Source organism: Portunus trituberculatus, chromosome 41 (assembly GCF_017591435.1).
Source record: "Portunus trituberculatus isolate SZX2019 chromosome 41, ASM1759143v1, whole genome shotgun sequence".
In the NCBI taxonomy this organism is placed as follows: Eukaryota; Metazoa; Arthropoda; class Malacostraca; order Decapoda; family Portunidae; genus Portunus; species Portunus trituberculatus.
The window spans coordinates 38,612,530-38,684,618 of NC_059295.1; the positions used below are offsets into that span (position 1 = coordinate 38,612,530).

A 72,089-nucleotide genomic window follows, 5' to 3' on the forward strand; every position below is an offset into this window, starting at 1 on the left:
GAACTGCACCTGCCGAGTATTATGTGTAGGGTACAGGAAATGACTTGTCGCACAATTAGTCGGATGCTATGCACGGGCTCTGACTCTCTAAAGGGATCATTGACCCCCCTGTATCATGATCCTCGCACTCCTACAACACCATACCTCAGGAAGATCTTGGGAGTACTGACAAGTGTAGGTGTAGTCGAGGCTTGTATTAACGTTGTTATGTCACCGCTGCAACCCGCCTGGAACCCTCACCGTGTCAGTGTTGATATTCACTCACTGCATCAGCCCAAGAGGGACTGGCTCCTTCATGTGCTGCAAGACATGTTCATGACTAAATTGTCCAAGTACCCACACGTTGAAGCTATTCATGTTTATTGTGATGGGTCAGTCAATGGCAGCAGGTCTGGATGTGGGCTGTTCATCCGTGACTACATCTCTGCCAGTCTCTACACTGACACTGAGGTTTCCAGGCGGCTCCCTGCACCCATGTCTTCCACTAGAGCAGAACTGTATGCTGTTCTGGAGGCGCTCCACATTGTGGCGCCTCTCCATAAGAATGTATATTTCTTTATTGACAGTCAGGCTGCATTGTATGCCCTTCAATCCACCTACCCCATGGACTGTGACCTAGTTAATAAGTGTCTTGATCTCATCCACGCCCTTGAAGGTGCTGGTGCCACGGTCCTTTTCATCTGGATACCCTCTCATGTGGGTATCCCGTTAAATGAAAAAGCAGACCACCTTGTTCAGTGTGCCCTACAAGATGACACAGTGAACCCTGGCACTGAGTACACTCTGAGTTATGTTAAGAGTAGCATTAAGGACTTTGTACAAAGTAGCATTAGTGATCAGTTGGAGCTTTGTTGCCATAGGGGCAGTAGCACTAGTCTTCACTATGCACGTGTCTCCCAGAGCTGTGCTTACACCTACGGGAGACATACTGCATCACATGACAGGGTGGCAATGAGGCTCAGATTAGGCTACAAATACTTTTGGGAAGTCAGTGCTTCTCCTGGTTTGTGCTGTGTGCTGTTTGCTGCACCAAGGGGACACACTCTGCGTCACTATATCATGGAATGTCCTCTCATTGCTAAATTTAGGCCACAAGGTCAGCATGACTTGTACAGCCTCATTGACCATCTCCTAGACTCTGCCACTCTCAAGGAAATACTCAGGGAATATCCTCAGTTTGCTCCCAGACTGTAGGATGTCTTAGGCAATAAGGTGTGCAATATGTGTATTTATTTATTGAAATACTTGTATTCTTGTTGTGTATACTGTCCAGAGTTATTTTTGTGATACTTTAACCTTAAGTCCTTGCCCAGGGGGTGGGTGGCAAGGCCCATCCTCCTCCTTTGTTGTAATTATTTATTAATTCAACAATAAATGTATCAATCAATCAATCCTCTATTTTCTTGCCAACTTGCGAGCTTTCTTTATACCCGTTTTCTCTGTAGTCCGTACTCTCCCTTCTTTTGAGCTCGCGCCCTCTTCCTCAAGTGTCATGACGTCACAAAGCCTGGAATTGTAAACAATATCTCTGAGGTGTCACGTGTGGCTGGAATTGGCACTCGTAAAGCGTCCTGGCCCTTGAGGCAACACACCTAGTACCCATGGGGCCCTGCGGTGCCAGGTAGCAGGTAGTGTCCCTGCGCGGAAACAGGTGAGGTCTGGAAGGCAGGGTTGAGTTTGGGTCTTCCGGCGTCATATACTGTGCCGGGCAATGTTTGCTGATTTACATGCTCGCCATATGATGATTCAGTGTTCAGGGTGAAGAGTGAAGATGAAATTTTATAGAATAGTTCTGTACTAAGGAAATGATCATAGCCTGCTAAAGTCTTGGCACTAAATTTATTATCAAAGTGTGCGGCTTTTTTTTTTTTTGTTATATTCACAATTTAGGGGTTAGCATTTAAATGAATTTAAACTTATCCCAACTTATAGCCTTCGGTAATTTTTATGATAAGTCTGCGTAGCTCCAGCTCCTCACGCAACCAAATAAACTTTAGGGCATCTGGGAAATCGTGAGTTTTGGATGAAGACAAAAAATGAGTGAAATAAGGGTATTGAAAAGTCTACGGACGGGAGTTTCAGGACGATTTATAGTTTCAGCCAACCAGTGATTTTTTCTTTATCTGGCTTATGTTTTTCTAGTGAATTTATTGGTGCTCTTTATAATTTCTGTTGGAAATTGATATTTTTCAAGTTATGACTTTTCAACTTAACTCTACCTCTCATCTCCAACAACCTTGGGAGACCTGAGGGAAATCAGCATTTTTGGCTGGGGAAGTGTTAAATCTAGGTTGCAATGTTGGGTTTAATTTGTAAACCTTTGGAGGTCTGGGGGCCACTTCCTCTCTGGAGGATATACTGTTGGGTTTGTTCAATAACCCTTGATTGTTGGCAATGCTGCTCACCAATAATGCAACAAGTCTTGTGGCAGCCACTGCCACCACCATCAAAGATGGAATTTAACACATCAGTGTGATATGACCCACCAATGGGTCGTGGTATACTATCCATTACTGTGATATGACCCACCGGTGGATCATAGCATGATTTTCATATACATTTTTGTTTTAAACAATATATATATATATTTTTTTTTTATAAAACTCAAATGTTGGTACAAGAGTCAGTCTTTAAGTGTGAAAGTAAACAGTTTTGTAAATTTTATGATTTTATTCACATTTTGAGATACATAAATATGACCCAAATTACAAGAGTGTTGATTTATCAAAGTAAAGTAGAAGTTCAGTATTAGCTATTCATTATATTTCATATTGGTGGGTTGGATATGTTTGACAATTAAATCAGCATTCTTTTTCCATAATATATAAACCATAGGTAAATAATTTATAGAATGCCAGTTGCTTTTCAAGAATGTTTTGTGTCAAAATATGAGATACACATATATGGGTTTCCCTCACACACCTGACAGAAAATGGACACTTTTTTTGGTTTCTTTTGAAGCTACCTTGCTGCCTTCATTTACTGATATAATTTCATAGCAGCTGACACATCTTTTTCTAGATTTATGTTTTGGCTCTTCAGCTTCTACTAGATCAATGGTTCTTAACCCCTGGGTCGCGACCCAAAGTTGGGGTCGCCAAGCCATTTTATTGGGTTGCTAAGGGTTTGTAGAAAATAATTATTTTCCCATTACAAATATATTATAATTATATATTGTACAGTAAAACCTCAGCTCACGACCATAATTTGTTCCTTAATCCTGTTCGTCCCCTGAATCAATTTTTCCCATAAGAATGTATTGAAATACCATTAATCCGTTCCAGACCAAAAAAAAATCATACTTTTGTCCATAAAACCCATTCAAAATAGACCTTTAATGTATGCATGACATGAACGAAATAATTATAGAAAGCCTAAATTGTTTTACTTACCTAAATGCTATCAAAATGATAATAAAATTAATTAATAAAAAAGAAAAGGTTATTTACTTGAAAGACTGGACGTTGATGGCATGATGGAATGGAGGAGAGGAGGATGGGGAGGAAGACAGACAAGATTTGAGAAGACAGTCATGAGAGAGGACTTTGGATGTGTGCAGCGTGCCAGAGCTACACAACAGCTATGTAGCGTCACAAGTCAGTGCCGCTATGTGGGACCCCGTTATAGTGAACATCGGCATGGGAAACATGGAAATATTGCCAGTCTTCGTCTCTGCCTTTGGAAGACCCTTGCCTACTGGGGATTGACCTCCTCACGCATGTGGGAGCAAGTTTGGACTTCCAAGAAGGGAAGTTAAAGGCACGTGGCCAGGAAGTTCCTTTGATCCTCGGAGGTGATGCTCAGTGTGAGAGGCGGTGTTCCTTGCCAGGCGAGCGAGGAAACAGCTGTGCCACAATCTGTAGTACCTGGACATGGCCAGGATGATGATGACAGCAACGCTGAGAGCCACCAGAGCAGCGAGGATAACGCCGAGGAAGCTACAGTAGAGCGCGCTGGTAACATCACCATGCCCAGGAAAAACAGGAGAAAATCGTGGTGGCACGGAGATTATGTTATGTAATATTTTTCGTATGTTCCTGTTTCTATTTTCTTTTGTGCTTATATTTTGTTTTGTTGTTGTGTGATAGCCAGGTTAGCTATCACACAAACAGCTTGCCTTCCGGCGAGCCGTTTAACTGCGTTTGTCCCCCAAAATATCGTTCGTCCCCTGGGTCGATATATTGACAAATTTTTTGGTCATCTCCCGAATTGTTCGTCCCTAGAGACGTTCGTCAAGCGAGGTTTTACTGTAATAATTAAAATTCATGATGCATTGTTTTAGGATTCTAAGCAGACCATGATTAAATAAAAACTCCAAACCAGTAAATTTATTTGAAGTGTAAAGAATCTCTCATTCCCAACAAGACATCTGCCTTTTAAACTTCATCATTGGCAGAGGTGGAGGGTGTATAGGAGGGAACAGAGTGGAGGACAATTTGTATATCGATGTAGGCTTGGGTCGCGATGGTTGATTTGTGCAAGATTTTGGGTTGCTGCCAAAAAAGGTTAAGAACCACTGTACTAGATAGTGCTGCTGTTCTATTGCTGAGCCTCCAACACTTTCTCTTTTCTTACCTGGTCACCACCACCACAACTACCAGCACTACTATTACTACTGCTACTGCTTCTACTTCTACTTTTACTTCTACTACTAGTACTATCACTCACTACTCATCAGAATCTGAGTAATCATCTTCTGATGAAACAGCCTGTAGCTTGAATCAGTTGAATCATGTGAACTTGCATCATCGCTGATATTGTCAATCTCTGCAGATGACCATATGGGAGTGTCCGTAGAACATCCTTTTATTCATATTTTAAGCTCTGGAGTATATAAAAGGGAATGCAGTGATATAAATAATAATAATAATATAGTATACAGTTTGCCCCACTGGTGGATCATGTAGCAAATACAACATTTATTTTGTTCTAAATGCGATGCGACCCTCCTGTAGTCGCATGAAGAGTATGTCCACTTGTGGGTTGCACCACAATAGAAGTTTATATTTTCTTTCTTGTGAGGTATGACCCATCGATGTCCAAACAATTCCATGTTCCCAATGGGCTCGACAGATATCTAAAACAATACATACCTACTTTCGTGCCAATAGCTTGCACCATACTGGAGCATTGAAAGTTTTGGAGGTGAGTCAGCTACACTGCCAACTGCACTGAACATGTTAAGTATTTTAAGAGATTTTTTTATGTGTTTTTGTTGATATTTTACCTCTTCTGCTATGTATGTTACTCAAAGTTCCCCACCAAAAAACCCACTTTCCCATAGGTACCCCAAGATTATTTGGGATGAGAGGTAGGCATAAGTTGAAGAGTCATAACTTGAAAACTATTCATTTGTGATGGAAATGATGTTGAACATCAATCAGTTCACTACATGTCTCATCATAAAAACATAGCAACATCAAAAAATCATTTGTTGAATGAAACTATAAATTGACCAAATTTTATTTAATATTCTAAGTTTTTAATCTAACATATTCTAGAAGGCTTACCGCTAGGGCATTAACCGAAGCTAGCAAAACTCTTAAGAAATTACACTTATGCGTTACAGGTGAAGTGAAGAGAGTCTCAGGGTGATTAAGATGCATACACTAAACCCTTTGCTGTCACGCCTTCCACTATCACGTTTTACTGATATTGTGCGTACCTAAGAAGCTGCATATATCTCTATATTGCACACAAAATTACTGCTATTGCACACTCATCTTTTAAAAACTTCTGGGTTATGATGTCACGTGATAGTTGAGTTTCTCAATATAGTTACTTTTATTGAGAAATAGTTCATATATTTTCCCAATCTATCCATCCACCTTAACTCCTAATCATCTACAATGAGGTACCATATTTGATGGCATATAGGTTGCATCTTTTTCTAGTACTTTTACTTACCCTAATTGCGTGCATCTTTATTTTATTGCTGGTATTATTATCATTACCAGTATTATCACTTCAAAATTTTTTTTCTTAAAATAAAAGAAATCTAACCTGTGAAGCTGTGATGCATGTGTATAAATATCAGTTGATCGCCACTCTGACTCAGTGCCATTTAGTGGTAAAAAGTAACACTAAGTTCATAATCATAACAAAACACATCAACACCATCACCATTATGGGCTTATGGCAGCAGGTGGAAAAAGATTCAGCTACACAATCTCCTGCAAACTACAAGTGGTAGATTATGCCATGGAACATGGCAATAGAGCAGCAGCAAGGGCTTGTTGACCACCACTTACAAAAAAAAATGGTGTCTAGCAACAGCAAAACACATTTTATTCATGTTGTTATTATGATTGTTATTTTGATTGTTCTTATTATGTTGTTATGATTCTTGATTATGTAAGTTTTTTTTATGTAGTATTGTTCCTTTATTTTTGTACTATTATATGGTATAAAAACTGGTCAAAAAGTGACAAAAAGGTTCTACTGTCAATTTGAATTACAGTAAAACCTCGCTTGACGAACGTCTCTAGGGACGAACAATTAGGGAGACGACCAAAAAATTTATCAATATATCGACCCAGGGGACGAATGATATTTCGGGGGATTAACGCGGTTAAACAGCTCGCTGGCAGGTGAGCTGTTTGTGTGATAGCCAACCCGGCTGTCACACAACAACAAAACAAAACATAAGCACAAAAGAAAATAGAAACAGGAACATACGAAAAATATTACATAACATAATCTCCGTGCCACCACGATTTTCTCATGTTTTTCCTGGGCATGGTGATGCTACCGGCGCACTCTACTGTAGCTTCCTCGGCGTTATCCTCGCTGCTCTGGTGGCTCTCAGCGTTGCTGTCATCATCATCCTGGCCATGCCCAGGTACTACAGATTGTGGCACATCCATCGCAGCTGTTTCCTCGCTCGCCTGGCAAGGAACACCGCCCTACTGCCCGCTCCTCTCACACTGAGCATCACCTCCGAGGATCAAAGGAACTTCCTGGCCATGTACCTTTAACTTCCCTTCTTGGAAGTCCAAACTTGCTCCCACACGTGTGAGGAGGTCAATCCCCAGCAAGCAAGGGTCTTCCAAAGGCAGAGACGAAGACTGGTAATCTTTCCATGTTTCCTACGCCGATGTTCACTATAACCGGGCCCCACATAGCGGCACTGACTTGTGACGCTACACAGCTGTTGTGTAGCTCTGGCACGCTGCGCACATCCAAAGTCCTCTCTCATGACTGTCTTCTTGGATCTTGTCTGTCTTCCTCCCCATCCTCCTCTCCTTCATTCCATCATGCCATCAATGTCCAGTCTCTCAAGTAAATAACCTTTCCTTTTTTATTCATTTTATTATCATTTTGATAGCATTTAGGTAAGTAAAACAATTTAGGCTTTCTATAATTATTTCGTTCATGTCATGCAAACATTAAAGGTCTATTTTGAATGGGTTTTATGGACAAAAGTATGATTATTTTTTGGTCTGGAACAGATTAATGGTATTTCAATACATTCTTATGGGAAAAATTGATTCAGGGGACGAACAAATTGGGTGACGAACAGGATTTAGGAACGAATTATGGTCATGTGCTGAGGTTTTACTGTATTACTATTGGTTCTTCATTTCAGCTATTGCAATTTTGGTTATTGCACAGTGATAGATGCACCAATTCAGCACGATAGTGGAGGGTCGAGTGTAGTTTTGTGGCTTCATTGATAAACATATGGAACCTCTTCTTTACATATGCATATTGCACCTTGAATATTGTTGTTGCTAAATATCTCACATAGTGACTTTATAGCTGAACACCGGTACTGTTCTCTTCAGCTCCCTCTACTGGGTAGCCGTGTTAACAAATGACAGTGAGCCTCTATCAGAACACCTGACTTGTCTCCAAAACAAATGAAAACTTTAACTGAACTGAGTGTTGAAAGTTGTCATTAGTAGCCTTATGAGTGGCCTCATGAATGGCAGTGCATAATTGGAAGGACCAATTCTATAGATACCATGAAATTCTAATATGCTGCTACCCACAAATCTAGGATATAAAAAAAAAGAAAATAATTTCATTGTTTGCTCATTGACTGGTACAGAGCTTGTTGGACTAGAATATCTAAAACTTCACCACACTCTTGAGGTTTATTACAACCATAATTTACGTGTGCCTTCCAATTTTGTGTTTGTATCTGATGCAGCAGTAAAATAAATCTCTACCTTGCCTTGAAATGAAAATGTGGTAAATATTAAGATGACCACATGGCTGTATTTCCTATTGTTTTCATCCCCTACCCCATTTGAACTTAGGGACCTAGTTGGAAAGTGTTTTTTTTTTGTGTTGGTAAACCTAAAATATAGCAAAATTCACCCAATGCAGTTGTTTTGATGGATTAAATCTTTGATACTGCAGAAAAAATTAACCAAAAATCTGAATCTTTGGTCAAAATCTTCAGATAGGTATCTGTAATGTATAGCTACTTAGGGACACTATTCTAACCTTGTATCACCTAAGGCAGCATGATTTAGCATTACCTAACCTAACTTAACATTACCTAATAGGGAGGCTGAGCATGAGGAAGGAAGCAAACACACACTATACTGGATGGTTGCCTCTAGGGAGGCCTTTCCCCCCAAAGAGTTTCTAGGATGAAAATATCTACAAACTTTGTTGTCTTTGGAGACAGTGATATTACTTATGGAGATATTTCATGCCCAGGATATCAGTTAAAAACTGCTTCTGTTAATTGTTTGGTCAGTGCTTATCTTTGGTCATTAGCTAAATTAGTCTATATCTAATCTAATTTATCACTATGTGTAGCTTCCCTCTTCATTCTGCAGGCTGATTTCACCTTGTGAAATGCTAATCTTATTTACTGATTGACTAAAGAAGGGCCTTGCCTTATTCACATGTTGACAGGTGGGGGTCCCTTCTCATCTCATGGGTTCATTCTCAATATAGTATTTACTGCAAGTCAACTCTGTACTGACTTTTTAAAAGGGGAATTAATGCTACATAGAATACAGAACGACAAAGTATTGCAGCATCAGCACCACCTCTTACACTGGCTACTATCTGTCAGTGTCTTCACTTTGCAAATAAAAGTAGTTGCTTTCCTCCACTCTTATCTGTGTGACAGTAAAAGGCCCTAGAAATTTTGCTAGATATCTATGTCTTACTTAGAACATCCCTTCAGTATTGTGTTAATTAGACACTAAGGGTCATGGCTACTGAGAGAATGACTATATTACATCAGATCTAAATAAGGTTTGAAAAATAGCATAATAATAGTAGACAGAAATGATGTATTATGTGATCCAGTAGTAAATAGGGAGGATGTGTTGCAAAAATAGGTCATGAATAGTTAGAACAACCAGATATGTGTTCATATAGAATGGAAGTTTTGAGAAAGAGACATAATATTAAAGGGTATCTTGGTAAAATTGTGGTAAAATTGGTTAAATTTTGTTAACAACTGGGAAGTATGTGATTAATTTATTCAGAAGTAGGTAAGTGAATTTGATTGAAGATAATGGTTGACTAATGAATAGAATGTTTAATCATTTTCTCATTTGTACATATTAATTGTATTTTTTGTGACTGGTTAGCCTTACCCCTTACTATCTCCTCTTTCAACTTTATATTCCATCCCTCTTATTTAGATGTATTTTTACCTGGTTCCTTATTATGTTATTCTTTTCCCTTTTCTAACAGGCAGTCTTAATATCCCTTTCTTCCTCCCTTCTTTGTACCAGTTACCAGGATGAGTGATGGATCGGGACAGGTGTTCCTCTGCGTAGTGTTCTCTTTGCTGTTAGTGCTGTTGTTGGTGCGGCTCAGCAGACGGCCTCCCCGCTACAGCCTCAGGGCTAGGGATGTGCTTAAAGGCCATTCTTGGTGCTCCACCCACTCTTCAATCAAGGTAAATGTTGCTCCTTGCTTCTGTTTCACCTTGCTCTATTCTTTGAATGAAAAAGTTTACTTGATTTTTGTGATATTTCAACTTTTTTATACTTTTGGAATAATGCTGCTGGTTCTTGTTCATTATATATATTAAAATTGTTATTGATTAAATCAGAACTTTACAAAATCCACAATACTGCTGTTTTCCCACATTGTCTTTTTATTCATTTATTTATTTTTATACTTTTCTTATGACTGCTTTTTCTGTTTGGCTACCAATCAATGCCTGCCACAGCCAAGTTTCTGCAGCATCTGTGAGACATTGATTAATGCTAGTGATGGCTCCTTTTGCAACTCCTGTGGGGTGTCTGCTGACAGTCCACAGTGCATTACTGCATCAGATGTCAGTTTACCTTGCAAGGTCATCACCACACGTTCCACGAAACATAAACACCACTGGATTAGAGGTAACATGAGTTTGCATCTCTTCATTCATTTATAGGAGATAGATTAGGTGTAACTAAGTGAATGATGGGAAAGTAGGCTGATGATGTAATTTTGAATACTACACTGCTTTACATACACCTGTCTTACAATAATGGAAGACTTGAAGTTATAGCACATATATATTTTTGTCAACTGGTACCTATGGTTCCAGTAGGTCAGAACCATATTTTACCTTATGTTTAGCAATTTATGCCAGTTACTGCAACGCTATGCAATCTAGTGTCCCCCGTATTTCTCAATGATAGAAAAAGAGTGATCTCTTGAATTCAAGCTTTAGGCATGAGGCAAAACTTGTCTTGAGATGAGTCAGGGACTAGGAAATATTATAGACTTGAGTTGCAAGGAATGTTAGAATTAGGATGTGGAGATATGACATGGAGTGGAAAAAAGTCAAGCTGTAAAAAACTCATGTGCTAAGTACGGTGTCATATGCTCTCCACTTTTGACTTAGCTTTGAATCTTCCATTTTCTAATCCACCAAAAATTCTACCTTAAAGGAAAAAGAAATGTAAAGAGCAGAGCTCATGAGGAGACCCTTAGGAAGTGTTTGAACAAGAAAGACATACTGGAGTTATGTAATGATGCACAGGGAAAGTGCTTGGAAGAAGTTTGCGAGTTTTTGATGGAAGTCTTTTATGATGAAGAACACAGTAGAAAATTCTTTCAATACTTTCAAAGTTAGTGTTGTACAAACAGAGCAGAATTTGCTTGTACAAAGAGAGAGAGAGAGAGAGAGAGAGAGAGAGAGAGAGAGAGAGAGAGAGAGAGACTATACTGTTTTTGCAAACATGTTCATTCCATTCCTTGACAGGCAACCTGCCCCTCAATGCTCAGTGTGAGGTGTGCAAAGAGGAGTGCGGCACTGATCCACAACTGAATGACTGGTGGTGCTGTTGGTGTCGCTGGTGTGCCCATGATACCTGTGTTCAGAATGTGAATGAGGTAAGAATGTCACTGACCAGAATGCTTTGGCCATCTAGGAGGTAGAAGATGAGTGAAAATGAAAGAAAATCATTGATTGAGGATTCTTTGCTTTCAAGGTGATGGCTTGGAAATTCACAGTTTTTTTATATTATTTTTCTGCATAAGGATGAGCAAGCTGATTTGAGGAGTTCAAAGTAGTAGTGACATAAGCGCCATCCCGGCCGATTTTGAGGTTTGTATAGCATTTTCTTTGTCTAGTCTTCAGCTTTCTGAATCTGCAACGTCCAAATCAAAATTCGGCCCACAGCATGGTCAAAATTCCCATTCTTTGGAGGGGTATGCACGGCCGTGTGGCTGTTGACAAAAAAAATCCTCTTGCGCTCACTCAGTAATGACGTATGTACTTGGGCAGGTAATGGGAGGCCTGCATTTTCACCTTGGCGTGTCTCAGAAAGCTGTGGTATAGCACTATCTTCTTCCTATTGTGTTTGGCTCGCATCTGTGCCATCAGAAGTATTATGGCAATAAGGGTGAAATTTCCTTTTGTAGTGAAGGCATTATTAATCTACTGTATCAGCATCACATTAAAGTGACCACACAGTGAATTTTTCACTAAGGTATCTCCACCCAGGCCGCTCAACAACCAATGGGGAGGCAGGGATGTGGTGACGTGACTGACGACAGCCAATGAGAGTCCGCCATTGTCACTCCCCTCATGCACACACACACACACACACTCACACACACACACACACACACACACACACACACACACACACACACACACACACACACACACACACACACACACACACACACACAACAAGAGCTTTACACAGTAACTTTTATTTTTTTTATTATTTTTAAGGGTGGAGATTGTTTATTATTAATATTAATATTGTTATTAATTTTTCGTTCTGAAAATACAGGTGGCCCTCCCCTGGAAAAAAACAGTTAATGAGCAACTTCAAAACATAATTACATTTTGCTTGCAATAGTTGCAAAGCCCTGTTATAGAGCTTCATTTTGCAAAAAAACTAGAGCTTTCTACCTCATCTCAGTAAAAGTTATTGCTTTCTGAATGTTGCAAAACTTTAACTGTGTTTTTCTGTTTTTTTATTTTTGGCGCTTATGTCACCACTATTCTGAATGCCTCATTTGTTCCTGACTTTGCATATGGAAAAGTAAAACAAAAGTAAGATTGAAATAAATATATAGGAATGCTTTTTACATTACATATTTTGCATTTTCAAGATTAGAGGTAGCATATTGAAGAGGACATTTATGTGGGAGAGGAACAAAAACATCAAAATTTTGTATCAAATTTGATTTAAACTAAAAAGTGTCTTTCTTAGCATAGTATTATAATAATTTCCTTAAATACTACAAATAAAATCATAGTCATAGAAAATGAAAAACAGCTAGGTATGTTTTATATCGAATATTAATCACGTCATATTACATTTCAACTCCATGTTAAACTAGGTGGAGGAAAAGATTCTTCAAGGCATTACCTGCATTACATCTATCTCTTTTTTTCTAATTGCTAGGTTTGTGACTTTGGCAAGCTAAGACAATATATCGTGCCACCAAATTGTATTCGCCTCAAGTATTCAAGGATGAAGCAGCATCTTTATATCAAGGAGGTGCTCAAACCAAATATTAGTGGATGGAGCCCGGTCATTGTAATGGGTAAGTGTTGCCTCAGGTGATTGATATTATCATCTATATTATTATAATCATTAGTTTTGCTTGATCAATTTGGAATCAGGTTTGCAGAACCAATAGTAAGGAAATTTTACATTAATTTTAAAGGATGGGACGTCATGCTTTTTCCATTATGTAAGAAGGGTCCTGGCCCAGGGTAATAAGAAGGAATGAAGAAACAAACTAAACAAAAGCAAGGCTCACAAAAGTGTTGATCTGTAACTCTAATATGAAAAAGTATGCAAAGACAAGTAAGTACCTCTGTATTTAGTGAGCAGCATTTTTCTGAGCATAAGGACTACCACTATCACTGCCAATCATGCCACATCTTCACATGCCACTCCATTCCATGGCAGGAAACACCAAGTCAGGAAGCAGTGAGGCAGATGCAGTGCTGTCTTCCTTCTGCAGTGTATTAAACCCTGCACAAGTGATTGACCTCAACCGCTGTCCCCCTGAGGAGGCCCTGGAGTGGTGCCATCTTCTCCCACCTGATGTCACATGCCGCGTTGTGGTTGCTGGTGGTGATGGCACTGTCTGTTGGGTGCTCACCGCCATACTCAAAATGAAATTTGAGGTAATGAAGTATTTATGTACTACATATCTCTATATTATTTTTATTCTGTACTTTTCCAAACATTTATGGAGTGCCTCAGATGCTTCACAATTTGCTAGGGGCCTGAATTCATCTGTGTGAACCACCAGTGAGTTAGAGGTCCTGTGGGCCTTCATGTCTCCTTTTGTGCTCATGTAATAACTTCACCATTCTTCTGGCCATTTCTATGTAGTATGCCTTTGAGCAACTTCTGCATGGGATCTTATTTAGCATGCGGGTTTGGTTTTATGATTTTACCATTTTAGATAGGTTCCTGAGAAAGCTGGTATACAGATCTCAAGAGCAACAGGAACAAAAACTATTGACATAGTAAAGGGAAAGAGAGTAGGAGTCCATCATAGGAACAAAAACAGGATGGTATACGAGGGCCTGTTCAGGGGTTGCTTGGAGCCATACTACAGAGAAATTGCAAGAGAAATTGTAAAGCAATTTTATGAACACAAAGGAGACATGAAGGCCCACAGGACCTCCAACTCGCTGGTGGTTCATATAGGTGAATTCAGGCACCTACCAAATTGAAAAGCATCTGAGGCACTCCATAAATGTTTGGAAAAGAAAGAAGGAAAATAGTGGAGGATGTGTATATATGCATTAAAGAAAATGCATATGAACAAAAGGCATGGCTGCTACTGCTTGGCAGAAGGAGCAGGACACGTCATACTGGGGGATGGGGGGGATGTGTGGCAATTGGGGTACAGACCAACAGATGACAAATCAGAAGGAGGGATGGGGGCAAAGATGATCAAAAGGGGACCCCAATTCACACTTAGGTTGTCTGTCTGGCCACCTGAACAGTTAGCCTGACAAGTGCTGGAGTGCCACCCACACACTATTCAGGCAGTGTGAAGGCACAGCTCAGTTCTAGTGAGACTCTGTGGAGTAATGATGGCCTCTCCCATGGGCAAGGGTGACCTAGTCTATGACATTAGCTATTGCAGTGACCTAGTTATTAAAAAAAAGACCAAAAAGAGGAGGAAGATAAAAGTATGAACCAAGGAGTGGCTACCAGAAAGGGATGGACTGTCACATATGAATTTTGTGGAGTAGTTTAGACTACAGTCAGAAGATTGATTTAATTATCTCAGGATTGACAAACACACCTATTTGACGCTACTTTCTCGTGTAAGTTCTTTCATCAAAAAGCAAGACACATGCATGTTCAAGGTTATATCACTTCATGACATGATGACAGCTTTAAATCATATGAAAGCAATTCATATGCTGTATATATGTATTTTTTTTTTTTACTTTTATCTGAATGTTCTTTTTGTATTTGATTTTCCAGAGACATGAAACTAAAAAGCACACAAAATGCACAAACACATGAAACTAGAAGACACACAAAACAAACACATAAAACTAAAAGACACACAAAACATGTTCAATTTTGCCCAAACAGTCCTGTTTTGTTCAGGTGGCTGCCTGAGTGTATATAGGGCCCATAAGGGGTTAGCTAGTAGGAATATAAGCTGGTGATCTATCCAACTTGATTTGGTATATATATATATATATATATATATATATATATATATATATATATATATATATATATATATATATATATATATATATATATATATATATATATATATATATATATATATATATATATATATATATATATATATATATATATATATATATATATATATATATATATATATATATATATATATATATATATATATATATATATATATATATATATATATATATATATATATAGTGTCTGTGAAAAGTCACCGCGTCTAGGGAGCAGAGTGGAGACTTCATAAGATGACTGTATTTCTTCTGTTGCTACAAAATCAAGAAGGGTGAGAGAGGTATTGTATGTCTGACAGCGAGGTAGACCCCTCTCCACCCTCATGCTGTCGAAAGACAATGCTCAGGCCACTCTCAGTTGTCATAGGTAGCAGGTGTTTGGTACTGCCTTGTTTGCTTTTTCCCACTTTCCGCACTGATATTGCACTTATTTTCTTGCGCATCACAGCTTAATATACATAGGTGGAAAGCGCACTGATGAGAAAACTATTCAAGCTATATATATATATATATATATATATATATATATATATATATATATATATATATATATATATATATATATATATATATATATATATATATATATATATATATATATATATATATATATATATATATATATATATATATATATATATATATATATATATATATATATATATATATATATATATATATATATATATATATATATATATATATATATATATATATATATATACATATATACAGTAAACTCGTAGTTACGTCAGTCCACTATAAGGCAATTTAAGATTAGAAAAATTGAAAATTTATAAATCGTAAAGTGCGGGATTTATTGTTATTGTTGGTGGTTGCCCGCCACACCGCCCGCCTCACGCTTGAATACAATAATACCCTGCCTCAGTTCCACCACACCGTCGCCCCTGGCAAGAGTGTTATCCTACTTCTGCGTTTACTGAATCAAGTTCTTAGTATCTTGCTCAATGGCACCAAAGAGAAAACTTCTTAGTGACAGCAGTGATGCTAAGAAAAGGAAAACCATTACGCTACAAGAAAAAGAGGACATAATTAAAAAAACATGAGAAGGGAGGCAGCAGCTGTGTGTGAAGGAGGGAAGAAGAAAATGGGAAGCCCGTTACCATGACAACGGGGAGGTTGACGACCTTGAGGGCTCGCACACCCATCACAACAATAGCAACTCCGGAGTCTCGCCTGGGCAACACGACACTCGCAGCTCACTTGCACCGTCTGCGCCTGTCTGCTGATCCCTATTGCCCTTTCCTATTGCATTTCCTGCCCTGCTGCCCACGCTTCTACTCCCACCGCACTGCACTACGCTCCCAGCTGTCCACCCTGGGCGTCACAGCATTCGACCTGCCCACCCTTCTGGCGGCCTCAGGGGTCCACCCATCTCTGCAACCTGCAGTCCTTCGCGTTCGTGGCCCTAATCAACAACAAAAACAAGCTTGTGTTTCATATTCCTACATACAGGCAACCCCCGTTTAACGAAGGGGTTACGTTCCTAAAAAACACTTCGTTAAGCGAAACTTCGTTAAGCGAACCGATTATAACAAGTTTAACCCCTGATTTGAACTTCCATTGAGAGTAAGCAAAGTGAGAGTGCATCATAGTACAGTAAAAGGTTTAATGAAAGTAAAAATTATGAAGTTAAACATTTAGGTAGTTTAATTTAAGTCATTATAATGTACACTAATGTATGTATGTACATAACTTTATAATGTTGATGATCTTAACTTTATGAAGGAGGGAGAGTGAAACGGAAATACACTAACCGGCAACCTGTGGAATGTAAACAAAAAGCGCATCATGGTACCGCATACAAAACTTATGTACCACATTTCCACAAGGCTTTCCATTTTATCTAGTGTAGAGTCACGAGTTCTGGTGGTTCTTTTAGCTTGCAAGGAAGATGAGGTCTCACTAGCCTTCTTAATAGAGTCTCTTGACTTGAAAATAGTAGACAGTAGATGGAGTCAAGCTATGGTGGGAAGCAATGTTATTAGTTTTCTGGCCTTTCTCTTGTCTGTGAATAATACCCAGCTTCACTTCGAGAGTAAGACACTTCCTGATCTTCTTAGGAACGTTAGGCCACATTGCAGGGCGTTTTGGTGGTAAGTTGAACTAAGGAAGATGAGCTGCTGGTGACGCTGTTATGTTTTGACTGGGGAGTGAGTGGTGCGTGTGATCTTGATCATGATGCTACAGGTGACACAGAATTTCTTCTGAGTCAGGCCTTTGTATCGGCAGAGCCTGTGTTGTCCACGAGAGGCTTGATCTTGATCTTTATTCTACAGGTGTCTCAGGATTTCTCCTGAGGCAGGCCTTAGTACCAGCAGCTCCTGATGTATTCAAAAGCCTGTCAGCTTGCATGATACAGTGGGGCTTTCAAATTTGGAAAAAAAATTACCTGGATAAAACTTCGTTAAAGCGAGTTTGGTGTTCGTTAAACGAGCAGATGGTAGTAAAATGAAACCTTCGTTATAGCGAAATTTCGTTGTGTGAACCTTCGTTAAACAGGGGTTGCCTGTACTTGTAAATAATATAACAATATAACCTTTAACTTACCTGAATGACCATAAACAATGATTGGTTGAAAATTCCATAATATGCTTTGAAATGTACGGAAACTTGAGTTACGTACAAAATCGACGTACGTCACGTTTCAGGAACGTAACTCTAATGTAAACCGAGACTTTACTGTATATATATATATATATATATATATATATATATATATATATATATATATATATATATATATATATATACACACACACACACACACAGTGGAGACTCAATACTCAAACTTAGTTCGTTCCAAATGGCTGTTTGAGTATTAAAAAGTTTGACTACTGATACCTATAAATCTGGTAATTCGTTCCAATCTTATCAAAACCTCAAGTTTACAAAAATTTAAATTTATTTGTCTTACAATTTTGTTTTGTACATACCATAAGTGAAGGCTGGTGATGGATAACTTAGAAGAGGAGGGGAGAAGGATGGGGAGGAGGAGGGAGGTCACTGAAGGATGAGTCACCATCCATGAAAATGTCTTATGTAACTTTTCTCCTGGTGTGATTCCTGTGAATACACTAATGGAGTGCTGTGGCTCACTAACACTTGCACTCTCACCAGATTCCTTATTTTCATCACTACTAAGCCTCTCTGGTGTCATCATAAGTTTCTAAATGCAAAACTACCAACAGAATGCAGAAGATTGTTGTTTATCTTGAGACTTCGGTAGGATTAGTGATGCACACCACCATCTAGTATACTGATATTACGGTAACAGGTATTACCAGTAATACGACATCAAAACGGTACATTGGCAGCTGCAAGAAGAGAGATGACAGAGCTTTGTATACGACCAAATTTGCAACTGTTTGATTACCAGATATTTTTACCAATAATAATAAGCCTTTGGTGTTAATGTAAGTTTTATAAATGAAAAACTACAGAAAGAATGCAGGAGAATGTTATTCTGATGATTGCGGCAGCACAAGTCACAATTGGTGGAGGGGGAAGGGGGACGCCAGGGAACCTTTGTTTACAACTACTGGTGTGGACGTTCGACTATTAGGTATTTTTTCGAATATTAAATCAAATTTTTGCGTTCGAGTATTGAATTTCCACTGTATATATATATATATATATATATATATATATATATATATATATATATATATATATATATATATATATATATATATATATATATATATATATATATATATATATATATATATATATATATATATATATATATATATATATATATATATATATATATATATATATATATATATATATATATATATATATATATATATATATATATATATATATATATATATATATATATATATATATATATATATATATATATATATATATATATATATATATATATATATATATATATATATATATATATATATATATATATATATATATATATATATATATATATATATATATATATATATATGGACAAAAGCCATGTCATGGAAATGGGAAAGTGAAAGACAACCCGTGCGAATCTATAAGATGGGACATGGAGTAGAACTGGAGAAAGTAAAAAAGGAAAAGGACTTAGGAGTGACGATGGAAGAAAACAATCAACCGGTAAGCCATATTGATAGAATTTTTAGAGAGACATAATTTGCTAAGGAATATTAGAGTAGCATTTCACTACATGGACAAAGAAATGATGAAGAAATTGATAAATACTGTAATAAGACCCAGATTGGAATATGCAGGAGTAGTGTGGACCCCTCATAAAAAGAAACACATAAGGAAGTTGGAGAAACTACGAAAATTGGCTACAAGAATGGTTCCAGAATTTGAAGGGATGACATATGAGGAGAGACTAAAGGCTATGGATCTACCAACCCAAGATCAAAGAAGGGAGAGGGGATCTGATACAAGTTTATAAATTGATCAACGGAATGGACCAAGTGGATAATGAGAAACTGATCCTGAGAGAAGAATATGACATTCGAAGCACAAGATTGCATAGTAGAAAGCTGAGAAAGGGAAGATGTCTGAGAGTTGTTAAAAAATATAGTTTCCCGCAAAGATGTATACAGACGTGGAACAGTTTGAATGAAGAAGTAGTGTCTGCAACAAGTGTGCATACTTTTAAAGTAAGATTGGATAAGTGTAGATATGGAGATGGGGCCACACGAGCATAAAGCCCAGGCCCTGTAAAACTACAACTAGGTAAATACAACTAGGTAAATACACACACACACACACACACACACACACACACACACACACACACACACACACACACACACACACACACACACACACACACACACACACACACACACACACGAGACGCAGCAGAGGAAGGACGCGATACCGTCGCTCCCGACAATCAGCTGATCTTCACTACCTTTGTTTGGGTTTACAGTGGCCTGGGCGATAAGTGTGGACTCATTTTTTTTTCATGAATACAGTGTTAAATAATAATGAGTGAGAAAGAGATTCCATCTAAATGCAGGTATGTGACAAGGGAAAGAATGAAAGCTGATGATGACAATGTTGGTGAGGGAGAAAGAGAATTTGAAGGCTTTGATACGGCGCAAACTTCACTATTTGATAGAGTCTTAACTATCGAACGTAAATTAGATAAATTGATAAAGGAGAGTATGGGAATGAAAGAGAATGAAGAACAGGATAAAGAGCTCCAGAAATTGAAAGAAAGGATAATAAGAGTGGAAGAAAACGAAACTAGGCTAAGAACCGAAAATGAAGAATTAAAAGTCCAAATAGCGAACTATAAGAAATTGATGGAAGAAGGACTCGGTAAAGCCGAGAAAGAAAAAGAAAAGCTAAAAGATCTAGTTAACAAAGAAGAAAAAAGAGTACAAGATATGATTAAAAAAGAAGTACAAGCATGGAGAATCCAAGATAAGAAAGACAAGGAATCATTTCAAGAAGTATTTCAAGAACAGTTAAAAGAAAGAGATGAAAATATGACAAGCAAAATGATAGGAGTCCTCAAGAAGAAAGAAAATTTAGTAAGAGAAATTGCGGAAAAAAGAAGAGTGTAATTATTTTTGGACTGAAAGAAAAAATGTTAAATATAGACCAAGAAGGGAAAAAGACGAAATGAAATCAGTAAAAGACCTACTAAAACATCTGAATGATGAGGATAGACAGAACTTAGAAGAGGAAGTAGAAGAAATCCATAGAATGGGACCATATCAAGAAGGAACAGTGAGACCAATTAAGATATTACTAAAATCACAAGCAGCAGCAGAAGTACTATATAGAAAAACAAAACTCAGAGAAACAGAAGGTTGCAAAGATATATATATATATATATATATATATATATATATATATATATATATATATATATATATATATATATATAAAGAAAAATAGAAACGAGGAGGAAAGGAAGAGACACAATGAACTGGTGGCAGAAGCAAGAGAAAAAATAATGAAAGGTCAGAGGAGGAGAAGAAGGCATTTTTTTGGAGAATTATAGGAGACAGGATAAGGAAATGGTATATAAAAGAGAAAGAAGAGAAAAGAATGGAGCAAGTTTAACTAAAAATGATAAGAACAAGAGATTAAAAATGATGTATACAAACATAGATGGGATTTTATCTAGTAAATTAGAATTAAGAGATTACATAAAGAAAGAAGAACCAGATATTGTATGCCTGGTGGAAACAAAGTTAAATGAGGCAATAAAAATAGACATAGATAAAAGGTATAATATATGGAGGAGAGAGAGTGGGTAAAGGAGGAGGAGGAGTCATGATGATGTTAAGGAAGGAGATAGTGGTAAATCAAGTGGAGTTTGGGAAGGAAAATCAGAAATACTGTATGTTAAGATGCATATTAACAAAAGGAGTTAACAATCATTGGAACATATGTGCCACCAAAAACAAACTCATGGACTAACCAAGAATATAGAGACATGATAGATGACACAATAAGGAGTCTTACAAGAATCATTAAGGAAAGGAGAAAAGTGATATTGGTAGGAGATTTCAACTGTAAGGAGGTAGACTGGGAAAATTATGAAAGTGGTATGGGGAAGATGCCTGGGAGATAGATTCCTGAACCTAATGATAGATAATTTGATGGTCCAAAGAGTAAAGGAAAACACAAGATTCAGAGGAAACGATGAGCCGGCAAGATTAGACCTAGTTTTTACAAGGGATATACCAATTAACGATGATATAAGATACAAGTGCCCATTGGGAAAGAGTGACCATGTAATATTAGAGATGGATATAGAAGAAGGAAAGGAAGATAGAGATGAATCATACAAAGGAGACCGATTAAATTACAGAAAGGCTGATATTGAGAATCTCAAGAACTATTTTAAAACGTAAACTGGGAGGAGATGGAAAACTCATTAACGGTTCAAGAGAAATATAACTTATTTTTGGAAATATACAAAACTGGGGTCAGGGAATATGTTCCGAAATATAGACCTAAAGAAGAAGGAAAGAAAGATTGGTTTAATGCAAGATGTGCTAGGGCAAAGGAGAAACGAGATGGAGCATGGAAAAGGTGGAGAAGAAACAGAAATCCAGAAAATAAGGAAAACTTCAAAACAGCAAGAAATGAATATGCTAAGGTGAGAAAGGAAGAAGAAAAGAACTATGAAAAGGACATTGTCGAAAAATGTAAGGAACAACCAAAATTGTTCTACAGATTCATAAATGGAAAAATAAGACAAAAAGAAACAATAGAAAGGTTAAAAGGAGAAACGGAATGGTGGAAGACCCAAAAGTATGGCAGAACTGTTAAATAGTAAATTTCATGAGGTCTTTACTAAGGAATCCAAATTTGAAAGACCACAGGGTAATAGAGAGACTGTCTATATGAAAGAGATTAAAGTAACCAAGCTTGAAATAAAAAGTTGATGACGGAATTGGATGAGGAAAAGGCAATGGGACCGGATGAAGTCTCAGGCAGAATACTGAAAGAATGTAGGGAAGAACTAGCAAGTCCAATATACAACATCATAAAATGCTCAATAGAAAATGGAACAGTGCCAGTGGAGTGGAAAAGAGCTGAGGTGGTTCCCATATATAAGAGCGGAAGGAAGGAAGAACCTTTAAATTACAGGCCGGTATCACTAACTAGTGTAATATGCAAGATGTGTGAAAAAGTAATAAAGAAGCAATGGATCGAGTTTCTTGAAGACAACAAAATATTATCAAATAGCCAATTTGGTTTTAGAAAAGGTCGGTCATGTGTGACAAATTTATTGAGTTTCTACTCTAGAATAGTTGATAAAGTACAAGAGAGAGAGGATGGGTTGACTGTATTTATTTAGATCTAAAAAAGGCTTTTGATAAAGTGCCACATGAAAGATTACTATGGAAGTTAGAGGAGAAGGGTGGCTTAAAAGGAAGCACATTGAGATGGATGAAGAATTACTTAAGGGGGAGAGAAATAAGGACGATAGTTAAAGATATGAAGTCCAAGTGGAGAACAGTAGACAGCGGAGTGCCACAGGGGTCAGTATTGGCACCAATACTTTTTCTCGTATATATAAATGACATGCCAGAGGGAGTGAACAGCTACATAAATCTGTTTGTGGACGATGCGAAACTGTGCAGAGTCATTAAACAAAAGAGGATTGTGAAATACTACAGGAAGACTTAAACAAGATCTGGAAATGGAGCAAAAAATGGGAGATGGAATTCAATGTGGACAAAAGCCATGTCATGGAAATGGGAAAAAGTGAAAGACGACCAGTGGGAATCTATAAGATGGGAGATGGAGTAGAACTAGAAAAAGTAAAAAAGGAAAAGGACTTGGGAGTGACAATGGAAGAAAATAATCAACCGGTTAGCCATATTGATAGAATTTTCAGAGAGACGTATAATTTGCTAAGGAATATTGGAGTAGCATTTCACTATATGGACAAGGAAATGATGAAGAAATTGATAAGTACTAAAATAAGACCTAGATTGGAATATGCAGGAGTTGTGTGGACTCCCCATAAAAAGAAACACATAAGAAAATTAGAGAGACTACAAAAATGGCTACAAGAATGGTTCCAGAATTTAAAGGGATGGCATATGAGGAGAGACTAAAGGCAATGGATCTACCAACCTTGGAGCAGAGAAGAGAGAGGGATCTGATACAAGTTTATAAATTGATTAACGGAATGGATGAAGTGGATAATGAGAAACTGATCCTGAGAGAAGAATATGACTTTAGAAGCACAAGATCGCATAGTAAGAAACTAAGGAAGGGACGATGTCTGAGAGATGTTAAAAAATTTAGTTTCCTGCAAAGATGTGTTGAGACTTGGAACAGTTTGAGTGAGGAAGTGGTATCAGCAAAGAGTGTACATAGTTTTAAAGAAAAATTGGATAAGTGTAGATATGGAGACGGGACCACACGAGCATAAAGCCCAGGCCCTGTAAAACTACAACTAGGTAAATACAACTAGGTAAATACACATATGCATGCAAAATCAGATTTACATATACTTGAAGTAAAACTAGTCTATGAACATAATTTTGTATTATCAATTTTATTGTCTCTTTTATATGTCTCATGCAGAAGGATCCACTGGTTGCTGTCCTCCCACTGGGCACAGGCAATGATCTCTCTCGTGTCCTGGGTTTTGGTGAAGGCCAGTCCTGGGACGCTGATGTGGTGGAGTATTTGCAGCAGCTTGCCACTGCTCGGCCCACTCTGCTTGACCGCTGGCGAGTCCATTTCACCCCTGCCAGGAGCCTCAGTGGGTGCAAGTGGGCATGGCTGATTATGGGATATTTGCGCTCTCTCTCTCTCTCTCTCTCTCTCTCTCTCTCTCTCTCTCTCTCTCTCTCTCTCTCTCTCTCTCTCTCTCTCTCTCTCTCTCTCTCTCTCTCTCTCTCTCTCTCTCTCTCTCTCTCTCTCCTTTTCACTTTGCTGTTTTTCCTTTTATTTGGCTGAATCCTCCTCCAAGACTAGCTATGTCAGTATATTTCATGCATATACCATGTTTTGTAGAAAATATAAATTACATCAAATGTATTTATTTATAGTGATTTTGTTTATAAGGTTAGTGATTAAGAAAATTTTTTAAAGTTAATAATCATTTGATTGACACTTTGAAATGTTGGTAGTATCATGTTTGCATAGGTTAACTTTTGTCACCTCACTGCTGCTCACTGAACTATTAGTGTAAGATTTTTTCTTTTTTTTCCAGTAAAGCAATAGCTTTAGCTATTAATTCTTTGCTTTGGCCACCTACCTTTGCTTATTCCCATTCTTCAATATTTGCAAAACACTTGCACTCTTATTTTCCAGTTTCCAGTTTCCTACTACACTACCATATACTAGACTGCATGTATAGTGGCAGAAACTCATATTTTTGTGTAAGCCAATGAAGTTATATTTTAAGAGATATATAAACACCATTATCATTCTTGTTTTTTTTTCTTTGTTATATAATTATAGTGTCTTTAACATTGCTTCAGTAGAATGAGTAATTATGATGTGAAGTAATATCCGTAAGGATTTGGTTTTCTTCGGGTTTGAGGTGTTTTGAGTAAGTGACCTTTTTTTTTCCCAAAAATGCATACAGTGTTTGTTGAGATAACTCATTCACAAATAAGCATTTCTTTTTAATCCATTCTTCTTGTTTTTTATATTATTATTTCTTTAGAAAGATTATACATATATGTCTTATGCTTCCACAAAAGCCATTAGTTTTTTTTGTTTATATAGTTCACATTAATACAATTAAGTTTACTTGCAAGTACACAGTGTCTTGTGCTTGCAAAATATTCTGCATAACCTTTTTTGCTTTTACAGAAATTCCTGGGCTTGTTAGGATTTGCCTTCTTTTCTCTCATGTTTTATAGTGGAAAGCAAAGATTGCAAAGCATTAGAATGTTCTCATTGCAAAAGAAGCAAAACAGTACTGAAATGAAATAGGCCTTTTTATCAATGTCTGCCACACACACACACACACACACACACACACACACACACACACACACACACACACACACACACACACACACACACACGGCCCGGTAGCTCAGTGGTTAGAGCGCTGGGCTTCACAAGCCAGATGACCGGGGTTTGATTCCCCGGCCGGGTGGAGATATTTGGGTGTGTCTCCTTTCACGTGTAGCCCCTGTTCACCTAGCAGTGAGTAGGTACGGGATGTAAATCGAGGAGTTGTGACCTTGTTGTCCCGGTGTGTGGTGTGTGCCTGGTCTCAGACCTATCCCAAGATCGGAAATAATGAGCTCTGAGCTCGTTCTGTAGGGTAACGTCTGGCTGTCTCGTCAGAGACTGCAGCAGATCAAACAGTGAATTACACACACACACACACACACACACGGCCTGTTAGCTCAGTGGTTAGAGCGCTGGCTTCACAAGCCAGAGGACCGGGGTTCGATTCCCCGGCCGGGTAGAGATATTTGGGTGTGTCTCCTTTCACGTAGCCCTGTTCACCTAGCAGTGAGTAGGTGCAGGATGTAAATCGAGGAGTTGTGACCTTGTTGTCCCGGTGTGTGGTGTGTGCCTGGTCTCAGGCCTATCCGAAGATCGGAAATAATGAGCTCTGAGCTCGTTCTGTAGGGTAACATCTGGCTGTCTCGTCAGAGACTGCAGCAGATCAAACAGTGAATTACACACACACACACACACACACACACACACACACACACACACACACACACACACACACACACACACACACACACACACACACACACACATAAACATACATACATACACATATACACATACACTCACATTCACACTCACACTATTCATCATTCACTCACTGTGGCTGCCCTCCTCAGACATTGCAACACGTGAGGTCTATATGTACAATTACCTGAGTGTTGGTGTGGATGCGCTTGTCACCCTTAACTTCCACCGTGCCCGCCAGTCACCATTTTACATCTGCAGCAACCGCTTCATCAACAAGGTGAGGAAGCCAGGGATGACAGGGAAGAAGACATAAAGAGATGAGATAGGAAGTTAGAGTGGGAGAAGACATTTCTGTGATAAAGTCTTGTCAAGTTTTATTCAGTTTGCACAATTTCTTTCTATGTTATGGAAGATTGCATTAAGAATTAAATGTGTAATATAGAGATTTTCTTACTTTCAGGTTTTTTGCTTTGTATATTATTTCATGGAGCTTGCATCCAAGAATGTATAGACTAGATTACTGGAGGGTCTGTGCACCAGGCGGGTCTATGTGTTAAGTCCCATAACACATACACAGGGAGTGGAAATGACGAGGCAAAGTTAAAATTTTTTGGCAAAATTCAAAATTTTCTGCCAATACCTTTCCACCGTTGTGTGTGCACCAAAGAGAACTAGACAGTGTGTTTTCAACTATAACTGAGGTATGTTGAATGTCAGTGTTAGTCACTGCTATTTATTTTCATACAAAACTAACATAACTTGTTAGTGAATTCATCGTTATTGTGCATGGCTGTCAGATGATTGAGAATGAACATGTCTAGTTTCAACAAATAAGGAATTGTGTACGTAGCACATAAACCTGCCATAAAACGCCCTTAGTGGGTAGTGCACCAACCAGGGTAGGACATTATTAGGCAATAGTAAAACAAAGTTGTACTGACCCACAGGGTTAGGCCAGTAATCTGTGTAATGTTGCCACATCTCATTAATTCAAGGAAAATGGAATAACAGTTCTCTATTGAATTTAATGCATGACTTCGCAAAAAAAAAAAAAGGGGGGAGGGGACACAAGAGACATGAAGATTTCTACAAGTGATTATGTCATAAGTAAATTAAGTACAGTAAAGGTGCTGGTTGTAAATGTGAAAATGAGACTGGTAATTTACATAATGTTTACTGTTATGTCCTCTTAAGATACTCAGTTTAACATAATCAGTGGTGAAAAGAAACATAAGATGAAACAGCATTTTATTTCAGTTATTGCCCCAAGCTCCACTTATGTATTGAAGATCATTGGATGGAGGCTTTTTCCTTGGTCTGGCTGTACAACACACAATAAGACTGGGAAGTGTCAGTGTGTCCTTCCATTGTGGCAACCAGATGAAAAGTGAGTCCCCATGCATGCCTGCATGGGGACCTGATTCCCCCCTTCCCCCAAGGAAAATCCCACCTCAGGTCAAGTGGCAACATTGCTTGACCTGATATTCCACATTGTCATACATGTACAGATGCGACCAGTAAACTCCTTTGCCATCTTAGCCCATATATTTTCCAGTAGCAATATTTGGCAGATCCACACCAGGTGAAGGCTTCAGGTTCCCTTGGATTGGTTAAACTCCCTCAAAAACTAAGCCTTAAAGCTCCACCCACTTGACCCTTCCCTCCTGGTCCATGCCCTGTCCCTCCCCGTGACCTCAGAATGTGTGTGTATTTACCTATTTGTATTTACCTATTTGTGTATTACAGGACCCGAGCTAAGCTCTCTGTGTCCTGTCTCCTTGTCCACTCCTGTCATATCTCTCTTTCATCTGATTGACACACACCACGTCAACGACATCACTGCTCAGTTTATTCCACTTATCAATACTACGATGTGGGAAACTGTACTTTCTCACGTCATTTAGACAGATGTCCTTTATTAGTTTTTTTCCATGTCCTCGGAGGTAATTACTTGCGGTCACCTTTATCAATTCCCTGTCCAGTATCTCAATCTTGTTCACCAATTTATACATAGTTATCATGTCTCTGTATCTACATCTTCCCATTTTCATAACATGGCTCTTGTTTATATTGAATTCCATCTGCCACTCTTTGCTCCACTCATATATTTTGTCAAGATTTTCCTGTAGCTTGTTACAATCTTCCACATTCTTTACTCTCCGCATAATTTTGGTATCGTCCGCAAACATATTCATGTAACTGTCAGTTCCTACTGGCATATCATTAACATAAAAAAAAAAATGTGTGTGTGTGTGTGTGTGTGTGTGTGTGTGTGTGTGTGTGTGTGATCTTTATTTTTATTTCATTTTCTCCATTCACATAGCAAATGTAGAATAGCAATCTCTCTGATCTTCCATTTCCTCCTCCTCCTCCTCCATTCTCATCCTTCATATATATATATATATATATATATATATATATATATATATATATATATATATATATATATATATATATATATATATATATACAGAGAGAGAGAGAGAGAGAGAGAGAGAGAGAGAGAGAGAGAGAGAGAGAGAGAGAGAGAGAGATTTAATATTTCGTTTTCATCATTGAAGTTTCTCTATTGAAATCAATAAAATTATATTGTATAGTAGAGTTTTCAAATGTGATAGGCATAAAGGTGGCGATGGTGGTGGTGGTAGCAGTGGTAGTGATGGAAGCAGAAAGGATTAACCAAATATTTCACACCTTTTACGACTTTGAGCCTTCTGCCTCTTGATCTAAGGAAGCTCATCAGCTCATCACCTCTGGATTAAATTTCTCTCTCTCTCTCTCTCTCTCTCTCATCTTTTTTGCATATTTCTTGCTATTTTCTCTTGAAACTACGTATTATAAATAAAGTAATAATTAAGTAAAGAGAGTAGTAGTAGTAGTAGTAGTAGTAGTAGTAGTAGTAGTAGCAGTTGTAGTAATAGTAGTAGTAGTAGTATCGGTAGGAGTAGTAGTAGTAGAAGTAGTAGTAGTAGTAGTTGTTGTAGTAGTAGTAGTAGTAGTAGTAGTAGTAGTTGTAGTTGTAGTAGCAGTAGTAGTAGTAGTAGTAGTAGTAGTAGTAGTAGTAGTAGTACTAAGTAGTAGTAGTATAGTATTAGTAGTAATAGTAGTAGTAGTAGTAGTTGTTGTTGTTGTTGTTGTTGTTGTTGTTGTTGTTGTTGTTGTTGTTGCAGTATTAAACAAAGATCACACACACACACACACACACACACACACACACACACACACACACACACACACACACACACACACACACACACACACACACACACACAGTAGCTCAGTGGTTAGAGCGCTGGCTTCACAAGCCAGATGACCGGGGTTTGATTCCTTGGCCGGGTGGAGATATTTGGCTGTGTCTCTTTTCACGTGTAGCCTCTGTTCACCTAGCAGTGAGTAGGTACGGGATGTAAATCGAGGAGATGTGACCTTGTTGTCCCGGTGTGTGGTGTGTGCCTGGTCTCAGGCCTATCCGAAGATCGGAAACAATGAGCTCTGAGCTCGTTCCGTAGGGTAATGTCTGGCTGTCTCGTCAGAGACTGCAGCAGATCAAACAGTGAATTACACACACACACACACACACACACACACACACACACACACACACACACACACACACACACACACACACACACACACACACACATTCTGAAGTCACGGGGAGGGACAGGGCATGGACCAGGAGGGGAGGGTCAAGTGGGTGGAGTTTTAAGGCTTAGTTTTTGAGGGAGTTTAACCAATCTAAGGGAACCTGAAGCCTTCACCTGGTGTGGACCTGCCAGCTATTGCTACTGGAAAATATATGGGCTAAGATGGCAAGGAGTTACTGGTCGCATCTGTACATGAAATACCTTCATTTGATTAGGTATATAACACTTGTATCACCAACCATTTAATGAAGTAGTCAGAATATTCCTAGAACAAAAGAGAATAATACATTGAACATTGAACATTTGAACATTTGAACATTTATTTATAGCCATTTACATACTTTGTGTATGCGTATTATACATTATTTATTATGGCTAGCCTTTTTATAAGTGTGAGGTTTTCAGGCAAAACTAAAACTATAATATAACTAAAACTAAACTAACTAAACTGGACTTAATATAATGTACAATACACAGTAAATACTTAAATGTTGTACCTAAGAATTTTAAATGATGCGTAGGATTCTAAGAGAATTTATAAGATTAAATAGATATAAACATACATTTTCTTACACAACAATGTGTATGTTTAGGGATACATACATAAGCATAAACGCTCATACACCTGTAAATGTAAACAATAATAAAAGTAAATAAAAAAAAAAGTAATACATACATTGGAGTCTACATATGGATATTGATCGATTGGCATGAAGAATGGAACAAGTAATAGAGTACAAAATTAAATATAATAAAAAAAAAAAAGTTTAGATAATGGATTATGGATTTAATACTTGATGCATGGTGCGTATACAATTTAATGATAAATATAATATGTTACTATTTATGGACATGGATTTGGCCACATATATGGAGTTGGGTACAGTGATGGGAGACAACATCAATTAGTATTTATTAGTAGTTACTTATTATGTGTTGTTTTAGTTTGTTTTTGAAGATAATTGCAGATGGTGAATTTCTAATGTTAGGAGGGATATTGTTCCAGTAAACAGGTCCTAAGTATAATGTAGATTGACGGTACTTTGAGGTGCGATGGGGAGGATGACATAGTTGGCCACAGTGACGTGTATCATGATTATGGACGGGGGCAACATTTTGCATAGAATACATTTTTTTTATACATTTGAGTGGATATAGCAATTTTTGTTATGTCCTCTAGTCTTAGCAACTGAGTTTGTTTAAATAGGAGTCATGTATGTTCTAAGTAGGTGCTATTTGTGATTATTCTAACAATTTTTTGAGTTGGAGTTGAAGTGGTATCAGATAGGTAGGATAAGTGGTGCACCATATTGGATTGCAATAGGCAAGTAGTGGGTAGATATGAGCATAAATACACTTCAGTACGTCTTTACTCTGATAGAGTAAGGCTATATGTCTGGATATTCGTAGGGTGAGATTTTCAATGTGAAGTTTAAAGTTCATGGAATCGTCATAGGTTACACCAAGGAATTTAATGTGGGAGGATCTTGAAATATTATTGTTATTGATCTGGAGTGGAGGTAGACGGTGATATCTTTTAATTGTAAACAACATAAAGTATGTTTTATCAGTATTAATGGTAAGTCTATTAGATATGCACCATTGGTGTAACTGATGTAGTTCTGTGTTTAATGTTGTAATCAATTGTTCAGGGTGAGGACCAGCTCAGTAAAGTGTCATGTCATCTGCAAATAAAATGTTTTTGGAGTGTGTGAATATATCAGATATGTCATTTATGTAAAGCAAAAAGGGAATTGGGCCTAGGATACTGCCTTGAGGAACTCCAAGGTGATTGTTTTTTAATGTGGAAAATTCACCTTCAAATACAGTTTATTGGGTTCTGTTGGTTAGGTAATCTGTAAACCATGAGTGGATGGGACCACGAATGCCATAATGATATAATTTGTCTAAAAGAATTTTATGATTTACAGTGTCAAAAGCCTTGGCAAAGTCAATGAATATAGACAGGACTGATAGCTTGTTTTCGAGAGCTGAGTAAATGTATGAAGAAAAGAGATTTAGTGCTTGGAAAGTGTTATGATTATGTCTAAATCCAAATTGTGTTTGATTTAGAATCTTCTTTTTTTCTAGGTAGCTTATCAGGAAATTTTTCATCAAGGATTCAAAGATTTTAGAGAAAATATTGAGGTTTGAGATTGGGCGGTAGTTTTTAGGATTATTACTTGGGCCAGTTTTCAGGATAGGAATGACTTTTGCTTTTTTTTAATATATAAGGGAAAGTCCCTGTTTTGATAGAGTGGTTAAAGAGGGTGGTCAACGGTATGGAAAAAATATCTGAGTTGTGTTTTATTACTGAAACTGAAATCTCATTTACACTAGAGTTTTTATTTTTTAGCGATTTTAAAATATTTATGGTATCATAAGTAGATATTGCTGGCAACAGCATAGAATTTTGAAAATTGGCTTTTAGATAATGGGTTGGGTTTATGAGCGAGTTAGGTAGTCTATCACTTAGTTCTGGGGCAATGCTGCAAAAGTAGTTATTAAACGCCTCAGCTATGTCAAGGGGCTTATCTAAAGTTGAGTTATTATATTGTAGGGTTGTTTTGTTGTGCTTCAAGTTAGAATTATTTCTAATCTCATTTATTGTTTTCCATATTTTTTTGGTATAATTTTTGAAATTGGAAAAAAAAATTTGATAATAGTTAGACTTTGCTTCTTTAACAAGTTTTGTAACATAATTACGGTAGTTTTTGTAAATGAAATGTGATACTAAACCCAATAATATAAAGGAACAGGAAACTGAGGGCAAAGAGAAGGAGAATGGAGGAAAAGAAAAAGCAGGAGAAAGAACGAAAAGAATGAGAGGAGAAGAAGAGCAAAAGGGAAGAAAAACAGTTCAGGGCATTTCTATCTGTTTCGTAAAAGTAAAATGGCAAGGAGACAGACTCTTCAGACAATGTGGATGAGCCAATTTTGAACGATGACTCAGATGATTTCATTAAAATGTGAAAGAACTCTGTGCAGAATGTCAGTGTGATACAAGAGCAAAAGTGAGAATAAAGTGTGCATTGTGTGGCAGCTGGTGGCATGTAGAATGTGTGAGTGGGATAGATTTGAGTGGGAAGTCTCAAGAAGACATGAAAGCAATGGATATTGAGTTTTTTTTTTTTTTTCATATATACAACTTAGGCTGTCTTACTACTGTTTAATAGAACTTTACATGGAGTATTTTCAACATTTTTGTTTGAATTCTGTTGGAAATTTATTTGTTTATGATTTTTAACACTAACTAAGAGTTTCAGTTTGTTTGTCAATACATTATGTGTAAAAATAAAAAGCTAGTTTGCAATCTTTTTTTATCTCTTTTTTTTTCTTTTAGTCCTTGACAAGCAAGAGGAATTACTAACTACTTAATGACAACAATTTTAATGGCTTGTGGATAAAAATAAAGAACTTAAGGCATCTTGCACGATAACCCGACATCCCATAGTGCACTGACCTCCCACTGGCGCAACTCCCTCCACCTAGTGTGTTAACCTGGCTAGTAGGTGCACTAAGCCGTCCTAACCTTCCTTCACTTACAGTATTCCATGCAGAGAAACTGCAGCAATACAGGGTAGCGTGTCACCTGCCATCATAGCAGATACAATTTTACACTACTGGTGAAACTTTTATTGTCAAATTCGAGTCTAGAGGTTTCGTACCTGATATTGTCTGCTTAGGGTAGCGCAAACTGCTGTCTCTACTCTATGAATACAAGTGTTCTAGGAGGAAAGTCATATCTGTTCAAAGTCATGTTGTTTCCCAGATGATCTACTTCACCTTTGGCACCAAGGATGTCCTGGAGCGTGAGTGCAAAGATTTGGACCAACGGTTAGAGCTCTTCATGGATGGTCGACATGTGCCTCTACCCAACATTGAGTCACTGGTAGTGCTTAATATTGCCTGTTGGGGAGCTGGTGTCAGGCCTTGGACTCTTGGTGCAGGTCAGTGAAACAGTAGGAAAAGGATTTATTTTTTATAATCTTGGTGTGTAGCACTTAAGATTATTTTAGGTTTTGGAGTTACAATTTGCCCTCTACCTGTAGCATATAGGTTCAGTCTATCCCAAGAGAGAGAAACAAGAGAGTGTACAGCATGATTGCATGCACCAATGAGGCAATACACATAATAGATTTCCAGGTAATGATGTTTATAGATATTATGAAGAAGACAATAAAAGTGTTGTTGGAGATGTATCAAGGGACAAAAGGAGCTGTCATGACAAAGAATAAAGCGATAGAAGAGTCAGAGCTGGAAGCAAGACTACATCAAGAGTCAGTATATTTTTGATTGCATATGTGTTGGGTGCATAAGCAGTTAAGGTTAGATATATTATATAGTGATATAGATATTACTTTTAGTTGAGGACATACTGATCATAGCATACACTGAAGGAAGTAGTGTCAAGAGTTTTATAATGTTTGGGGAATGTCTTAAAGAAAAAAATTGAAAATTGATGTACAGAAATCAGAGAACAGGGAGAGTGGCAAGGTGAGGAGGGATGTGGAATGGAAGGAATTAAATTCTGGGACTCAATGCTGGCTAGTCTGGTGGATGTGAAGGGAAAGTTGAGGACAGTATAAAAGAAGTATGAAGAAAGTGGAGAGAATTTTGTACATTGCTCCTCCATAAGAGTCTATCAAAGAGGTTAAAGATGAATATGCACAAAATACAGCCAGCTCTCAGCATTTGTGGGTTCAACATTCTTGGATTTGATAATTCAGGGATTGGCACCTGATGGGAATTAATGAGGACTCAATTTTTCACAGGTTGCCATCAATTCAAATCTTGCATGCAGCACAACTAACCACACCAGACACTCTTGCATGCATACATGCTGCACGGTAGTGTTCTCAGTTTTGCATTTTTGGCGATCAGTTGTAACATTTCCTATGGCTTGAATATTATGTACATTTCCCATTGCTACTTAGCAATCCTCCTTCCTTAGCATCCCTCCCACTATGACCATGGGTCTTTGGTGATCTGCACAAGTTTTTTAATGAAAGCATTCTGAAATGCTAAACCACCAATTGTCCAAAATTTCTTGTGCATGATTATACTACTGTATATGCTGGGCCATAAGACAACTCTAAATAAGATGATCCCCAATTTTTTAAGGAAAAGTTTAGGTTTTGAGTTATCACTGGTGTATAAGATGACTCCCTTAATGTTGAAGGGTGCATCACTAACAAGCCACAACATGAAGGGCTTGTGTGATGGTTGGTTCTCTCACTTAAGTACGATAGTATCATGGCAAAATTCACAATCCCTGTTCTGCACAGTTCCAGGTGTTTCTGAGCTCTGAAATAGCAAGAATATGCATTACTTTCTTTTCTTGATGACTCAGGTTTATTGCTAATGCCTAACTGGGCCCTGAGGAGCTGTAAAGGCTGATTCACACATATCAGTGCTGTATCCATGAAGCATCCGCTCAGTACTTCAGTGTCAGTGAAAAAAATATCATTACTTTGAATTTAGCTGACACGTTCACACGCATCCGGTGCAGTGCCGTGTTTTGACTGTCAGTGTGAGTTCCGTCTTCATTCCGTGAAGTTTAGCATTGTTGCCACCGATATTTTTTAGCTTTTCACGGATGTCGGATTAGTGTTGTGAGCTGTGCGAAGAAAGTGAATGATGAACTGCTTATTGAATTGGTGCAAAGCCATCCTGTTTCGTATGATTTGTCACAACCTAACTATATGGATAGCAGGTTTTGGACATTCTGAGGTACTGGAAAAATTTTGTTTCATCATCAATTAGTTCCTTGTACTGAGTTGCAAACTTTCCTTCAGTTTCTCTTTTCTTCCACCCTTCATGTACCCACTTTCTTTTTTTCGCTTTTTGTTCTGCCTCCTCCTCTTCATCAAGAATTATGACAATCATTGTCAAATCCTCATCTTTGAAATCACTGACCATGCTGTATGGTGTCACCACGGATATGTGTGAATAGACACCACGGAAGTGGCACAGATATCACTGACATTGAACTGACATGGTACTGATATGGCATCGATGTGTGTGAATCAACCTTGATGTGGCCATTCCCTCACTACCACTACCGGAAGTTTCAAAATACAGCCACCCTTGATTTATTAATCCAATAATTACCATAAGATGCACCTTCTCCAGAAAAAGTCTCAGGAAATGACCCTGTGTCCTATGAGGTCAAGGTTCAGTATTTAGACAGTGGTTGGTGGCAACAGAGGCTCAAAAATCAAACTGTAGACATCTTCACAAATGTAAACAAAGTGATGATAGGTACTACACCACAAAACAACTCTTTCTTTCAAGGTACTGATAATTCACATAGAATGACAACAGTCAGGAAGAATTTCCCAAGTGACCATGCACCCTGCATTGTATGAATCAAAGCAAATCTTGATCTTGACACAGATAAGCTTCATCTTATTGTTTAGTGTGATGTCATTACTCCTTGAGATAAGACATACTTTTACACAATTAAAATTGCACTATCTTTTAACATTCTTGCCCTGCATACTTGTAAAAAAAAAAAAAAAAAAATATGATCATTAACCCTGTAGTCTCCAATTCTGTCACAGTTACTGCCGATACCATATGCCAGGTGTGTGTTTATACCTCACAAGACACAGCAGGATTGGTGTGTAGCCCACTAGCAAAGATCATAGTTTTTAAATGCAAAATATTGAGATCTAATAATGATCTAAATGCATGTGAGTCTTCAAATATCAGGTGAAATCCTTCACTTCATATTCAGAGCTTAAATCTGCTTGTTGATCTCTTTTTTTATTTCAATGTCTGCCAAAAGTGGGGTGTCTTATGACCCCATATGTCTTACGCGAGCCATCAAATATGGTAGCTCACATACAAGTATCTTTTAATATAAGGAGTTAAAGGAATTAAAAATCAAAGCTATGATTGGATTAACATAAAAAGTATCTATGAACATCATAGTTTCTATTAGCCTAATTGGCAACTGATTATTATTAACCCTTAACATATGGTGATCGTTTTGGGGTGATTGAGCGTCGCGGAGGAGAGGCAGGGATCGTTACAGGAATCATGATTTTTCCGCGCTAAACATTTGAATCTCTCCCTTTCACTATTGGTCTTGGGGCAAGTGGAGGTATCTGGCATCTTTTCTCGTTCTCTTCCTCGAGCCTTGATACATATGTTCCCTCACAATAGATCATCTTTTCCCATTTCGAGGCAACATTTGGCAACCCACATGACCTGGAGGGAGGAAATGGTACTCCAGGTGATGTTATTTCAGTGTTACTCAGTAGTGACATTGAAGACAGTGATGAAAATGAAGACAGTGATTTTTTTCTTGAGACAGAAGAAAGTGAAGACTCCAGTAGTGATTCTTGTAGTGATCTGGGAGACAGAGACCAACCCTCACAGCGATGTTCATAAACCTCATGTACTCCACTCGAGCAATGTGTTGGTGTGTGTCACCCATGGTTGCCTCTACAGGACTGTGCTTGTCGGCCAAGTCACGTGAATCCCATTGCTAATAAGAGTTGCCAGATTCCAATTATTATAGAAATCCACAATACTTGTAATATGTGGTTTCTTTTTCTTTTTCTGTTTTGCACATCATTTCATATATCTGAGCTTGCATTTTCATGACATGAAAGTGCAAAAGTTCTTACTTTTACATAAAATTCAAGTGCCTGAAAGGAGAGAGAGAGAGAGAGAGAGAGCGAGCTTGGGGTTATTTCTTAGTGGCGGGTTCTGCCAGGGGTTCGGGGAGAATTATTTGATATGCAATAACTTTGCTCTCAGAGGTCATAACATGTTGAAATCTACATCGTTCTACTCAGAATAACACAAAAAATATGCTTTTATAAGGAAAAAAATCTTTTATAATTTTTGATAGGTGTGATTTTTCCCCGTTGTAACAGACAGAAAGTAAATCAAATCCCCGTACTTTAAGGGTTAAGGCAAGGCTGGGTGCACCTACAAGTGATGCTATCAGTAAACATTCCAAATCCTTAGAGAGTAGCTCATCCTGTCATGGAGTCAATAAATTGTGTGTGTATGTACAGTGGAGACTCAATACTCAAACATCTGAATAGTGGAACTTTTCAATAGTCGAACGCAAAAGTTCGACTTAATACTTGAAAAAATACCTATTAGTCAAATGTCCGTCCACGGGTTTCTCCCTTCCCACCGCCACCGCAACCAGATGATCCTTCGCTGTCATAAGAATAACATTGTCCTGCACTTTCTCTCCGAAGTTTTTTTTGTATTTAGAAACTTACAATGGCACTGAAGAGGCTTGTTAGTGATGAGAATAAGCCTACAAGAAAGAATGTAGTGACAACCATTGAAAGGAAAAAGGAAATTATGGATAAATACGAGAAAGGAGGAAGAATAACCCATCTTGCAACTGAGTACTGTATGGCTAAATCTACAGTAGCCACAATACTGAAGAAGACAGAACTTATTAAAATAGCTGATGTAGCTATTGGTGTGAAAAGGCAATTTAAGCGACCTGCGGCAGTGGAAGAAATGGAAAAATTGTTGATTGGGTAAACCAGAGGCAGATGGCTGGTGAGTCTTTGTCAGAGGGCATAATTTGTGCAAAGGCTAGGCTGCTGCATCGTGATCTTATTTCTGATACTACATCTGACTGCAATGATGATTTTAACCCCTAAAACTTGGGACACATCGATAGGCATTCATCATGCAAGACTCGGTGCACGTTGATAGGCGCTTAGGCGTATTTGGGCTATATTTTGGCTATTTTCTTCCCTTTTTTTTTTTTTTTTTTTTTTTTTTTTTTTTTTGTTGCTTGTGAGCTGGCAACACTCATCAGGAGTAAACATGCTTTATGTCACTGTGTCACCAACTCCCATGATGGATGGTGGGAGTGACAGTGATTTCACGGTGTCCAATTCTGCCACCTCTCCCGCGCCTTACTTCTACACCTCGGGTCTCTCGCCATGTTCTGGGGAGACAACTTTTGAATGAGAGTGGTATCAGAATGGCTTTGGAATTAACAGTTTCTACAATAATAGAGAGCGAAGATAGTGATGTTCTGGACTCTGATACAGATATAGTAAGTTTAACCACTGAGGGAGAGGACATTCCACCAACACCACCAACAACTTCTATTGTGTGTATTTTGTATATTTTTTTTGCAAAAAATATACGAATTAGATCACTTTGCGAACATTTTGATTGAGAGAGAGAGAGAGAGAGAGAGAGAGAGAGAGAGAGAGAGAGAGAGAGATACAAGGGGCCCGTTTTCTATTGATCTAGCCAAGGATGCTGGACCCGATTGGATGCAAGGCCATATACACTGATGATACCACCTCATTCAACCTGTGATACTTTGGTAACCATAGCACCTAGAAATTTTTAGAAATTTGTTTTTTTTTTTTGCATTGCAAAGAGGAAGAGTTGCTTGTGGGCAGAACACCATTTGTTCTCACTTGTTTATTGAATTTCTAAGTGTAATCAGTATATGAATACAGGCTGATTTGTGTGTTTCTTGCCAAACTTCTCGAGTTACCGCGAGCTAAAATTCCCAACATCCCCGAGTTTTAGGGGTTAAAGCAAGTAAGGGGTGGATTGGGAATTTCAAGAAAAGAACTGGAATTCATTCTGTTGTGAGGCACAGCAAGGCTGCAAGTGCTGACAGAGTTGCCGCTGAGTAATTTGTGCCTGAATTTAGGAAATTTGAGGATAAGGAGCACTTAAGCCCACAACACATCTTTAATTGTGATGAAACTGGCCTGTTTTGAAAAAAACAAAAAAACAAACAAACATGATCAATATAACAAAGGAAGAGAAGTGTTTCGCAGGACACAAGCTATATATTATATATATATATATATATATATATATATATATATATATATATATATATATATATATATATATATATATATATATACAGGCAACCCCCGTTTAACGAAGGTTCACACAACGAAATTTTGCTACAACGAAGGTTTCATTTTACTACCATCTGCTCGTTTAACGAACACCAAACTCGCTTTAACGAAGTTTTATCCAGGTAATTTTTTCCAAATTTGAAAGCCCCACCATATCACGCAAGCTGACAGGCTTTTGAATACACCAGGGGCTGCTGGTACTAAGGCCTGCCTCAGGAAAAATCCTGGGACCCCTATAGAATAAAGATCAAGATCAAGATCAAGCCTCTCGTGGACAACACTCGCAACATTCACTCCCCAGTCAAAACATAACAGCGTCAGAAGCAGCTTGTCTTCCCTAGCTCAACTTACCACCAAAATGCCCTCAATTGGCCTAGTGTTCGTAAGAAGACCAGGAAGTGTCTTACTCTCCAAATGAAGCTAGATATTATTCACAGACACGAGAGAGGCCAGAAAACTATAGCAGTGCTGGCCACTATCTTGACTCCATATTATACTGTCTCTATTTTCAAGTCAGCAGACTCTATTAAGAAGGCTGGTGAGACCGTATCTTCCTTGCAAGCTAAAAGAACCACCTGAACTCGTGACTCTACAATGGATAAAATGGAAAGCCTTGTGGATATGTGGTACATAAGTTTTGTATGCAGTACAATGATGCGCACTTTGTTTATATTCCACAGGTTGCTGGTTAGTGTCTTTCCTGTTTCACTCTTCCTCCCTTCATAAAGTTAAGATCATCAACATTATAAAGTTACATACAGACATACATTTATGTACATTATAATGACTTAAATTAAACTATCTAAATGTTTAACTTCATAATTTTTACTTTCATTAAACCTTTTACTGTACTATGATGCACTCTCGCTTTGCTTATTCTCAATGGAAGTTCAAATCAGGGGTTAAACTTGTTATAATCGGTTCGCTTAACGAAGTTTCGCTTAACGAAGTGTTTTTTAGGAACGTAACTCCTTCGTTAAACGGGGGTGTCCTGTATATATATATATATATATATATATATATATATATATATATATATATATATATATATATATATATATATATATTATACTGTAAACCTGCTCACTTTTGCATCCCCCCAGATTCCCTTGTCTGTTAACAATGTGTTTTCTTATGTGTAAGATTATATATATATATATATACACACACACACACACACACACACACACACACACACACACACACACACACACACACACACACACACACACACCGTGTAGTGTAGTGGTTAGCATACTCGACTCACAATTGAGAGGGCCGAGTTCGAGTCCCGGAGCGGCGAGGCAAATGGGCAAGCCTCTTAATTTGTGGCCCCTGTTCACCTAGCAGTAAATAGGTACGGGATGTAACTTGAGGGGTTGTGGCCTCGCTTTCCTGGTGTGTGGAGTGTGTTGTGGTCTCGGTCCTACCCAAAGATCGGTCTATGAGCTATGAGCTCGCTCTGTAATGGAGAAGACTGGCTGGGTGACCAGCAGACGACTGAGCTGAATTACACATACACACACACACACACACACACACACACACACACACACACACACACACACACACACACACACACACACACACACACACACACACACTTATCTTGTCTGAGGACACTTTTTTGTCAGCCAATACAATGAAAAGCTGCTTACTTTTTTGAAAAAAAGTTAAAATAACAGCCAAATATTTCTGCAGTAGAGAGCATGGCAGGAGTGATAGGAAGAATGAGGCAAAAGGGTACCTATGCATGTCCTTATAACTTGCAATACATGTTGTCATTGGATGACCTTCCTGAACTGATTTTCTTTACTCTGCCATCAGTTTCTGATAGCCTTACTTCAGGTACAGGAAAAAAAAGTTAAGTTCTGTGGATAATTTCACTACAATTGATTCTTAATGTTAATATGAGGTCCATTCTGATATCCTCTCCATTTTCTGTCACATTAGGAAGACAATGCATTAAGTAAATTAATTTCAATACAGATATTACTAAAATCACTGGCAAGTCCCTCTTCATATAGACATGAATTAAATACATAAATAGTTTATTTCTGCATTTCTAACGTATGTTTACATTTCCAGGAGGCAGTGAGGCACCAAAGCAGAGCTTCAGTGATGGCCTGATGGAGGTGTTCTGCCTAGCATCATCCCTCCATATTGCCCAGCTGCAGGTTGGCTTGGGAGAACCTATTAGATTGGGCCAGTGTTCCTCCCTCAAGGTGAGTTTTGATAATGATTGCAACTCACATGATAATGTTACTAGTGGTTTGTTGATAATTTTAATATTGGAAACGTTACATTAATGTGTATAGAACATTGTATACTGCTTAATCCTTTCAACATGATGATGCATATTTTGCATCATTGGAGCACTTGTGACTTGTGACATATCTGATGATGCACATATTGCATCATGGCTGCTTTCTGCTAAGATGGTGTTATTTTCTTCCCAGATACTGTATCAGATCTTTCAGAAAGTAGATTGTATATGTTATGATGGCTTACTTGACTTTCATTATTATTACAAAAGGTGTATGATTCGCTTATACCAGGATAAGCACTGACGTGCATTGCTGGCAATAATTCTATCTTATTTATTTGTTTCTTTATGGAATCAATAGATTAGTGAACCATGAAAATGAACATTTTCTCTCATTTGTCATCTTCAGAAAATGGTCGAGTAAGCATACTATAATTTTTTTTCTTTAAAATTTGCATGGATTTTTTTCTTAATGTATGTAGCTAGTATAAAAAATCACTTACTATTATTGTTATTTCTGTAGAGAGAGAGAGAGAGAGAGAGAGAGAGAGAGAGAGAGAGAGCTGCCTGAGTCACCCAGCTCAGATATGGTGCTGGGAGCTGTTTTCTATTGGATGGAGTGAAGAGGTTAAAAGAAGTATAAAATGGTTAATCAAACAAGATGCAGTTCTTGGGTAAAGTATAAATATATGACTATATCTTCTATGTTCCCACACATATTGAGGAATATTATACAAATACATTGCTTAGTCTTTGGTCTGTCCTAGAGCATTGCAGTCCATTCTCCCTTTTTTTTAATGATAGCATAAAGATGGGACACATCATTGTGGATGCACTGCTGTAGGATTTTTGTAATTTACTAATTTAAGCAGAGGTGGGCAAGAGTGCTCTTATATCGGCTCCTCTGCTCCTCCGCTCCTCCAAATTGCAAGTGGAGGAGTGTAAGCGCCAAAAATTAGAAATAAGAGCAGAGAAGTGGAGAGCAGACATTTCAAAATCATAGTCCGCTCTTCTGCTTGTTCCCTATTTTCTCATTCTCTGCTCACACCGCTCACACTCCCTCTGTCCACTCATGCTCACTCTCTCCTCTCTCCACTCTCTGCTCATGCTTTCCGCTCTCCACTCTCCACTCGCACTCTCTGCTTTTCACTCTCCGCTCACAGGTGTTAGTTGATGATGGTGAAGAGGAGGAGGAGGAGGAGGAGGAGGAACTTTCTGTGCATCAATTTATTCACTGCATTTGATGGCTCATATGACACACTTTTTTTCCTTAAAAAACTTTTAGGAAATGAGCCTGTGTCCTATAAGGTCAAGGTTCAGTATTGAAGCAGTGTTTGATGGTCATTCGATGGCAACAGAGACTCTAAAATCAAACCACAGACATTTTTGCACATGTAAATAAAGTGATGATATTTACTATACCACAAAACAACTCTTTCTTTAAAGATAATATATGATAGGTCATACATACCAGTAATTCACCTAGATTGACACCAATCAGGAAGAATTTGACATGCACTGCATGAACCAAAACAAAACACGTGATTGGTGATCTTGATCTTGACACAAGCAAGACTCACTCCATTCTTTACATTGTGATGCTGTTACTCCTTGAGGTTAGACACACTTTCATACAATTAAAATTGCACTTATCTTTTAACATTCTTACCTTGCATACATGTAAAAAAAATTATGGTAAAAAAAGAAAAATTTTGATTATTAGACTTGTAGTCTCTCACAGTTAGTGCTAATGCCATATGCTAGGTACATGTTTACATCTCACAATAAGATTGGTACATAGGCTACTAACAAATATTAAAGTTTTTAAAATGGGATCTAAAAATTATCTAAATGCATGTGAGAATCTTCAAATGTCAGGTGAAATCCTTCATTTCATATTCAGAACTTAAATCTATATGCTTTTTACCTTTTTTTTTTTTTTATCATTTCAATGTCTGCTAAAACTGGGTGTGTTTTATAATTATAAGTCCATGTGTCTTATGAGACATCAAATATGGTACATTGGTTATCCATGAAATTCAAATGAGGGAAAAATTCATTCAACACTCTCTCTCTCTCTCTCTCTCTCTCTCTCTCTCTCTCTCTCTCTCTCTCTCTCTCTCTCTCTCTCTCTCTCTCTCTCTCTCTCTCTCTCTCTCTCTCCATGTGTGTGTATTTACCTAGTTGTAGTATTACAGGGCCTGGGCTTTATGCTCGTGTGGCCCTGTCTCCATATCTACACTTATCCAATCTTACTTTAAAAGTATGCACACTCGTTGCAGACACTACTTCTTCATTTAAACTGTTCTACGTCTCAATACATCTCAGCGGGAAACTATTTTTTAACATCTCTCAGACATCTTCCTTTTCTCACCTTTTTACTATGTGATCTTGTGCTTCGGATGTCATATTCTTCTCTCAGGATTAGTTTCTCATTATCCACTTGGTCCATTCCGTTGATCAATTTGTAAAGTTGTATCAGGTCTCCTCTCTCCCTTCTTTGTTCTAGGGTTAGTAGATCCATAGCCTTTAGTCTCTCCTCATATGTCATCCCTTCAAATTCTGGAATCATTCTTGTAGCCATTTTTTGTAGTCTCTCCAATTTCCTTATGTGTTTCTTTTTATGAGGGGTCCACACTACTCCTGCATATTCCAATCTGAGTCTTATTATAGTACTTATCAATTTCTTCATCATTTCTTTGTCCATGTAGTGAAATGCTATTCCAATATTCCTTAGCAAATTATATGTTTCTCTAAAAATTCTATCAATATGGCTTACTGGTTGATTGTTTTCTTCCATCGTCACTCCTAAGTCCTTTTCCTTTTTAACTTTCTCCAGTTCTACTCCATCTCCCATCTTATAGATTCCCACAGGTCGTCTTTCACTCTTTCCCATTTCCATGACATGGCTTTTGTTCACATTGAATTCCATTTCCCACTTTTACTCCATTCCCAGATCTTATTTAGGTCTTCTTGCAGTATTTCACAATCCTCCTTTTGCTTTATAACTCTGCACAGTTTCGTATCATCTGCAAACAAATTTATGTAGCTGTTCATTCCTTCTGGCATGTCGTTAATATAAATGAGGAAAAGTATTGGTGCCAATACTGACCCCTGTGGCACTCCGCTTTTTACTGCTCTCCACTTGGATTTCATATCTTTAACTACTGTCCTTATTTCTCTCCCCCTCAAATAATTTTCTATCCATCTCAATGTGCTTCCTTTTAAGCCACCCTTCTCCTCTAACTTCCATAGTAATCTTGCATGTGGCACTTTGTCAAATGCCTTTTTTAAATCCAAATAAATACAGTCAACCCATCTCTCTCTCTTCTACTCTATCAACTATTCTAGAATAGAAACTCAATAAATTAGTTACACAAGACCGTCTTTTCTAAAACCAAATTGGCTATTTGATATTAATTTGTTGTCTTCAAGGAACTCGATCCATTGTTTCTTTATTATTCTTTCACACATCTTGCATATTACACTAGTTAGTGATACCGGTCTGTAATTTAAAGGTTCTTCCTTCCTTCTGCTCTTATATATGGGAACCACCTCAGCTCTTTTCCATTCTACTGGTACTGTTCCATTTTCTATTGAGCATTTTATGATGTTGTATATAGGACTTGCTAGTTCTTCCCTACATTCTTTCAGTATTCTGCCTGAGACTTCATCTGGTCCCATTGCCTTCTCTTCATCCAGTTCCTTCATTAACTCTTTTATTTCAAGCTTGGTTACTTTAATCTCTTTCATATAGACGGTCTCTCTATTACCCTGTGGCCTTTCAAATTTGGATTCCTTAGTAAAGACCTCCTGGAATTTATTATTTAATAGTTCTGCCATACTTTTTGGGTCTTCCACCATCCCGTTCTCTCCTTTTAACCTTTCTATTGTTCCTCTTTGCCTAATTTTTCCATTTATGAATCTATAGAACAATTTTGGTTGCTCCTTACAATTTTGACAATGTCCTTTTCGAAGTTCTTTTTCTTTTCCTTCCTCACCTTAACATATTTATTTCTCGCTGCCTTGAAGTTTTCCATATTTGCTGGATTTCTATTTCTCCTCCACCTTTTCCATGCTCCATCTCTTTTCTCCTTTGCCCTAGCACACCTTGCATTAAACCAATCTTTCTTTCCTTCTTCTTTAGGTCTATATTTCGGGATATATTCCCTGACTCCTGTTTTGTATATTTCCAAAAATAAGTTATATTTCTCTTGCATCGTCTCTTGAGTTTTCCATCTCCTCCCAGTTTACGTTTTTAAACTAGTTCTTGAGATTCTCAATATCAGCCTTTCTGTAATTTAATCGGTCTCCTTTGTATGAATCATCTCTATCTTCCTTTCCTTCTTCTCTATATCTATTTCTAATATTACATGGTCACTCTTTCCTAATGGGCACTTATATCTTATGTCATCATTCATTTGTATACCCCTTGTAAAAACTAGGTCCAATCTCGCTGGCTCGTCGTTTCCTCTGAATCTTGTGCATTCCTTTACTCTCTGGTCCATCATATTGTCTATCATTAGGTTCAAGAATCTTTCTCCCAGGCTTCTTCCCCATACCACTTTCATAATTTTCCCAGTCCACTTCTTTACAGTTGAAATCTCCTACTAATATAACTTTTTCCTTTCTTTAACAATTCTCGTTAGACTCCTTATTGTGTCATCTATCATGTCTTTATATTCTTGATTGGTCCATGAATTTGTTTTTGGTGGCACATATGTTACAATGATTGTTAACTCTTTTTTATTAATATGCATCTTAACATACAATACTTCTGCTTTTCCTTCCCACATTCCACTTGGTTTATCACTATCTCCTTCCTTAACATAATCATGACTCCTCCTCCTCCTTTACCCACTCTGTCTCTTCTCCATACATTATACCTATTATCCAAGTCTAGTTTGATTGCCTTATTTAGTTTTGTTTCAGCCAGGCATACAATATCTGGATTTTCTTTCTTTATGTAATCTCTTAATTCTAGTTTACTTGATAAAACCCGTCTATGTTCGTATACATCATTTTTAGTCTTTTGCCTTTATCATTTTTAGTTAAACTTGTTCCACTTTTTTCTCTTCCTTCTCGTTTATATACCATTTCCTTATCCTGTCTCCTAGAATTCTCCAAAAAAATGCCTCTTTTCCTCTTCTGACCTTTCATTATTCTTTTTCCTTACTGCTGCTGCCAGTTCATTGTATCTCTTCCTTTCTTCCTCATTTCTATTTTTCTTTATATAGATATCCTTGCAGCCTTCTGTTTCTTTGAGTTTAGTTGTTCTATATAATATTTCTTCTGTTGCTGCTTGTGATTTTAGTAGTATTTTAATTGGTCTCGTTTTTCCTTCTTGATATGGTCCCATTCTGTTTATTTCTTCTACTTCCTCTTCCAAGTTCTGCCTATCTTTATCGTTTAGATTCTTCAGTAGGTCTTTGACTGATTTTATTTCTTCTTTTTCTCTTTTTGGTCTATATTTTATATTTTTTTCTTTTATTCCAAATACGATTACACTTCTTTTTTTCTGCAATTTCTCTAACTAGATTTTCTTTTGGTCTTTTGATCTCCTATCATTTTGCTTGTCATATTTTCTTCTTTTTCTTTTAGTTGTTCTTGAATTACCTCCTGAAAATCAGCCTTATCTTTCTTATCTTGGACTCTCCATGCGTGTACTTCTTTTTTAATCACGTTCTGTACTCTTTCCTCTTCCTTGTTTACTAGATCTTTCAGCTTCTCTTTTTTCTTTATCGGCTTTACCGAGTCCTTCTTCCATCTGCTTTTTGTAGTTAGCTACTTCCTTTTTTAGTTCTTCGTTTTCCGCTCTTAGCCTAGCTTTGTTTTCTTCCACTTTTTTTATTCTTTCTCTCAGTTTTATAAACTCTTTTTCCTGTTCTTCATTCTCTTTCATTTTCATATTCTTCTTTATCAATTTATCTAGTTTATGTTCGATATTTAACACTATCTTAAGTAGTGAAGTATTCGTCGTATCGAAGCCTTCGAATATGCACTCTCCCTCACCAACATAGTCATCATCAGCTTTCATTCCTTCTCTAGTCTCATGTCTGCATTTTGATGGAATCTCTTTTTCACTCTTCATTCCTTAGTAATTGATTTCATGAAAAAAATGAGTCCACACTACCTGCCCAGGCCACTGTAAATACTGTACAACAGGTATTTAGTGAAGATCAGCTGATTGTCGGAACGACGCCAGTGTGTCCTCCCTCGACCGCGTCTCGTGTGTGTGTTAATGATCCTTCCGCAGGTGTGTGTGTGTGTGTGTTTGTGTGCAAGGTACAGAGAGAGAGAGAGAGAGAGATTTAGTGGTGGTGGTGGTGCTGCTGCTGCCGTCCCCCAAAGCAGAGATGCCTTTAGCATTTTGCCTCTTCCAGTTGGAGGAACCTAAAGGTGTGGACACACTTGCCTTAGAACATTGCCCGAAACACTGCTCGACGCATGAAGGAAGCATGTCTCGAACTTTGTCACAGACGTGGTGGTAGCACTGGTGTGGACGAGGCTACGAGCTGTTGACATGTATCATATGGTTCCTTTCACCAGTGTTTTTTTCTCTAAACGTTGGACGCATCCAAAATTGGCGACGATACCTTCCCCGTTGTCTCTGCTGTGCAAATAGTATCACCGTAGCTGCAGCGGCCAGTAGCGTGTCTTCCCTCGTCGCCATGGTGCTGGGTAGTGACTGAGGCAAGTGTGGACCACTTCACTATTTCACTTTTGTTTCCAGCTTGTCCATGACTTTGCCCGAAACAGTGGCCGAAACACAGTCCCAGTACTGTCAGTGACATGTTGCTAGCGTGCGTGTAACATGTTTCCTTCATGCGTTGAGCAGTGTTTCGGGCAATGTCCTAGGCAAGTGTGTCCGTGCCTTAAGGAGGTATTTTGCTGATTTTCCCTGGAATAATTACTGTTTCCGTGTCAGAAATCCATCTCTGTGTGCTGAACGTATAACAGAAGTTATAGTGTCTGACATGAAGGTGTACCTTCTTCAATCTTTTTCTAAACATAAACCTTCCAAACTTTGGTTTAACACAGACTGTTCTCGTGCTATACATAATAGAGAGGTTGTCCACAAAAGGTACTTGAGCTTTCCATCTCCTGAATCTCATACACTTTATATTTTTGCCTGGAATCATGCAAAGTCTGTTTATCAATTTGCCAAACACTCCTTCATAAATAGAAAATGTCAAAATCTTTTAAACTCTTAACTTCCCTTTTGACTTCTGGCATTTGGTCAAAAACATTTCCATTAACTTTACTTCTTCACCTTTCCCTCCTTTATTTCAATCTTGATGGCACCACTGCCATCTCTTCTGTCTCTAAAGCTGAATTCCTCTCTCAAAGCTTTGCTAATAGCTCCACCTTGGATAATTCTGAGCTTGTCTCTCCCTCTCCTCCTTGCTCTGACTATATCATGCCTTCAATCAAAGTTCTTTCGTAATGATGTTTTTCCATGCTCTTGCTGGCCTAAACACTCGGAAGGGTTATGAACCTGATGGGGTCCCTCCTATTGTTCTCAAAAACTGTGTTTCTGTACTTGCACCTTGCCTACCCAAACTCTTTCAACTATGCCTCTTGACTTCTACTTTTCCTTTTTGCTGGAAGTTTGCCTGCATTCAGCCTGTTCCTAAAAAGGGTGACCATTCTAATCCCTCAAACTACCATCCTATAGCTTTAATCTCTTGCTTGTCTTAAGTTTTTTAATATATCCTCAATAGAAAGATTCTTAAACATCTGTCACATCACAGTCTTCTATCTGATTGCCAGTCTGGCTTCCTTAAAGTTCGCTCTACTGGTGATCTTTTGATAGAGTCTGGCACAAAGCTTTGATTTTAAAACTGCCCTCCTATGGTTTCTATCCATCTATCTGCAACTTTATCTCAAGTTTCCTTGCAGCTATTATAGATGACCACTGTTCTCCTTAATCTATCATTAATGGTATTCCTCATGGTTCTGTCCTGTCACTTGTTTGTTTTCTTTTATTCATTAATGATCTTAACCAAATTTCTTGCCCTAACCAGTCCTATGCTGATGATACCACCTTACATCCTTCCACATCCTTTCAGACATGACCAACTCTTCAGGAAATCAATAGATCACGCAGGGATGCCACAGAACCCCTGACTTTTGATCTTTCTGAGATTTCTGATTGGGGCAGAGAGACCTTAGTAGTGTTCAATGCCTCAATAACTGAATTCTTCCATCTATCAACTTAATGCAACCTTCCAGACAATTATCCCACTCTTCTTCAGTGAAACTCAATTGTCTCTTTCTTCTACGCTGATTATCCTTGATCTGCCCTATGCTCTATAAACAGCTTTGACACCCCCTATCCTGTACGTTAGGGAGAGTATTGCTATATTTCATTAGTAATTCACTATCAATCATTGCCACCATCGAGGTTATCCTCATGGCATGAGCGTATATGAATACTAAGATATGATATCCATTATAGCAGGCAATAGAGGAGTGGAAACAAATTTAATATCGTGGTGAAAGACAACATGCGAAGCTAAAAAGGTCACAAGAAAAAAGAAGAGGCCAAGTCGCTGGAGTCTCCGCCATCTGTGGCCAATCTCATCATCTCTGCTTTATTTTTTGGTATTCCATGTAAGATTTCACTTTATGCATTACAAAACAATCCTTTCTTGGGGGCAAGGCTTGTAAAAGCTAATAGAAGTATATATATATATATATATATATATATATATATATATATATATATATATATATATATATATATATATATATATATATATATATATATATATATATATATATATATATATATATATATATATATATATATATATATAGTAAGGTCCCGGTTACGTCAGTCTCGAGTTACGTCAAACTCGCACTTATGTCAGTCCACTATAAGGCAATTTAAGATTTAAAAAATTAAAAATTTATAAATCGTACAGCGTGGGGTTTATTGTTATTGTTGGCCGCCAGGCGTCACTAGTGGTTATCCGCCACACCGCCCACCTCACGCTTGAATACAATAACACTCTACGTACCTCAGTTCCACCACACCGTCGCCCCTGGCAAGAGTGTTCCTACATATGCGTTTGCTGACTATCTTAGTATCTTGCTCAATGGCACCAAAAAGAAAACTCCTGAGTGATAGCAGTGATGCTAAGAAAAGGAAAACCATTACGCTACAAGAAAAAGCGGACATAATTAAAAGACATGAGAAGGGAAGCAGCAGCTGTGTGTAAGGGAGTGAAGAAGAAAACAGGAAGCCCGTTACCATGACAACGGGGAGGTTGACGACCTTGAGGGCTCGCGCACCTATCACAACAATAACAACTCGGGAGCCTCCGTCTGGGCCACACGACACTTGCAGCTCACTTGCACCGTCTGCACCTGTCTGCTGATCCCTATTGCGCTTTCCTATTGCATTTCCTGCTCCGCTGCCCACGCTTCTACTCCCACCGCACTGCACTACGCTCCCAGTTGTCCACCCTGGGCGTCACAACATTCGACCTGCCTACCCTCCTGGTGGCCTCAGGCGTCCACCCCTCTGGCAACATGCAGTCCTTCGCGTTCGCGGCCCTAATCAACAACAAAAACAAGCTTGTGTTTCATATTCCTACATACTTGTAAATAATATAACAATATAACCTTTTACTTATATAACACTTCTACTCCTACCGCACTCCACAAAGCTCCCAGCTGTCCGCCCTGGGCATCACAACATTCGACCTGCCCACCCTTCTGGCGGCCTCAGGCCACCCCTCTCGGCAACATGTAGTCCTTTGCGTTTGCGGCCCTAATCAACAACAAAAACAAGCTTGTGTTTCATATTCCTACATACTTGTAAATAATATAACAATATAACCTTTTACTTATGTAACACTTCTACTCCTACCGCACTCCACAAAGCTCCCAGCTGTCCGCCCTGGGCGTCACAACATTCGACCTGCCCACCCTCCTGGCGGCCTCAGGCCTCCCCTCTCGGCAACCTGCAGTCCTTCGCGTTCGCGGCCCTAATCAATATATTCCTACATAGTTGTAAATAATATACCAATATAACAATATAACCTTTTACTTACCTGAATAACCATAAAAAATGATTGGTTGAAAACTCGATAATATGCTTTGAAAGTACAAAAACTCGAGTTACGTACAAAATTGACTTACGTCATGTTTCAGGAACGTAACTCTGACGTAACTCGGGACCTTACTGTATATATATGTATATATATATATATATATATATATATATATATATATATATATATATATATATATATATATTTTTTTTTTTTAATTTTAACCCATGTGGTATGTTGGGGACCAGCCCAGAACGCATCCCCCCTATTTCCTATGGGAAAATTATGTCCGCTTAACGAATTTCCGCTCTACAAACAGCTTTGACTCCCCCTATCCTGTTCGTTAAGCGGGGTATTACTGTACTTCACTATCATTATCTCACTTCAACACACTAATAATGACTCAGATAGTGTCCAATTCAGCAGTGAAACAGCAGATTACCATGACGCTGCTGATGGCACCTTACCAACTCTCACATTTTCTAGAGAAGCAGGTATCTGATATGTTATCGTTCTATCATGCTCCAGGAAGTCATTATTGTATACACAATCATTCAATGTGCTTTCATTCATTGTTTTCTTACCCATTTGGGTTATGCACATGTTTTTTCTCAATTTAAAAGGGGTTGGGAGAGGAAATTCTGTGTATCCAGATATTTCGCATATCCACCAGGGCCTTGGCTGCTATAATCCGGATACGCGGGCGATTACTGTATATATATATATATATATATATATATATATATATATATATATATATATATATATATATATATATATATAGTGGAGACTCAATACTCGAACTTAATTTGTTCCAAATGGCTGTTCAAGTGTCAAAAAGTTTGTCTATCGATACTTATAAATCAGGTAATTTGTTGTAATGTTAGCAAAACTTTAAGTTTATAAAAATCTCAATGAATTTTTTTTTATAATTTTGATTTGTACATAGCATAAGTGAAGGCTGGTGATAGGTAATGTAGAAGAGGAGGGGAGAAGGATGGGGAGGAGGAGGGAGGTCGTCAGAGGACAAGTCACTATCCATGAAAATGTCTGGTGTGATTCCTGTGAACCAATTAGTGGAGAGATGTGACTCAATAGCACTTGCATTTTTCACTATATTTCCTTATTTTCTCAACCAATAAGCCTCTTTGGCGTCATTGTAAGTTTCTAAATGAAAAGCTACCAATAGAATACAGAAGAATGTGATTTTCTCAAGACTGTGGTAGGACTAGGGATGTGCACTGGTACCCAGTATATCAGAATACTAGCAATTTTTTTTTTACCAGTATTATGATATCAAAATGGGACAATGGCAACGGCAGAGAGGGAGGGGCCAGAGCTTTGTTTACAACCATGTGTGCAGCCATTCGATTATCAGATATTTTCACTACTAATAAGTCTTTGGTGTTAATATAAGTTTATAAATTAAAACAACAGACAGAATGCACAGGAATGTTATTCTGAAGACTGCAGCAGCACAACTGATAGAGGGGTGGAGGTACAGGCTAAGGAGCCTTTTTTTTTTTTTTTTTTTTTTTTTTTTTTTTTATTATTTATACCATGTGTTTACAGCCACGTGTGTGGACGTTTGACTATCAGATATTTTTTTGAGTATTAAATTGAACTTTTGCGTTTGAGTATTGAAAAGTTAAATTATTAAGACGTTTGAGTGTTGAGTCTCCACTGTATGTGCGAGTGAAGAGGGCGAGCGGGGAGAGGAAACGGGAACAGCAAGTGGAGAGTGCAAGCTTGAGTGCAAATGCGGGATGGTAGTGGAGAGTGAGAGTGTGAGTGAAGAGTGCTAGTGCGAGCAGAGAGCACAAGTGCGAGCAGATTGCACAAGCATGACTGGAGAGCGGAAGTGTGAGCAGAGAAGCTTGAGTGGAATGTGAGCCTAGAGTGCTAGCACTTCAGGAACTCCACAAAAATGAGCAGATGAGTAGTAGCAGAAGGGTCTTACTGAAAAGAGCTTAGGGGCTCAAGCAAAGCTTGATTTTGAGAGTTTTTGCTCAGCTCTGAATTTAAGCAATGCCTATTTGATCTATTTGCCCTGTTCTCAACTGGCTCACTTGTGTATGGACCTTCATTCTTCCAAAAAACAATGAAAGTCATGGGGCTCTAAAAAAGAACCTCATACCAAGGATGTTTACAGTAAATAGGGAGAGGCAAAGGGTCTTCTGCTATGGCAACTCCCTTTGGAGGACACTTCCAGTCATTTAATGACTCTCATGTCAGTGTAATCTTCCTTCCAGCTCCTAATGACTGTCTCATGTCAGTGTAATCTTCCTTCCAGCTCTTAATGACTGTCTCATGTCAGTGTAATCTTCCTTCCAGCTCTGTCTGAAGCGAGAAGCCCCCATGCAAGTGGATGGAGAACCTTGGGAACAGTCAGCTGGAACCATTTCATTAACACACAACAAACAAGCTTCTGTGATGATGAGGGAGACCAGCTGAGGAGACTGACAAAGATGAAAGGTAAATGTATGAGGCTGGTGGAAAGGGAAATGCTACATAGATAAAAGGAAAGCTTAGAGTGACTGTTTTGGAGAAAAATTGCCATTGGGTAGGGGGAAAAACATTAACAAACTAAATAAGGAGATAAAGGGTAATTGCAGAAAATTTTTGCAGATATTTACTGTTATTAGTAGCCTTGAGCATAATACTTCTTGCAGTACTCTAGAAAACAAAACTAATAACAGCACAAAGCTATTTGTGTTCTTTGTAATTAGTAAGTCTATTATTAGATATTCACATTGTAAGATGTGAGGAACATGAATCTCAAGCATATTAGAAATTTGATCTTGGTTTTTTACATGAAAAGAAGTGTTAGAAAGTCATCCACCAACATTACTTCAGGGATGTGATGACCAACTCAAATCTCAGTTCATAATAGATGGTAATTTTGAAGATGTATTCAATTATTATTAGTGTTTGATAGAAACTAAGAGATTGTGAGAAAATACAAAATACTTCATCCATCAATGTCACACAAAAGTACTTCATTGGCATATCCATATTTCACAGAATGATCTAACACACATTAATTCATTGAGAAATTTTTGACAGATATGCACATTACTGTTGTATGCTGTGTAAGAATGTTTCTCATGTTAATTTTTTGGTGTGTACAAGTTTGTTGATTGAATCATGGATTGATCATTCTGTCTTTGCTTTTAGTTCTGTAATGCCTTAGCTCTGTTTTTCTGACAACAGTTGAGCTAACAATGATAAAGCATTCCATATTATCTTAGTGAGCTTTAGCTATGCCAATATGCAGAGAGAGAGAGAGAGAGAGAGAGAGAGAGAGAGAGAGAGAGAGAGAGAGAGAGAGAGAGAGAGAGAGAGAGAGAGAGAGAGAGAGAGAGAGAGAGAGAGAGAGACACACACACACACACACACACACACACACACACACACACACACACACACACACACACACACAGACACGGCCCGGTAGCTCAGTGGTTAGGCGCTGGCTTCACAAGCCAGATAACCGGGTTCGATTCCCCGGCGGTGGAGATATTTGGGTGTGTCTCCTTTCACGTGTAGCCCTGTTCACCTAGCAGTGAGTAGGTGCGGATGTAAATCGAGGAGTTGTGACCTTGTTGTCCCGGTGTGTGGTGTGTGCCTGGTCTCAGACCTATCCCAAGATCGGAAATAATGAGCTCTGAGCTCGCTCCGTAGGGTAACGTCTGGCTGTCTCGTCAGAGACTGCAGCAGATCAAACAGTGAAACACACACACACACACACACACACACACACACACACACACACACACACACACACACACACACACACACACACACACACACACACACACGGCCCGGTAGCTCAGTGGTTAGAGCGCTAGCTTCACAAGCCAGAGGATCGGGGTTCGATTCCCCGGCCGGGTGGAGATATTTGTGTGTATCTCCTTTCACGTGTAGCCCCTGTTCACCTAGCAGTGAGTAGGTACGGGATGTAAATCAAGGAGTTGTGATCTTGTTGTCCCGGTGTGTGGTGTGTGCCTGGTCTCAGGCCTATCCGAAGATCGGAAATAATGAGCTCTGGCTGTCTCGTCAGAGACTGCAGCAGATCAAACAGTGAATTACACACACACACACACACACACACACACACACACACACACACACACACACACACACACACACACCTTATCAGCAATGAGAGATAAACAGAATGTGTGTATATTTATTGGATTTTACAAAAGAGGAATGTCCACATGTTCTGTTTTTATTTCTGTAGTTATTATTTCTGTATTTATTTATATTATAATTTGTTTATTTATTTTCAGGTATGATTAATTAGAAAAGAATATAGAGTATGGTTAGGTCTTCCATTCACTAGCATATCTTTCAGTCCATTCTATTTTTGCAACTGAGGCAGAATTTCCTTAATTTTAATTTTCCATTTTTTTCTAGTATGATTTACATTCTTGATTGTCCCTCCTATATGTATCCAGATTGAATATCTTTCATCATCCCTTTTTTTGAGCTTAATGCAGTTGAGATACCACTACCTTTTGCCTTATTCGTTATCTTTTTTATTCTGTCCTTTCCTGTAAATATTTGTAGATTTTCCATGAATCGGATACTACCTGTTACTTTATCAAATGTGTGTATATTTAGTAGGTTTTGATAATAGTGCTTTGTCATTCATACAATATTTATTCTTTATTGGCATTGTCCCTCTTGTGATTATTATGTTATTTAGAATCTAGATTGTGTTCCATACATTCCATCTGCAATGACCATCTTATGATTTCATCAGAACCTGGTATTTCTATTGTATGTATCCTTTTCATTGGCTCCCATGCATATATTCTTTGTATTCAAATTGACACAAGTTTTGATCTTCCAAGGATTTCTGAGACCCTCTAATTATAGTTGTTTGTTTATTTTTCTTTTAAATATTCTTGCCTCTGTTTTATGCTTTTAACAATCATTTTGGAATCTGAATTCTTTTTAGTCATAACTTTTATATTTTTATGTGTTTCTTTTCCTTAAAGCGATACATAACATTACATTTTCACATTATTGTCTTGTTTTGCCTAATCTACACATAATAACTTTTGTATTTATCCTAGAAATCTATGAAGATTTGAGTCAATCATGTTGTACAGGTTGAACCTCCCAAGTCCGGCAACCACCGGACCTTAGACTTGCCGGACCATGGAAAATTCCGAACTATAGGTGGTCCCCAAAACACCCTCTATATACTTACCCTGCATTATACAAGTGTAGCTGTAACATTGTTTTGATATATGATAGTTGTACATGAAAATATACATGCAGAAGTATATAGAAAAACACGTTGAAAGAATATGGATTTATTTTTACAGCTAGACAAGCATATAAACTGTAAAGAAAGGAATCTAGAATACATCATGACCAGTAAATGCTACTGAATTACATAACATACTGAAATAGTTACAGTACTGTACCTGTACTTGTGCAACAATGATGTTCACCTGGAAGTAAGGAAAATATAAAATAAGACGAAAAATAAAACAAAACAAAACAAAAATTAAAAGAGTGCACAAGATATGCAGTAAAACTACAGATCTAAGAAAATTATGAAATTCAAAACAGAAATTAAAAGTAAAGAAAGTAACTACAGTAAATAGAAAATGAAACAATAAAATTATATGTATGGTACACTTACGTAAAGTATTACGCCTTGGGAACCCAGCACAGGTACATTCAGATACTGTAACTCCAAGTTACATTACACTGGAGTTATATCTGTGGTCTTGACTGGAGAGACATCCGGGGTGCCAGAAGTTTGGGGGCTTGAGAGGCATCGGCGGAGATGTCCGTGGCGGCGGTCGTAGAGGCTGCAGGGCGCTCAGCTGTGGCTTGTTTACAGGCCGAAGTAGCTCTCTTCAACCAGTTGTCCACTGTTGTTTGTTTCATTAATTTAGGTTTTTCTTTGATGAGATGATCTTTCCAAAGATAGAGAGTCATTATTTCTTGTTTTGTAAATATGTTGTGTTGCTCGAATGTTTCAATCAAGTCGGTGGTCATCTGGATGCATTTATCGATTGATACTCGTTCTTGAATTTTCACCTCAATGTTGTACTGTTGGCATAAGGTCTGCACTGAAACACCTTTATAGGTCCTCAATAGGTCCACTTTCTGTTGCACTGATATTGTCATACGTTTGCGCTTTTTCTTTGGTTCACACACAACACTATCACTTCCTGGTCGCTTGGAAGCCATGTTTAGGGTCAAATATTACAGAAAAAAATGTTTATATACCTGGGGGGATGGTGCTTGCAATGAGCGGCAGTGTGGTACTGATCCAAATTTGACCCAGAATGACCGGGCTCCAAAACACAGTACAGCACTGCCGCGTCCTAGCGACAGTCCGGCAAATTACTCCGGCTAATTAAAAAATTTCAGCAAACAAAAATTTTGCCGGATTACAGGTGTTGCCGGATGAAAGAATACCGGATTAAGGAGGTTCAACCTGTATTTGCAAATTTCTTGCTAATTTAAACTTGTCTATATGCTTTTTTCAAATATTCCTCTTTAAATCATTCCAACTACTAAGTCTATTGTATTTTTCTAAACTTAATTTCTTTCTGTATTTTATTATATTGGTAAGATATTTGTCACATGCATTTTCTATTAATTTTTATTCCTATGAGACAAAATTTGAATGGGGGTAATGGGTAATGTTGGGGGATCATCACTGCAGCTTAATATATTGATAGATACTTTATAAACTTAGTACCTTGTTGTTCCATTATCTTTTAATGGTAGCTAGTCATTTTCATTTATTTCAATCTCTCTATCCCAATAAGAATCAACTAAATAGAGGCTAGAGTTTTGCAGCTATAGAATCTACTTCCCAGATGCTCTTGTGATTAATGAATTAATCTTGCATTTCAACTTCATATGAGGTAACAAGTCAGAGAATGTCAAATATGTCATTATGACTGTCTACAGGCCAACATATCATGAGTACATTTATTTACTCCATTACCCTAGTTAATTGTAACATGATGGAAATTGGTGTAGAATCTGTGCAGTTTTCTATGGCTCACTTGTGATGCTCTATATTTTAGATATTCACAGAAGGGAATAAGTGGTTGTGTTCTTTTAATGACACTACAGAATGAGGAAGCTGGGCATGCCAGTGAGTGTTATGACTGCATGTGTTAGATCCCATGAGCTAGTCACTCTACATTTGTGAACTGTGAGCCAGTTAGTGTCACATCCTATGTTGTGTGGGTAGCCTTGATCTAGTCCTTGCCTGTCACATGTAGAGGTGTCTCTTGGATCTACATTATTTTATTGAAAATAAAAATGTTCTTTCCTGATGCAAATGGAAAGTGTCTTCATCTAATAATACCAATGACTGCCCCTAATGTACAAGTGATGGAAGAAGAGAGAAGCACTTCATAAAGGCCCATGGGAAACAGTGAAAAGTGTGAGTGCTTGAAGAGAAGTGCAAGATAATGCCAAGCAAAGCTATGAGACAGAGTGTGACTGTTAGCATTGGAAAGCTTGTTTAAATATAAAGGTATGCTCCTCATGTCATGGTGATAGTAAAAAATTTCTTAATCATGATGATAGTAGTAGTAATGATAATAATATTAATTACCCAGTTAGAGTGCATGACACTAGAAAGTACCCAGCATCTGCTGTCATCTTAGGATGAAGTAGGTGCAGGGTAGGGAACAGTTTCACTATGAAGGAACAGGGTTAAGCCAGTTTATGCTGTTAAGCCTTAGGGTGGATGTGTGTCACCTGCTATACTATGCTTGGGCTCTTGTAGAGTGGTGTAGTCCAGTGATCCACAGGATTGACCCTCTCCATCCAAGGTTGAGAGGACTAAGAATATCCGTGATGTTTGTGTATGGGGCCTCCTTGTGTGGGATTTCTGGCCTGGTTTATGATTAAGTAGATAATAATAATAATGGTAATGATAATAATAATAATAATAATAATAATAATAATAATAATAATAATAAAATAATAATGATAATAATAATAATAATAATAATAATTATTATTATTATTATTATTATTATTATTATTATTATTTTATTATTATTATTATTATTATTATTATTGTTATCATTATTGTTATTACTAATGTGATTAAAAACTTAATGTAGTTATATGTATATTTCAAAGCACCACAATAGTTTGTGGCCTTTCCAATAACCTATGCTGTAAATTAAAGTTGGTGGCACTTATGACCTTCTCTGAATAGATGAAACATACAGATTTTAAAAAATTTGTTATTATTTCCTGGCCTTTAGTACCTGTAGGCATACTTGAAGAGTATATGTGGGAATTTTTTTATGTCCTGGCCTATAGCACCTGTAGGCATACTTGAAGAGTATATGTGGGAAGTGCTGCTCAGCTTCTGCCCATTAGTGGCGCAGGCAGTTTTATTTATAGTGGTACCCATATTATCACCACCCAAGCGCATCTTTAGTTTAACCACTTAGAACCTGGGTATCATGGTGACATGTAGGTAACTTTAAACCACTCGACAAATGGCATAGCTTCAAAGTGGTATGTGGTGGGATTCAAACCTATGCATGGACGTCTGCCCGATCCAACACTCACCACCTTATCCACTACGCCACTATGTACAGTGTACGTAGTGCTTAATCCCAGTTTAATTTTTCCATTGTTTTTGTATTAAATGTGCTTTGTTTTATAGATTTTTTCTATTTTATTTACCAATTTTTAGGCCTCTAGCCTCATGTAAATTATTGTTTCTCTAACTTTTTATCTTTCTTTTGGCCTATTCTGAAAAAAAAAAAAAAAGACAGCAAATTTGTTTCATTTGAATCTGTTGTAGAAATGCAGTTTTCACATATTCATTCAGTGTATTTAGTCTGTATCACTCACAAAATTACAGCTGTATCTTTTATCTATCTAAAGTTTATTAATCACCATATATCTTTTGATCTATTTTGCAGCCCAAGTATATGTAGTTTTCCTGTTAGTTTCTCTCCTATCTTTCCTTTTCTTTTATCTTGTATGTATGTTATTCACTCTCATATCTCTTTTAGTTCTGTAATTTTTTTGGCCGATTTAATTTTATTCATGCATCTGCAGCCATCGTTGTAATTTGCTTTTTCTTTGAATTATAGTCATGACTTGCTTTTAGTGTTTAAGACTTTTTTTTGTATGATCCTCCGAATCTTTAATTTCTGTTTACTGTGTGTGTGTGTGTGATGTGTGTGTGTGTAATTTTTTTTTTTCACTGTTTGATCTGCTGCAGTCTCTGACGAGACAGCCAGACGTTACCCTACGGAACGAGCTCAGAGCTCATTATTTCCGATCTTGGGATAGGTCTGAGACCAGGCACACACCACACACCGGGACAACAAGGTCACAACTCCTCGATTTACATCCCGTACCTACTCACTGCTAGGTGAACAGGGGCTACACGTGAAAGGAGATACACCCAAATATCTCCACCGGCGGGGAATCGAACCCGGTTATCTGGCTTGTGAAGCCAGCGCTCTAACCACTGAGCTACCGGGCCGTGTTGTGTGTGTGTGTGTGTGTGTGTGTGTGTGTGTGTGTGTGTGTGTGTGTGTGTGTGTGTGTGTGTGTGTGTGTGTGTGTGTGTGTGTGTGTGTGTGTGTGTGTGTGTAATTCACCATGGTCAAACACTGGTCACCCAGTCAGTCTTTCCCATTACGGAGCGAGCTCAGAGCTCATAGACCAATCTTCGGATAGAATTGAGACCACAACACACTCCACACACCAGGAAAGCAAGGCCACAACCCCCCTGAGTTACATACTGTATCTATTTGCTGCTAGATGAACAGGGGCTACACATTAAGAGGCTTGCACATTTGCCTCGTTGCACCCGGGGCTCAAACCTGGACCTTCTTGGTTGTGAGCCGAACATGCTAACCACTACACTATGCGATGTGTGTGTGTGTGTGTGTGTGTGTGTGTTTCACTGTTTGATCTGCTGTAGTCTCTGACGAGACAGCCAGACGTTACCCTACGGAACGAGCTCAGAGCTCATTATTTCCGATCGTGGGATAGGCCTGAGACCAGGCACACACCACACACCGTGTGTGTGTGTGTGTGTGTGTGTATAATTTCACCTCGGTCGCCTGCTGGTCACCCAGCCAGTCTTCCCTATTACGGAGCGAGCTCAGAGCTCATAGACCGATCTTCAGGTAGGACTGAGACCACAACACACTCCACACACCGGGAAAGTGAGGCCACAACCCCTCGAGTTGCATCTCGTACCTACTTACTGTTAGGTGAACAGGGGCCACACATTAAGAGGCTTGCCCATTTGCCTCACCGCTTCCCGGGACTTGAACCCAGCCCTCTCGATTGTGAGTCGAGCGTGCTAACCACTACACTATGTGTGTGTGTGTGTGTGTGTGTGTGTGTAATTCACCTCGGTCGCCTGCTGGTCACCAAGCCAGTCTTCCCCATTATGGAGCGAGCTCAGAGCTCATAGACCGATCTTCAGGTAGGACTGAGACCACAAGACACACAACACACACCGGGAAAGCGTGGCCACAACCCCTCGAGTTACATCCTGTACCTATTTACTGGTAGGTGAACAGGGGCCACACATTAAGAGGCTTGCCCATTTGCCTCGCTGCTTACCATGTGTGTGTGTGTGTGTGTGTGTGTGTGTGTGTGTGTGTGTGTGTGTGTGTGTGTGTGTGTGTGTATTCACCTAGTTGTATTCACCTAGTTGTAATTTTACAGGGCCTGGGTATCATACTTGTGTGGCCCTGTCTCCATATCTACACACATCCAACTTTTCTTTAAAACTATGCACACTCCTCGCTGACACCACCTCCTCACTCAAACTTTTCCGCACCTCCACACATCTCTGTGGGAAACTATATTTCTTCACATCCTTCAAGCATATTTCCTTGGCTATCTTTTTACTATGCGATCTCGTAGTTCTATTTAAATTTTCCTCTCTCAACATCATTTGCTCATTATCCACTTCATCCAAACTGTTCAACAGTTTATAAACCTGTATTAAATCCCCTCTTTCTCTTCTTTGTTCCAAGGTAAGCAAATTCATTTCTTTTAATCTCTCCTCATAGGTCATTTCTGCCAATTCCGGAACCATTTTTGTTGCCATTCTCTGCAATCTCTCCAACTTCCTTATATGCTTCTTTTTATAAGGGGACCAAACCACCCCAGCATATTCCAATCTTGGTCTAATTACTGTACTAATTAATTTCTTCATCATATCTTTATCCATATAATGAAAGGCTAATCCAATATTTCTAATCAAATTATATGTTTCTCCAAACATCTTGTCAATATGAGCCTCAAACTGCCCATGGTCTTGTATTATCACTCCCAAATCCTTTTCCTTTTCCACCTTTTTCAACACTACTTCTTCACCCATCTTATATGACCCTCTTGGCCATCTTCCACTCTTCCCCATCTCCATTACATGACTTTTGCTCAGATTAAATTCCATCTCCCACCTCTTGCTCCACTCCCAAATCCTATCCAGATCTGCCTGTAAAATTTCACAATCTTCTTCACTCTTCACACACCTACACAACTTCGCATCATCCGCAAACAAATTAATATAACTGTTTACTCCCTCTGGCATATCATTAATATAGACAAGGAAAAGTATTGGTGCCAGCACTGAACCTTGTGGGACTCCACTCTCCACCACCAACCAGTCCGACTTTGCATCCCTTATTACCGTTCTCATCTCCTCCATCTCAAGTAGTTTTCCATCCACTTTAACACTTTTCCTTCAGTCCTCCATAAATCTCTAATTTCCATAGCAGTCTCATGTGAGGTACCTTGTCAAAAGCTTTTTTAAATCCAAATATACACAGTCCATCCATCCTCTCTCTCTTGTATTTTGTCAACCACTCTTGAATAAAAGCTCAGTAGATTTGTTACACATGACCTCCCTTTCCTAAAGCCAAATTGATGATCCGATAATAACTTATGATCCTCCAGGAACCGTATCCAATATTTCTTTATCACCCTCTCACAAATCTTACCGACCACACTTGTTAAAGACACAGGTCTATAGTTAAGAGGCTCTTCCTTACTGCCTCCCTTATAAATGGGCACCACTTCAGCTCTTTTCCACTCTACCGGTACTTCCCCTGTTTCTAATGAGCACCTTATAATATCATATAATGGATCTATCAATTCTTCTCTACATTCCTTCAATAATTTGCCTGAAACTTCATCTGGTCCCATCGCTTTATCATCTTTAAGTTCCTCCAACATTTTATATAACTCCTTTTTAGGTATCTTAATGTCATCCATGTGCACATTTCCTTCTACATTCTGAGGCTTTACAAACATTGTTTCTTTAGTAAATACTTGTTGAAACCTATTATTTAGCAATTCCATGATATTCTTAGGGTCATCTACTATCCCTTGCTCTCCTTTTAATCTTTCAATGGACTCTCTCTTTTTAAGTTTACCATTTATGAACCTGTAAAACAATTTTGGATGTTCCTTACTCTTGTCTACAATATCTTTTTCAAATTTTCTTTCTTCCTCCTTCCTTACCCTCACATACTCATTTCTCGCCACTCTATAATTCTCCTTATTTAGTATATTCCTGCTCTTTTTCCATCTTTTCCAAGCCACATCTCTCTTTTCTTTAGCCTTAACACAAGTTGCATTAAACCAATCCTTTCTTCCTTCCTCTCTCGGTTTATACTTTGGTACAAATTTCATAACTCCTTCTTTATAATATTTCATAAAAATCTCATATTTTTTTTTGCACTTCTCTGATTTGTAACATCTCCCAATCTAATGTTCTGAAATAATTTTTCAAACTTTGTGTCCATCTTTCTATAATTCAATCTACCACTCCTGTATGTCTCATCTCTCCTTTGCTGTGTTATTGCCATCTGCATTTCCATAACCACATGATCACTCTTCCCCAATGGACATTTATATTGTATATCCCCATATAGGTACACTTCTCGTGTTAACACCAAATCCAGTCTAGCCGGTTCATCATCTCCTCTATATCTAGTATTTTCTTTCACCCTCTGTTCCATCATATTTTCCATCATTAGATTAAGAATCTCTCTCCCATGCTTCCTCTCCAACACCACTTACTAGATTTTCCCAATCCACTTCTTTACAATTAAAATCTCCTACTAGTATCACCTTTCTTTTTCCAGTTAATACACTTTCCAAACTCTGTAAAGTATCCTTGATCATATTGTCGTATTCCTTAATGTCCAAGAATTTGTTTTAGGAGGTACATAGGTCACCATGATTATTAATTCTTTTCCATCACTTTTTAACCTTATGCTTATCACTTCTGCATTGTTCTTCCCATACCAAACCTTATCCACATTTATCTCCTTCTTCGTCATAATCATAACTCCTCCTCCACCTTTACCCTCTCTATCCTTTCTCCATATATTATATTTATTATCCAAATTTACCTTTATTTTTCATGTAATTTTGTCTCAGTCAAACACACTATATCAGGCTTCTCCACCATCACATAGTCTTGCAATTCTAATCTACTTGATAGTATCCCACCTATATTAGTATACATTACGGTCCACCCACTGCTCCCTCTAGGGCAGTGGTTCTTAACCTTTTCAGTTCCGCATTTGATATCTCAGAAAGATTTCTCCCTCCAATATGAATACTATACAAACATGAAAAAATTTTAGTTTTCAGCACTCTTTTAGACAATTACAGTATTAAGAAAATATATGTTTTGATTTCTCATGGTAAATATACTACCATTGCACAGGCTACCATGTCTCATCTGAGTTTAGTTTCTCTTGTCAGGTACCCAGGTTAAGAACCACTGCTCTAGGGGTTCCTCTGCATTCCTTCTTTCCACATACCATTTTCTGACTCTCTCTCCTATAACTCTCCAAAAAAACTTTTCTTTTTCCTCTTCAGACCGTTCATCATTTTTCCTTCTCGCCTCTTCCAGCAATTCCTTATATCTTCTCTCTTCCTCATTTCTATATTTTCTTACGTACACCTCTTTACAACCTTCTACCTCTCTTAATTTTGATGTTCTATATAAAATGTCCTCCGCAGATTGTTGTGACTTCAGTACTACTTTAATCAGTCTCCTTACTCCCTCCTTATACGGACCCAGTCTATGGATCTCTTCCACTTCTTCTTGTAGGTCTTTTTTTTCATCATCATTTAGATTTTTAAACAGATCTCTTACCGTTTTTAATTCTTCTTTAATTCTCCTTGGCTTATATGTTATATTTTGTTCTTTCATTCCAAATATTAACACTCTCTTCTTCTTTTCTGCTATTTCTCTTATCAATGTTTCCTTATTCTTCATAACATTAACCAGTTCCTTAGACCTTTCTTTTTTGTCTTCATTCAACTGATCTTTAATTATTTCTTGTAAACCAACCATCTCTGCTTCCCTCGACTCAGTCCATTGTGTTTTCTTCAGTTCCCACTTCCTTTCAAACCTTTCATTCTGCTCACTGATCATTTCCTTAAAGTCATCTTTCTCCTTTACGACTTTCTCCATTTTCTCCTCCAACCGTCTCTTATATTTTTCAACCTCCACTCTCAAGTGTGCATTCTCATCCACCAATCGTTTTTCATTTTCCTCCAGTCTCTTGACTCTTTCCTTCAAAGCCTTGTGGAATTCTCTATCCTGCTCCTCACTCCTCTGAACTTTTAATTCCTTCACCAAGTCCTCAAATTTCTTCTCTAGCATAACCAATCTTCCTTGCATTGTTGCCTCTGTTGAAGATGGACTCATATTTTGAATGGTTACTTTTGGTTTTGCTCCCTGGGCCTCATCGGCATATTTTGAATTTGGTAACTTATTTCTTACTGGTCTATCCATTTAATTTCACTCTTCCTGGGAGCGTGTGGGTGTGTGGTGGTGTGCACTGGCGGTCAGGCCTGGTAGCTTTGTGTGTTTGGTGGGATGCGTTGGCAGTTGTTTATGGCTGGCCTTTGTGTGGTTTCTGTGCTGTTGTTTGGAGTGCTGAGATTCCAACACCTCCGATCACTCTTATGTACATGCCACCAGGCTATGTTCACTCTGTACACTCGTTCACTCGCTCTGGTTGCCCTTTTGTACTAGTGACGGTTCTCACTCCAAGCACATTGTTTAGCGTGTGGAGTGTTAGGTAGACGGTACTCTGAGCAAGGAGGCACGTCTGCTCTCCACGGAGCACGGAGTGTGTGTGTGTGTGTGTGTGTGTGTGTGTGTGTGTGTGTGTGTGTGTGTGTGTGTGTGTGTGTGTGTGTGTGTGTGTGTGTGTGTGTGTGTGTGTGTGTTTACTTTCCTCCAAAATCTTTTACATGACTACATGTGATGCAGCTAGGACTGAATATGCATTGTTATGAGAATACATATAAAAGTTTAGATGTCTTGTGCTGGACAGTATTATAGTCAGGTAGCCGTGCTTGTCTCTACGTAGGTAAAAGATCATGGCTAAACTAGAGAAATGCCAAATATGGCCAGTCATCACATTTCTCCTTTTCCTGTGTCTAGTTTTACTAGTCCACCCTACCTCAGCCATAATATTTGTAGTCAAGCTATTGTGTGACATTCTCTTGTTACACAGGGTATGATATACATACCAGGAAACCTATGAATAACATTTTTCACTTGTGTCTGATGTGGATATGTGCAAGTTTGCACTGATAGTAGTCATCAAGATACACAAAATAATAGTAAATTTTTCAAAATGGCTATTTCATAATTTGAGGCATTGTTTGCAAGATAAGTAACACACCTTTATAAACTAACTTCTCTTGCACTTGTGGTGTGGCACTGAGGGAAGAAGATAAAATGTGACCCAAAGGGATAATAAGAATATACCTTTCTGTGAACCTAGATGGAATACTTGAGGTGAGACTTCTGTAATGTGCAAAATTAGACTAGGTAAAAATATCTACCAAGCCAAAGACATATGTAACATGCATATCTCATTTTGTGTTGTGTTTGTGTACTTTTCAGCAAAGAATAGTGACTCGTAATGTAGCTATGTAAGCTTTACTTGCAAGGTGCAGGAAGAAAATTCCGAGACTGTTTCCATTTTTAACGGAGTAAGTAATTAAGTTAAAGTTTTGTACATGCAGCAGAAACAAGCAGCAACTTCCATGACTTCATGTGACATATCACTTAACACTAGAAACTTTTACACTTGTTTTTTATAACCACACGTGTGTTTGTGCTCATTTGTGGTTTCTATATGGACCTCTAGCTTAAACAGAGCCCAAATATCAAATTGTATGTCAAACTCAGGAAATGAAAAGCAGGATACTTAAAATGACACAGCAAGCTTACAGCAAAGAAATAAGATCATCATGAGGTGTTCTGTGGTTCAGTCAGTATAATTTAAGAGGAGGGTATTAAGAGGTTAGGGTCACCTACATGAGCACAATCACTGAGAATACCATTTAAAAATTCATACATTATTAACTCATCATGACAAAAGTTGCTGTTATTGTCAACTTGTCCTTTTAAAGCAGTTCATGTAGTTCTCATGACCAATCTGAACATGCACTATGAAATTACTAACTTTATTGGCCAGGATTGTGACTCAGTAGAGAGAGTAATGTGTCAAAATTTGCAAGGATTTTTCTGTGAACTTGTCAATGACAAATTATGTCCATGACTACATAAATAAAGTGAACAACAATCTTTGCTGTGCTAGGTGACCAAAGCATCACCAATATACCCACTGCCACTACAATGAACATGTAGTTTTACCTTCATCAAACCTGTCATTGCTTTTCCCCTTTTCCAGCTCACTGGATATAGATATGTACAAGTTATTTGTCTTCCAAAAAATTAAATTCAAGGTGACTATTCACCATTTTGATCTCATGGTCTCAGAAGATCCAGTTACAATTGCAGATGAAACTTTAACACTTAGGAGCAGGACTTGCGAGGAATTTTCCAAGTGTGACAAAAGATTCAAAATGATGTACTATTGCTGTACAATGTGACTTTTGAATGATTGTCAACAAAATTAAGATGAAGTATACAATGTTTGCTCATTTACAGTTGTAGTCTCGTAACTTTTTGATCGCACCTCGTGCACTCATTACAGAGCTGTAGTTTATATAGTAAAAAGATTTTAATACCCAGTGTCTTATTTCTCCATTACCTATTCTTTAGTGCTTAATGTTTGACATCATATTCAGCTCAAACATCATAATGAAAGATAACATTGAATTTTATGATTGAGGTTTATCTTCATCATCTCATTCTCATACATTATTTCTAAGTTTGTCAGCTATCTTCTATTCTAACATTATTATCACAAGCACTATCTCTTCCTCCTTGACTTAACTGGGGAGAGATAATAATAAAAAAATTAGTAAATTAATAACAATAACCTTATTGTTGATAACAGATAAAAATTGATAACTGGTGATGAATATATCGCCCAATAACTGATAAATCAATAAATCCAAAGCTTTGATACTAATGATAATGATATTATATTCTAAAGTAAGAAAATCATTATATTAAAATCTTTATATTAATTTTTATCTCTGAAAACTTAATCTCAGAACAACAAATTCAATGCTTTTCCTCTTTCTTCACCAATGAAAATCACTGTTTTAAGTAAAATTACATTTTATTTTGATAGTTAAAACATCAATATGTTAATGCTCCAAAAAACTAAAATTGCAAATTATCACTAGTTTGGAACTAAAGGATCTGCAAGACATTAATCGATAATGAGAAAATAATTATTCAATAACCAATAATCTGATATTGTTATTGCAATTAATTTTGGCAACAATTTACCATCACATCAACATTTTGTAAGTACATACTTCTAATGCAGTTCTTTTTCACTCCTGGAAGGTTAATTTTGCAAACCGATGACCAACCTTTCAGGAAGTAAACAGATCATGCAGGGATGCCACAGAAGACCTGACTTCTGATATCTCTAAGATTTCTGATTGGGGCAGAGAAACCTTAGTACTGTTCAATGTCTCTAAAACTCAATTCCTCCATCTATCAACTGGACACAACTTTCCAGACAACTATATTCTCTATTCTTCAGTAACACTCAACTCTTTTGCACTGAATAGCCTTGGTCTGCCCTTAACCCATATTTTAAACTGGAAACTTCACATCTCATCCCTTGCTAAAACAAGCTTCTATGAAGTTAGGTGTTCTGAGGCATCTCTGCCAGTTTGTCTCACTTCCCTAATTGCTAACTTTGTACAAAGTCTTTATCCGGCCATGTATGGATTACTCTTCACATGTATGGGGAGGGGGGGTTCTACTCTCACAGTTTTATTAGATATGGTGGAATCAAAAGCTTTTTGTTTCATCATCTCTCCTCTGACTGACTGTCTTCAGCCTCTTTCTCACCACCAGAATGTTGCATCTCTTGCTATCCTCTACTGCTGTTTTTTTGTTAACTGCTCTTCTGATTTTGCTATCTGCATGCTTACCTTCCTCCTGCAGCTTTGCTGCACAAGGTTTTCTTCTTCCTCTCACCCCTACTCTGTCCAACTCTCTAATGCAAGAGTTAACCAGTAGTCTCAATCATTCCTACCTTTCTATAGTAAACTCTGGAACTCCCTACCAGCTTCTGTATTTCCATCTTTCTACGACTTGAACTAATTTAAGAGGGAGGTTTGGCTAACTCTCTCTTCTGAGTGGGAACTGGCAATTGAATAAGTCTTTTTGTTTATTTTTTCTTTTGCCCTTGGCCAATTTTCTCATATATATATATATATATATATATATATATATATATATATATATATATATATATATATATATATATATATATATATATATACAGGTAACTCAATTTATGCGATAGATGCGTTCCAAGAGGCATTGCGTATGTCAAAATTCACGTAAAACAAACATGTAATTCTCATAAGAAACAATAGATAATAGGGGGGGATGCGGGATGTGGTCCCCAAAAAATTCGTACAAAATACTCTATTTATTTGGCTTAATTAACATGTTTATTATTATTAGCAAGAAATAATAAGAGAAAGCAAAAAATATTAAGAGAAAACAACAAAACAAAATATACGTAAACAAAAACACCCACTACGTCACTGCCATCACCACTCACACCACAGTCAGTTACCATCTTCCTCTGAGCTTTACCACTTTATCAAAAATCCACTTATCAAAAATAACCCCACATGCAGAAGATGAAGGATGTTTTGGGGCCATCTTGGTGAACTGTAGGCAGATTGAAGAAATTCCGTCTGTACACAGTTCCAGCAGACTGCACATGAGGCACGAGAAAAGCGGGAGCTGGATCCAAGATTCTTTAACAACGTCAGAGCAACCTCCTGCCGCGAAATGGCATCCATGAATGCTTGGAGGGACGGTAAAAAAATAAGTATTTGGCACCTTAGCCAAGATGAACAAATATGGCATCTGCCCAGAGCCAATCAGAAAACTCCCATCTTATGGATGACCAATCACAACACTTGGCATCACTGGGGGCCAATCAGAGCACTGTGTTCAAAGGAGAAAGACAATATGGCGGGTTTTTTGCGCGGGAACGCCAACTCGCTCTTACACAAAAATTAGTAGAAAAATAACCACTATACTTAGAAAGTCTTACTCACGACAGGTGACACTTATTAAGTAGCAGAGATGTGTTGAGTAGTCCTCAGCTCCAATAAAAGCTCCTTAGGGCTGCAGAAGACTGGGCAGCAACAGATAGCCAGGGTGGTTGGTTGGGGCAAGGCTGGAGGCACGCCGACGATCACGGGGCTGTGGACGCCACCAGGAAGTACTGCTGGCGGTCACCGCTGTCACCATCAATATGTGCTGGTGATGGGTAGGAGTAGAAACAACTTGGGTCTGCTTTTGGTGTTTTATTGATAATTACATGTTTCTGGAAGCCTGGAGGCTTGATAGTTAGTAGCGGCCGTGGTGAAACTTTGGTAGCGGGCGGCCGTGATGAG

At 38.0% G+C, this 72,089-nt stretch overlaps 1 protein-coding gene across 2 annotated transcripts; it reads left to right on the forward strand.

Annotated features, from left to right (window-relative positions):
* The first annotated feature begins 1,471 nt into the window (after window positions 1–1,471).
* LOC123516937 (diacylglycerol kinase epsilon-like) lies at window positions 1,472–57,823 on the forward strand. 2 transcript variants are annotated; one of them, XM_045276726.1, is made up of 12 exons: window positions 1,472–1,651; window positions 9,711–9,877; window positions 10,154–10,325; window positions 11,177–11,307; window positions 12,840–12,981; window positions 13,353–13,573; window positions 24,221–24,401; window positions 26,467–26,594; window positions 33,737–33,914; window positions 41,943–42,079; window positions 54,519–54,659; window positions 56,480–57,823. In XM_045276726.1, the coding sequence occupies exons 2-11, from the start codon at window positions 9,719–9,721 to the stop codon at window positions 54,636–54,638; spliced, it is 1,569 nt and encodes a 522-aa protein (XP_045132661.1). In that variant the 5' UTR covers window positions 1,472–1,651; window positions 9,711–9,718; the 3' UTR covers window positions 54,639–54,659; window positions 56,480–57,823. The 2 variants fall into 2 exon arrangements, with proteins under 2 accessions (XP_045132661.1, XP_045132660.1); XM_045276725.1 differs by lacking the exon at window positions 56,480–57,823 and having other exon boundaries at window positions 54,519–54,697.
* The last annotated feature ends 14,266 nt before the right edge of the window (window positions 57,824–72,089 follow it).

What these genes read in the sequence shown, in the direction of transcription:
- LOC123516937 (XM_045276726.1), top strand. Translation starts at nt 9,719, where the DNA reads ATGAGTGATGGATCGGGACAGGTGTTCCTCTGCGTAGTGTTCTCTTTG. An exon ending in TAAACACCACTGGATTAGAG is followed by an intron (nt 10,326 to 11,176) that starts GTAACATGAGTT and finishes ATTCCTTGACAG; the next exon opens with GCAACCTGCCCCTCAATGCT. An exon ending in CACCCCTGCCAGGAGCCTCA is followed by an intron (nt 24,402 to 26,466) that starts GTGGGTGCAAGT and finishes TGCCCTCCTCAG; the next exon opens with ACATTGCAACACGTGAGGTC.